This window comes from Labrus mixtus, chromosome 16 (assembly GCF_963584025.1).
Source record: "Labrus mixtus chromosome 16, fLabMix1.1, whole genome shotgun sequence".
Lineage (NCBI taxonomy): Eukaryota > Metazoa > Chordata > Actinopteri > Labriformes > Labridae > Labrus > Labrus mixtus.
This window is the reverse complement of record NC_083627.1, coordinates 6,055,437-6,116,384: the sequence shown is the minus strand read 5'-3', so window position 1 is coordinate 6,116,384 and position 60,948 is coordinate 6,055,437. Positions and strand designations below refer to the sequence as shown.

At 41.2% G+C, this 60,948-nt stretch overlaps 4 protein-coding genes across 5 annotated transcripts; all 4 read right to left on the bottom strand.

Moving 5' to 3' along the window:
- Nucleotides 1-754: 754 nt before the first annotated feature.
- LOC132991681 (uncharacterized) lies at nt 755-16,732 on the bottom strand. The gene is made up of 25 exons (XM_061060528.1): nt 16,503-16,732; nt 15,639-15,804; nt 15,194-15,400; nt 14,723-14,873; nt 13,842-13,906; nt 13,440-13,532; nt 12,718-12,959; nt 12,419-12,599; nt 12,011-12,205; nt 11,196-11,346; nt 10,638-10,753; nt 9,449-9,595; nt 9,084-9,234; nt 8,763-8,935; nt 8,531-8,666; nt 7,543-7,683; nt 7,392-7,429; nt 7,100-7,217; nt 6,872-6,975; nt 4,106-4,342; nt 3,842-3,982; nt 1,921-3,703; nt 1,774-1,842; nt 1,648-1,716; nt 755-1,544 (listed from the first exon to the last, which is right to left on the bottom strand). The coding sequence occupies exons 1-25, from the start codon at nt 16,622-16,624 to the stop codon at nt 1,318-1,320; spliced, it is 5,223 nt and encodes a 1,740-aa protein (XP_060916511.1). The 5' UTR covers nt 16,625-16,732; the 3' UTR covers nt 755-1,317.
- Nucleotides 16,733-16,869: 137 nt separating this feature from the next.
- Nucleotides 16,870-34,244, bottom strand: LOC132991501 (uncharacterized). Its single transcript, XM_061060285.1, has 18 exons — nt 34,135-34,244; nt 31,132-31,291; nt 30,852-31,044; nt 29,918-29,989; nt 27,801-29,667; nt 27,602-27,688; nt 26,484-26,545; nt 23,663-25,472; nt 23,328-23,420; nt 23,087-23,137; nt 21,329-21,946; nt 20,616-20,689; nt 20,297-20,443; nt 20,032-20,192; nt 19,138-19,297; nt 18,845-19,036; nt 18,004-18,163; nt 16,870-17,539 (listed from the first exon to the last, which is right to left on the bottom strand). The coding sequence occupies exons 1-18, from the start codon at nt 34,241-34,243 to the stop codon at nt 17,391-17,393; spliced, it is 6,165 nt and encodes a 2,054-aa protein (XP_060916268.1). The 5' UTR covers nt 34,244; the 3' UTR covers nt 16,870-17,390.
- Nucleotides 34,245-35,671: 1,427 nt separating this feature from the next.
- On the bottom strand, nt 35,672-60,726 carry LOC132990714 (zinc finger MYM-type protein 4-like). 2 transcript variants are annotated; one of them, XM_061059083.1, is made up of 28 exons: nt 59,717-60,726; nt 59,084-59,179; nt 53,425-54,025; nt 51,926-52,087; nt 51,696-51,772; nt 50,337-50,489; nt 49,830-50,068; nt 49,395-49,593; nt 49,108-49,311; nt 48,684-48,834; nt 48,487-48,602; nt 47,772-47,954; nt 43,432-43,582; nt 43,105-43,277; nt 42,864-43,008; nt 42,666-42,758; nt 41,740-41,771; nt 41,273-41,417; nt 40,444-40,556; nt 40,104-40,323; nt 39,803-40,033; nt 39,490-39,599; nt 39,200-39,374; nt 38,428-38,579; nt 38,210-38,324; nt 37,869-38,117; nt 37,195-37,321; nt 35,672-37,067 (listed from the first exon to the last, which is right to left on the bottom strand). In XM_061059083.1, exons 1-28 carry the CDS (start codon nt 60,038-60,040, stop codon nt 36,818-36,820), a joined length of 4,986 nt encoding a protein of 1,661 aa, XP_060915066.1. In that variant the 5' UTR covers nt 60,041-60,726; the 3' UTR covers nt 35,672-36,817. The 2 variants fall into 2 exon arrangements, with proteins under 2 accessions (XP_060915066.1, XP_060915067.1); XM_061059084.1 differs by lacking the exons at nt 59,084-59,179; nt 59,717-60,726 and adding an exon at nt 55,896-56,150.
- wu:fb74b10 (uncharacterized) lies at nt 43,966-46,054 on the bottom strand. The gene is made up of 2 exons (XM_061059086.1): nt 45,456-46,054; nt 43,966-44,994 (listed from the first exon to the last, which is right to left on the bottom strand). The coding sequence occupies exons 1-2, from the start codon at nt 45,684-45,686 to the stop codon at nt 44,530-44,532; spliced, it is 696 nt and encodes a 231-aa protein (XP_060915069.1). The 5' UTR covers nt 45,687-46,054; the 3' UTR covers nt 43,966-44,529.
- Nucleotides 60,727-60,948: the final 222 nt, after the last annotated feature.

The following is a 60,948-nucleotide window of genomic DNA, read 5'->3' as shown; positions in this document are numbered from 1 at the left end:
AATATAAATCTCTGCTTTTTTCACATGGACATGAATCTTAATCAGCCACTTTGTACACTTCATCTACTGATTGAACACATTACAGAAAAGATCCACTCTCGGATTGTATGGAATGACTTGGGTCCGCTGTTTACTGGAATTTAGTGACACAAGTGCCCTCCTTGATAGCATAGAAGGGACACTTTCACTCCTGCATGGATGAAAAAAATAGAAAATTCTGGTATAAGAGAGTTAAATACTACCAGCAGTTACGTCATTGTAACGATTCAGAATCAAGTATTGAACTTTAACAAACATCCATCTGTATATTGCTAGTCAATGAAACAAAAATACTTGCTGACATATTTCAGATACTGACATTATCATTGCCAGAGCTCATGATTTAGCATGGTTATAAAAAATACGGGATGGCAGTGGGAATACATTTTCTTGATACAAGTATGAGTCAGCCAGAGGATTGAAAAACCTCACAAACCCAGTGTAAAACAAAAACAAACATCTATGTAGCCCATGGGATACTGGGTGTACTGAACAACTTCCCGGCATAGTTGTAATGGGGAAAAAAAACTCACATTTTTTTCCTGAAGATTTCAATCTGTGTAAATAACGTTATAAATTAAAATGCTGCAGGTGGAAAACTTCAGTGCTTTAATATGGTGCAGAATTAAACAATGGAACTGAGTTTATATGATGGCACAACATAAGGACTTAATCAAATCTAAATGAAGTTTATTGCCAAACACAGTGTGAACAGGGTATTTTGGTCAATTACAATAAAAACAGTAGGAGAATAAAACAAAAGTTATTTTTATGTTTCGAATCCCAATCTTTATTTTACATGAAAGACAGCCGCAAATAAACAGTAAAAAAAAAATGCCGCACTTTAATAAGCCAAAAGTGTTATTTACAATGCTTACAAAGTCACACACTCCTTAACCGAGGGCTTGCTTTACTGAACTCCTGATAATGGAAAGAGAAACCCAAAGAGAAAGCTCATCAAATTAAAATTTTGTAAGCTCAGGACAAAGCCACTGATACCTTGTTAATGTTAAATATGAAATCTATCAACGTAGTAAACTCTGTTGTGTTTAACACAATGATGCTCCATTGAGCAATAAGGTTTTGCTGTTTCATGTGTACAATAAAACAGAACACAATGAAATAAAGAATGGTGCTCGACTGGCATGTACCAAAGTTGTGACTGATGCTCTACTGATGCAAAGCTCCCAGAACTCAGGCACAAGTCAATGATACTCCATAGTGCAAGCTCCAGGAGGGATTTAAAATGTCCACTCTGAAGATTCTTGGCCCCCAATGTTATTGGCTTGAATGCTGTTCGCTCCCTTTTCTCTTGACAGATATTATTTTGTTGTGCACATAATATTTCACCGCCTTCCAGTCTCTTCGGTTATCTCTCAGAGTTTGGTTTTCATCGACGCATCTTTGGCAGTCCACTTTCCTCGGGATCGTCATTTCCTCCACGAAGTGCTTAAAGTGGTGTTCAACGATTTCTCTCTCCCTCAGTGACCAGGGCCTTCTCTTCACTGTAGGATAAACAAAAGTGCACCAGTGAAATAATAGAAGAAGGAAATGGCAACCAACATTTCATGTCAAGACAATATTTCTGGAGGTATTGGAATATCGCACCCCTTTGATGTGATGGTTGTGATGATAATGTATCCTTATCCTCAGATTTAAATCCAGCCCCTGACTTTCCTGAAACCGCACTGCTTTTCTCAACAACCACTATACTTCTTGCAGCAGAAACCTTACCTTGTTGACTTGTGGAAGCCGTCTGCTCAGATTGGACCTCACCCACATCTGAGTCTACAAATTCCTCAGCTGCAAGAAAATGTTTGAAATAAGTTGTGTGTATAAAGCAATTTGTCAGACACCGAAAGTATTGAGTGTTTTACTTACAGTTGAGGTTTGGTGTCAACTCTTCCAGGGTTTTTCCTTCATTTTTGCCAATTCCACCTTGCAGTGCAAACATAAGCCTGCTTACTTTTGTCATGTGGAGAGATGCTTCAGGTAGTCTGTGGTCTTCAATATCAAGACCCACGAAGGTTGCCAGCTGGTCTAGTTCATGATTTTGCAGGTTGAGGAGCTGTGAAACCGTGGCCACATGCTTCCTTAGCTTGGTGGATGTGATGTTTTCTGGATGTTTTGCGTCACAAGATTCTGCAAAATGTTTCACGCTGTCACGTCCCTGAATGTTCTCCTGTGACCCAAAACAAGCAACGGCAAAAATGTAGGGATTTGTTGCTGAAATTCCAACTTTACCCCTCGTCTTAATCAAAAGCTCCACAGATTCCTGTACATTTCTTGTGAAGAGAAAGGGTGCTTTGCGGCCCCTTTCCCCCCGGACCTCTACTCTGAGGAGATTCTCGCACAGTATTCTCTCAAAGGGGGTCAGGCAGGTCATTCTGCTTTTGTCCCTTTGGAGGTAGGTTTGGACTTCTATTCTAGAAACTTCTCCCTCACAATGTCGATTAAATAATATCAATTGTGTCAGTGTAACCTTGGAGAGCTCACTCCATGCCTCTTGGGATGGATGTTCAATGAGTGCCTGTTTGTGGACCTCTTCAAGGCTTTTCAAGTAGTCGTTTAATGTCTTAATGTCCTCTGATAGAGGCAAAATTTCTTGGATGTTCCACTTCTTTTTGTATAATTCTTCTTGAGCATTAACCTCAATCAACCTGGAAAATCGCTCCGCTTTAGCCTGTAAGTCTCCATCTTGTTGACGCAGTGCCTGTCCTTGCAGTATAAGTGACACCTTTAAAAGGGCATGGTGCAGATTGCTTGCTGTCGAAGGAGCCATAACACTTTGTGCTGACTCAAACCGAGCCATTGTTTTAACAGCCTCAAGAACCGCGCCGAACTTTCCAGGGTTTATCAAGTCCTTCAGAGAGATAATTTCCGGGTCGATCTCTCTTGCTGCTAGAACAAGTCTGGCAAGTTGCCTCATTTTATTTCTAATATCTGCCCTGTGTTGTCCCTCTTTTCTGTCTTTGGGAAACACCCTCTCTCCAAAGGCAATTATAAGGACATCTGATTTCACAACTTTAGTAACAATGTCACATGCCATGTCCTCCAGAATTTCTTTCAGTCCACTGGAATCTGAATTGTACAGGCAATGAGGCAACAATAGGGATCTTCTTGCTTGAGCTTTCCTTTTAACCGGGCCATCCTCTTTCACCTGGAGCTTACAACGCATGTGATGTTTCCAGATGTCTTTTTTTATATACATGGCGTAACAGAACTTGCAAGGCAGATAGTCCGTGTGGGAGGATGGGTGGCTTGCTTGCTTTTTCGTTACGATTTGTCCTTTTCCAGAGGAAAGCACTGAACAGTTGTGTTTATAGTTCCCCATGTTTCTGACTTTGCTCAGCAGAAGACTCCGCATGGCTGACCCTTGGTTGTGTGTGAGGATCTTAGCCACTTCAGCTCTGTCAGAATGCGATTGCAGTAAATGTCTTGCAATTTTTCCATACGGCTTCTCACAATAGAGGCAGTAGCTCTTTTTATCGTAGATCCTCTGATTTGTTTTGTTTGAGCATGTTTTCACCTCAATGCGAGGCTCAGGGTTGCTTGGAACTGTCACTTGTTGGGCCTCCACTGATGGTTCCCTTAGGGTTACTTTTTCTTCTTCCTGCTGGTTTTTTTCCACTTCCTCCTCAGACATTTCCGGGGAAGGGGAAACCTGTTTTTCCAGTAAGAAATGGGATCCAGCTATTAATTTGCAAGTAATTATAGAAAGAAATCATACCCTCACTACTTTTACATCAAGAAATGTCTTGGACTTTTCTTCCTATGGTTAGGTCATAAAATCACTAATTACCATGTCGCACAATCCTTCTTCAGTGGGAGAACATGAATCAACCAAGCCATCACGCCTTTCCTGTTGATCATCGGCGTAACTTTCTGAGATGTCCTTCTCCTGTGGGGTTTGGGGACAACTATCTGCTGCATGGCTTTGGTCCTGTAACCATGACAAAAAAAAGGTCTCAAGGATTAACACATTTTCTTTGAAAGTTATCATGCATTTTTATACAATTCAGGCAATGTAGTCGGACTCTGGTTAGGTAATTGAAGCGCTATTTACCATATCCGAGAATCTTTTTTCAGTGGTAGAACATGAATCCACCAGGATATCACTGCTGTCTTGTTGATCGTCGTCATCACTGCTTTCTTGTTGATCATCGTCATCACTTTCTGAGATGTCCATCTCCTGTGGTGTTTGGGGACAACTATCTGCTGCAGGATCTTTGGAGTGCGGTCTCATTGTTCGATCGGGATGTTGCCCATCAGTTAAGTTGTAATGCACCTGGTGTCCTGCTTCCTAAAATGGACAGGAATAACTCAGAACAGTTTCCACTTACAGTAACAACAAATCAATTTGCCGAAAACTACAGGTAATTAACCACCTGATCTGTACAGAAACGACAGTCAAAATGAGGTACAATAAATCTCAACAGTACAAAACTTTGACATGGCATAATTGACGTTTGAATACAGAATTCAAGTAAATCACACGGTGCGCTCCATTTCATCCTGGAAGTCCAAAATTTTGAGTTTCCAGTCGGATACGTCATCAGGAACGCACCCTGACGTCGGAACTCAGAAACTCGGAAGAACGTCGGTAGCCTGAGCTAAAATCAAATATGGCTGCTACATGCATCAACGGTAAAGTGTAAGCTGTACCTTATTGTTTATTAGTAACGTAGTATCGTTATTGTGTAATTACAACAATTTTAACCGATACCCGTGTATCTGTGGACATGTCAGTGTGTTGTTGTTACCTGGTATAAGCTAACAAAACAAAGGTACTCCTGGAGTCGTTATTAACTCGTTACTGGAAAGCGGTAAATTCGGGTGCGATGTCATTTTCTGCTCCGACTTCCGAGGTAAATGGAACGCACCGTAACACTTGCGAGATCAACCTACTTGGATCTCCGATTCCGTTTTAAACTTGTACTTCGGGCCTCCATCATCATCATAACTGGACCCAGAAAACTATTCCAGCCATTTGTGAAAACAATGTGGTTTGTGCATGATGTGTGATGAGGTGTGTGTGTGTGTGTGTGTGTGTGTGTGTGTGTGTGTGTGTGTGTGTGTGTGTGTGTGATGTGTGGGGCTCCGGAGGCTCATCAGCAGCAGCCGCCATGTTGGAAATCCTGTCTCAGCCTAACTTTCAGTCAACCTAACGACAGGCTGAGAGCTGTCAATCAGATCAGCTGAACACCCAACTATGTATAACTTGTGTTGTTCATGAAATAAAAACGTACCAGGCTGTAAACTTGTTCATTTCTGCTGTAAAAGCATTTTTGAATGTGATTTCCAGCTCTTGGAGGACCCTTGATGAGCTGGAGGATTTTCACATTGGCTTAATCTTTCAACACCAGAGGTTGCCACTTGTAAGAGAGCATGTGTTTCTCGATAGAGGCACACACGTACAGGAGGAGATCGAGGACTGACTGTCTCATTAATCAATCCCTGATGGTGGTCACATGTATAAAATAGTCAAATCAACAGCGTGTGTTTCATCGAGTTCACAACGCTGCTGTGGACAGTTGTATGATGATCAGTGATGTATGACTTCAGAGTGCAACGCTGCTTCTCCTACCTCCTCCTGTTAGCTGCAGCATTAGCTGCATGTAACGCTCGGTTCTAGCCCCCCTCGATAAAAATGTGTCAGTCCGACGTCATTGTCAGTGTGAGATCACTGATCTAAGCCCATTGGCTCGTTGTGGCAAGCCCTGCAGCTCATGTTGCACGCCCGTTAACTTCTGTAACACGCCCACGATATGCCGCAGCCTGCGGTAGCACAGTAGTGCTAAGGTGCTAATGTTTTTGCTCCCCGGCCCTCGGGAGCCAGAGTGGCTGAGCGACTGACCAATTACGGCAGAGCAGACAGGCCGACCAATCAGATCAGACTTGGCACACGTGGGGGCTCTGAACGTGGGCACTTCAGAGCCTTAGAGAGAGAGTCAGAAGCGAGCCGTTGCACGGAGCGGCAGTACATTTAGCTATTGTGAACATACTTTAGTAGGTACATAGATTAAATATACGAACCCCAAAAAGGGCATAATATGACCTCTTTAATTATTCTGATGCATTACTTTTTCTGTTACTAATTAATCAAAATGAATGCATTATTTTGACAGCCCTCATAAAAACACAACAACATCACTTGTAGACAGGAGACAAAAGTAAAATCTGGAGTGCAAAGGTTCTGAAATTAACATGATTTTTGATCAGGTTGCTATATACTGTATATATACATTATAAACAAAAGAGTATTAGAGTATTGACAGAGGACGTAGATTGAACTTTGATACTGATAATTTAAGAGACTGACTATCGAGGAGAAATTTCACTGAGAAGTCTGAAGGACAGAGTGACAGGAAAGAAAGGAATGTCAAAAAGGGGGAGGATGGGGGGGGGATTTCTGGGGCAAAATAAAGTTTGACAATAAGCAGATATGGAGCAACCAAGCGCCCGAAGAGGGAATAAAAAGCACATAAACCGACACAACCACTGCAAGAAATCTGTTATTATAGAAGACACTGTTATGAAGTAAAAATGAAAAGATGAGTCAGTCAACAAAGAAGAAGATTATTTTTGTAAAATAGAAGTTACAGGGAAAGAAGAACTGGGTCAGAATTTTTCGAGTACCAGAATTTGCAGCTTTAGCTTCAAGTCATTTTAATGACAAGTAGTGATTTTTCTGGTTGCATAACTCAGGCCCCAACAACACACCACCTAATAAAACAATACCTTTATAGAACGAGACCAATTTCCTTGCTGTAATGTTTAATATTGTGTTTAAAAAAAGTAAAGTCTTATTGGTTTGAGGTGTTGTACATACCGGTACGGGCAGGCCTAGAGGTTTCGGTGTGTTCTGGCTGTACATGTTCAGCGACAAAGGAACATTAGAGGAGGGCAAGGCGGCGGCTTTGGGGTCAGAGTTTTCTTCACACAACAGAGAAGACAAAAATATAAACATCAGTTATTGACTTACATTAAGCGAAAAGTGTAACCGTAACACATCATGAAGGTGCTGCGAATTAAAAAACATCCTTGGAGCCGATGATACCTGTTTGTGTTTCTGCGTCGACGGTCTGTGTTGAGCAGGAGACTCCTTTGTTATGGACCAACGGGGTGCAGAGCATGGACTTGTTCTTCAGCTCCTTAGGAACTGTTTGAACACCGGCCTGAAGGAGGACATCGAAAAATACAAATGAAGCATGTACTCTCTGCATACTGTTTCTTACATTAACATGCAGTTATTAAGTGTGTCGTATATCGAATAATACACCAAATAGAGTACAGAAGACCTCAAAGAAAACTACAACATATGGATGACTTTGTCTCCGAGTAAAACTTACATGTCCAACGACCTTTGTGTGAATGTCGGGGGCAGGTGCTGTCAGGAAACATCACAGTTGGAATCATTAAAAAAGAGCAGCGGACACAAAGAATATGATGTTTACTAAGAAGTTAAAAGTAGTTAAAAGGTGTCCAGCAGTTTGAACGTACACCACGTCTGTGTGTGTGAGCCACGCTGTGCAGAGCAGGCAGAGGAACTCGTCTGTTTAGCCAAAGCACCAGCGAGTGAGATGACGTTAGTGATGACCGGGGAGGACTCCTCTGCGCTGACGGATCGAGGAGGTGGAGAGACTGCAGGCAGGAAACAAAAAAAAAAGGATCTTTTAGTGATTCAACCTTTTACACAATAAGTATGCTTTTGTTGCCGTGCAGAATACACTGCATGAGCTGAAACTTGTTCTCAATGCCGATAAGAACAATCTAATGTTGTTTACCAACTCCAAGAGCAGGTCACAAAATGTACCTGTGGTGGTCACTGTTGATGGAAAGGAAATTGTAAACTCGTACCTGGTTATTTTGAATGATGCCTCCCTTAGTTTTAAACCACATGTTATGTGCCTTGTGTCAAGCTGAGGCTAAAACTGGGTTTTTATTTCAGAAAAGAGTTTTTCTTTTAAAGGAGGACTAATCGACTACTATTTTTGGGCTTTTTGTGCCTTTAATGGAGAGATAGGACAGTGGATAGAGTCGGAAATCAGGGAGAGAGAGAGAGAGTGGGGAATGACATGCGGGAAAGAGGCCACAGGTGGGAGGCGAACCCGGGACGCCCGCTTGAGACGACAGCCTCCATACATGGGGCGCGCGCACTAACCACTGAGCCACCAGCGCCCCGATCGACTTTTTGATCCAGTAGATGTCGCCCATGAGCACCAGCATGAAACCAAAACAAACTGCTGTTTGGCGACACCTCAGCTATTCTGAAGCCTCCGCTCTCCTCCAGCGACACACCTCTACCCCCCCCCCCCCTACTTTGCCATGTGACTTTTTGAGTCTTTCCATCTTGCACTGCTCCCTTGTAGAACAAAACTTTTTTTTTTTTCGAGCATTATGAGTTAAAGACGAGGCTGACATTCAGTAACAAAGAGTTAGAAGAAGAAGAAGAAGAAAACAAACATCAAACAGCAGCTGCAGTTCATACCTCTGTTTGCCATTTGGGCGTGTTGGTTGCAGAAATGTAGGAGACACTTCATGTCACAGAAGTATTTGACCTCTCCGATCAGGGCGATACTCTGCGTCAGTTTTTCTTTACAGCCGCAGGTGTCGCACTTTGCAAACTGTTGGATAGCAGAGACAAAAAAAAAAGAGTTGTTAGCATTTTGAACGTCTTATTGAGTCAAAATTGAACACTTTCTTTTCCCACCTCTACCCACATGGTTAAAGAGCAGGTTGTACTTCAAGTTGCAGTCGTAAGAACACAACGCCTGGTCAGAGTCTCCGTAGCGCTCCACTATGACCGTCTTAGAGATGGAGAGACAGTAAGCACACGACTGGCAGTATTCCCCCCACTGTTTCTTCAAGTCCTGCTGAAAGAGCATCTTGCATCCTGAGAGAGAGAGAGAGAGAGAGAGCGAGAGAGAGAGAGAGAGAGAGAGAGAGAGAGAGAGAGAGAGAGAGAGAGAGACTGAGTTTCACACTTTTCTTTGCTGTCGTGCAGCAGAAGCCCGAGCCCCGTGATGCAGCATCAGTCGTACCAGCACTGCAGAAGTAGCAGTCCTTGTCGTTGACTCTGATGACGACTTTGACGATCCTTTCATTCCTACAGTGTTCACACTTTCCCACAATCTTGTTGTCCCTCCTGAACGCTTGAGAACAGGACGCGCTGCACACGAAATGCATCCTGCCCTGTGCACAAAACACAAATTTTCACAGACATGTCGTCGTTTAGTGAATCAGTTATGAGGAAGGGGAAACCGATCAATATAAAACTGGGCGAATCAATAAACACAACATGAGATTCAGTAAGATAACAAGCTCAACTTTTCACCTGCTCTTTGAATGTTTAACTAACTCAGGCTGATTAAAAAATATATATCTGGAGGAAAGAACAAAAACAAACTTTATTCTGGATGACTTTGGGTGTGGTTTTCATCTTGCGTCGACACTTTGCACATTTCAGCTTCTCTGGTGGTTTGAGGTGGTCACACTGGGTTTGTTGGGAGGCTCCAGCAGGGCGAGTGGGAACATGTTCGTCTCTCTGGGATTGCTGTGACAAAAAAACAAAACAAAGACAGTAAAAAGCATGCAAAAGATTTTAATCGCACATTTAATACATGATGGTCACAGAGCAAACTGAGCACCGACACTCAGCATGTTAATGTCAACAAACGTCGGTGTGGCTGATTTCAAAACCGCCCATTAAACTAGTAGTACGTACTGATCCGGCCAAAATGCAGTTTGCTAACAATTGAGAGATCTGCAGTTTAAAAAAAAAGTTGTGCACTGATTCAGGAAAAATCAGCAGTAAGTAGGCATCAGACTAGTCTTCTCGTGAATGTTTCCCACAATGCAAAGCAGTCTGGTCAGAGCATTTATATAGGTCCACTAGCAAAGAGGGGTCACAGAGGCAAGACAGCAGGGGAGATGCAGTGTTGCGGGCAGACACTTTAGCCAGTCACTGTATATAAACGTCATTATCTTTTCATTGGCTGAAATTGAAATCTCCGGAGAATATCCTGCTGCATTCTAACACCAGCTCCTCCGGATTATCCGCGGAAAAAATACCAGGGGTCTGGCCGGATAAACTCCGGGTAATATCGGAGTAAAAAAAATTTGGCTGTTGCGTTCACACATACAGCTCCTCCTGGAAATCTCCTGAGTTTTTCAGGAGATTTCCGTATGTGTGAAAAGGGTTTGTGTATGTGGAGCTCCTGCTTTGTCAAATGGCATTTTGTGAAATCACGGATAATGACAGAGAAAACACGCTCAACTCCTTTTCAACGTAAAACAATTGGGTGCTGAATCCCGAAAAATGTTCAAACCAGAAACACAATTAGGACAGCACTCCATATGAACGTACAAAGACGTGATGAGCTTAATGCGGTACTGTTGAGAAAACAAGCAGTCTGAAAAGGACTTCAGATAAAAATCATTTTTGAGATACTGTGTGTCTCGTTGGATTCTGTCACAGGCTTTGGCACAAAAACATCAAATATCTACAACACACTATCAGCGATCAGCTTTAATGTAGCTGCATGTACTGGTCCAAGAATCCTTAGACTACTTGTATACGCCGTAGGTTGTTTCACCTTAAAGGTCATGGCGCAGCTCAAGGAGCAAAAGTTTCTGATGGAGGCGTCCGACACGGCGAGGTGACAGGCGGGTACTGAAGACTTTCCACAGCTGTCACAATCAACAGGATCACCTAAGGAGAAGAAAGAACAAACTCAGCCAACTGGTAACTTTTATTTTTGATCTCAATAGGAGAGAGAGTCCCTGAAAACAATGAAAAACTTCACAATAAAAGCATGTTTCTAGGATTTTATGGAGATTAGGCTTTCTCTGTTTGGACAACTGCAAGATTCAAACTTTTTTTTAAGATCTAATGACTCATGTCAAGTTGTTCAAGTTGATTTAAAAACTGATATATTCTTTATAAATTATCTATTTGGACTGCGGTTTATATAACAGAGCACTGAGACAACAATATACATCTTTCCTTTGCAGTCTTTTAGGTTTCATCAAGATTTATTTTGGGACTTTCTTTGGCTTAATTGTTGAGACAGACATGTGGGAAAGGAGCCACATGTCGGATGTTACCCCTCCTTTCCCTAAAGAGCTGGGTCGTAACAGAGACTGTCCCGTACCTGATGAACTGACCGCCAGGATCTTCGCCGCCGCCACACAGCCGTTGTTACAGAAGAGCTCCACCTCGCCGTCACTGTTTTTACAGTCAACCATGTTCGACATTAAAAGTTGGGTGCTGCACGTGGAGCAGGACTGCGGCGTTTGTATTTTCTGGAAAGGAATCAAAACAGCAGAATGAAAAAGAGAGAAAAAAAATCTAAGACCAGCTCACGACTAGGAGAGATTAATGTTCGATTTTTAAGAAATGGCGTCTATTTTTTTTTTACATTTTGACCAGGAAAGGCCGCATTAAGCATTTTTTTTATTGAATCTTCTAGGTGGGCGTGTCCCGCAAAGAGCTGCGGGGTCGGGCGTTTCCTACAACTTAGCTCCATGCTTTGCCTCGTTCAGAGCAGGAGGAGACCACGTCCAGTGATAACGATAACAACTGTACAACAACTGTATCTTGTATTTATTTTTTTTAGTATGTACCTCTAACATCACAACATTTCAAGTCTGTATTTAAATATAAATCAGCAGAATAGATCTAATAAAGTAAATTGAGGGGCGCTGGTGGCGCAGTGGTTAGGGCGCGCGCCCCATGTATGGAGGCTGTCGTCTCAAGCAGGCGGCCCGGGTTCACTGGCCCTGTGGCTTCTTTCCAGCATGACATTCCCCACTCTCTCTCTCCCTGATTTCCGACTCTATCCACTGTCCTATCTATCCATTAAAGGCACAAAAAGCCCAAAAATAAATCTCAGGAAAAAAAAAAGAAAGAAAATGGAGTAAGTAAATTGAATAATGACAGTTTTTCTTTTTTAAAGATTTGTCTTACCTGTTTGTACTGGGCGAAACAATCAGCACTGCAGAGTCTTTTGCTGCCATCTTCCATGCTGATTGTTAGCGGTGCGTTGCAGTTCGAGTGACAGTTCAGACAGATCGACAGGTTGTTTAAATTACATAAACGGAGAAAACAGGGATCGCTGCAGATCTTCTTGACAGCTTCCATATGTATGATCTCATGTTTACTCTGCAGGAGGAGAAACAAAAGGAGACTCTGTCAACCCTGATTCTTAATCATTACTGATGTAAACCAAAATAACAAGAAGGAAGTGTGTCAAAAATAGATTTTTTGATAAAGATTTGAATTAAAGTTTAAAGGTCACATATAATTTAAAATACACTTCACCATGTTTTTCTAAAACTAACATGTGTCCCTAGTCTGTCTAAAAAAGTCACTTACGATGCAATATCTGCCGCACACGTTGCACTGTGAGTGTGGGGCGACGGGCACGATGGGTACTTTGCTTTGCATCATTATCTTGTAGTTGAAGGAGAACATGCAGGTCTGACAGCAGAAATCCTTCATCGTCCCTGCATCGTCCACCGGGGCCTGCAGGACTTTCTTAGCCTGCGATAACGCCCTGAGGAGACAAAGAAGGATGCAATCAGTTTAAAGAGGAGGTATTGAAATGTTCCATATCTTCAGACAAACTTTTATCGTTGGCTACAATCTGTGTTAAAATGACTTTTTGGACTCACTGCAGACAGAAGGTGCAGCTCCTCTTAACTTGTTTCATTTTGTAAAACTTCAAAAGACAAGCAGAGGAGCAGAAGAAGATGTTTGTGTGGTTCTTCCTCTGATAAACTATCTCTCCGTCCATCAGGGCTTTCCTGCAGCTGGAGCACGATTCCCACAGATCCGTGTCGGCGACAGTGGGAGCTGAACATGAGGGGTCTCCTGATGAGGTTAGAACCGGACTTTCTTCAGTTTTCATCTCCTCCTGTCAAAAACGCAGAAAACAGTGAAGCAAAAGAGGGTTTAGGACTTTTCTGGAAGAAAACAGAAAGACTGCTTACACAAGCCTGGATCAAAAATATGCCTTCAGAGAACGTCTAAGGAAAAAATACATATCCGAAAAAACAGACTCAGTGCTCACAGGCCTTTAGATTGGACATAGAGCTCTAGTTATCAGAGGCATTTAGGGGGTAAATTTAACCTTCAATCCGTCAGTTTTCTTTAATCAAAATACTTCACATAATAAAGTTCAGTTCCCTCAAAACTGTTGTAGACAAAAAACAGAACACACTGAGGTTGTGCACAATGACGACACACCTGATGGACATTTATAAACATTGTTCTACTGCAGCTCATCTTGTAAATCTCCCTAATGGTGACGCATACATGGAATACAGGCTTTATTCTCCCTTGTAAAAAAGGTTTGTCACCCCCCTCGTTGTATGAACAGTATTATGCGTCCCACCTTAGCCATACTAGGCTCGTCCTTGATGCTTTCTGTGGATATGGAGGACGAGACATTCGGCTTGCACTCCTCCTCGATGGGCTCTTGTTTAATCTTGAAGATGAGTGGAGGGCAGAGAGACAGATCAGCTGTGTGACATATTTAACAGAGAAGCCTGGAGTAATTGTGTAAATTCTCTTTTCTAATGTTAATGCTGCACTGCACTTAGGGAAATACATGCAAATGAAAGTCCAATTATTTTTCCTCGCTTAACTAAATCTGTCCTGTAGCAGACCGTACATCACATCCATCACTTCAAAAATTAAAGATAACTTTTTGTCGATGTAGCTTCTCAAACAAGAGGTGTGTTTAGAAGTCATTCAGGACATATTACAGTTATTACAGAACATATGTGATACTCACAAACTCCAAATTTTGCAGCGGTTTGACCTGTTTGTCTTCCTTATCACATACTGGGCTGTTCCTTCCTGTTGAAACATGATTTAATGTATTAAAGGTCACATATTGTGCAAAATCCACTTCACCATGTTTTTCTAAAACTAATATGTGTTCCTGATCCGTCTATAAACCCCCCAATGATGAGAAAAGTCCATCCTCTCTGTCTTTTGCCTGCTCCACTTTTCAGAAAATGTGTGCTCAAACAGGCCGTTTGGAGATTTTTCCCTTCATGACATCACAAAGGGCAGTAGCCCCTCCACCAGGTGGGTGACACTCCCACAGCTAGGTGTTTGTTCTGCCCTCTGAGTCTGCCTTCTCACAGCAAACAATAGGACATGGTGAGAGAAAGCCTGAGTCACCCAAGCCCTTCCAGAGAGGGGGCGTGGTCAGACACAGCTCATTTACATATTTAAAGGTACAGACACAGAAACAGCCTGTTCTGAGCAGGGCTGAAATAGAGGGGTTTATAGGCATTATCAAATACAGGATCAGAGTGGATTTAGAACAAGAAACTTCACACATGTTTTGGGGAGCTCTGAGACTTATTTAAACTGGTTGAAGAGGAGGAGAATATGTGACCTTTAATGGAGAGAGATTTCTGGCAGATAGGACCAGAGCCAGAACAAATACAATCACTAGCATAGATGTGATGTCATGCTTTAATTCGGGAGTTTCTTACTTAACATCATAACTGAGTAAAGTCAGCAGTCAAAGGCTACCATAGCTTATACATTATTTTATAGTTCAATGAAAAGGTACTGGAGCAGTATAAAAAAAAGAGCCAGTTGAAGCGGGACAGAGTGAGAGAGATTGCCGTTTAACTTCAAATAATGATTGTGAAGTACCTGACAAGGTGAGCGTCTGAGCCTTGTGCACCATCATACAGCGGTTGCTACAGAAGAAGTCCAACGTCCCCTCGTCGTTTTTATTTTCAACCATGTCTGACATCTGATGGGACGTCTGGCACATGGGGCAAAGCCGGGGACTCTTAACACTCTGCAAAGTCACAGAAATATATATCAGAAGAGGAAGAGTGCCGAAGGATGTCGACATGTTTTCTGAATTTCTCGCCTCTTCCTCCACCTTGAACGCTCTTGATGAAATTGAATAAGTAAAACTAACTTCTATTTCAGAGTTTAATCCAAGAGGTTCAAGTTTTTCCAAGACGTTTTGCTGCTCATCTTCGGTTCTAAAGAAACTGAACCTTTTGAATCAGAGCTGAAAACTCTCAAGTTGCCTCTTTATCAAACTTTCTTGTCTTATCCTGACCTGGACCCCTGAGCACCGTCACAGACCTCTACGTCCTCTTTCAGTACCTCTTTGAACTTGACCAGACATTCGTCGGTGCAGATGGATTTGCTGCCTTCCTCTGTCTTCACGGTGAAGTGTTTGTGGAGGGAGGCGGAGCTACAGATGTCGCAGGTAACCACGGTCAAGTTGTTGACTTGGTGGTAGTTGGTGAAGCAGGCGTCGCCGCAAACTGTGTGCTTGAAACCATCGAGGGTCAGCTTTGAGTTCTGAGGCTGAAAAGTGTGAGAGCATGTGTAATTTACTGCAGGTATTCATATTTGTGATATTAGTTATTTCATAAACGATAAGGCTTTTGGTTATATTTATCTCCCGTGTTTTAATCAGTTAGTTTTGTCCTTTTGAATGCCGGACAGCCTTTAACATATTTATACATCTGCTCAATACCAGATTGAAATTCATTAAAATCGCTGGGTTATTGGACAACTACAGTCAGACCGTATGTTCCCTTACAATGCAGGCTTTGTTGCACATCTTGCACTGCGGCGGAGGCGGTTTTGGTGCAACTTTGGCCTTCTTGGAGTTGAAGGAGGCGAGGCATTTGGGGCTGCACAGTTCCTTCATAGTTCCTGAATCATCCACAGGAGCCAGGATCATGCTGCAAGGGAGCAATATCACCCTGAGAGAAGGAAAACATAATGAATTTAAACTGAGAAAAATGATATACAGATTAACACAAAGGGGGGTAATTCACGAAGAATGGATTGCACTCTTTTGTCCCCCTGGCCATATGTCTGTATAACACCTCACGGTTATGGCAGGGGGAAAGCACACAGTGACTCTTGTACTAAATATTCCTCTTTCCATTTCCCATCTGCACAGCTGTCCCAAGAGTCAGCCTCTAGTTGGACACTTTAACGCTAACCTCAATTATTTAAATCGCACCTTTAATGTTTGCACTGACTGTTATTTAATGTCTGTTTTTTGATAATTTTCTTCTTTTTAAACATTGCTAAAAATTTTGATTCATCTAGGGGTATTCTTTAAATCTTTTTTCGGGTTAATATGTATGGGAGGGGGGCGTTGGTTTTGTAGTTAATTTGTAACAAATGTTTCATGTCATGTACGTCTTTGTAACCTGCTACTGGATGCTTTGAATTTCCCTCGGGATCAATAAAGTATCTATTCATCTATCTATCCATCTATCACTTTTAGCATCAGACATTGTGCAAAAGTTGTCCTGCTGCTCTCACATGGCAGAGCTTCAGTGTCCGTGTCATGGCAACCTGCATGAGCATCGACTCTAGGGAGGCGGGGCGGGGCGAGACAGCAGTACCTATCCTAAAAAAATATAAAAAGTAAATATCCTGAACTTACTCTGAGCAGTTGTAGCATTGTTTGTTGAGTAATTTGATGGCTGGATTCTTTTTGGATTTAAAGTGGAAGCAAACTTTCCGTCCTGCACGCAGTTTCCTTTTGCAGATGCCACAATGCGTCATCGAGTCCGAGTACACCGCTGTTGGTACGTTGACTGTTTCAGCAGCTGGAGATGCATAACTGTTGTTTACAGCCGAGTCTGAAGCGATCGTTTCATCCTCCTGTGGGGCGATGAACAGTTACTGAACAGTGTTTAAAAAGAAGTTCTAATTTAACCCTGCTGAACAAGGATACAATCAGACAAACTGTTGACTCTCTGATGTGCTAAATCAAATATAACTGTATATGTAGCTACACTTAAAAGGTCACATATTTTTCAAAATACACTTCACCATGTTTCTCTAACACTAATATGTGTCTCTAGTCCGTCTACAAACCCCTCAATGATGAGAAAAGTCCATCCTCTCCGTCTTTTCCCTGCTCCACTTTTCAGAAAATGTGTGCTCAAACAGGCCGTTTGCAGATTTTCCCTTTATGACATCACAAAGGGCAGTAGCCCCTCCCCCAGGTGGGTGACACTCCCACAGCTAGGTGTTTGTTCTGCCCTCTGAGTCTGCCTTCTCACCGTAAACAATAAGACATGGAGCGAGAAAGCCCGAGACACCCGAGCCCTTCCAGAGAGGGGGTGTGGTCAGACACAGCTCATTTACATATTTAAAGGTACAGACAAAGAAACAGCCTGTTCTGAGCAGGGCTGAAATAGAGGGGTTTATAGACATGATCAAATACAGGATCAGAGTGGATTTAGAACAAGAAACTTCACACACATGTTGTGGGGAGCTCTGAGACTTATTTAAACTGGTTGAAGAGGAGGAGAATATGTTACCTTTAAAACAATATATATCTAAACAAACCCTGTCTGCTTTGTATCATGTAATCACATTTCTTTATTGTATGAAATAAACTCAACGTATTTCTTACTTGTTCAGACTGCAGGCCTCCGCGTTTCCTCTTCAAACGGTCTGCACTTTTGTTTTCTAGAAGCAGAATCACAAGCTGATACAGTTTACTGCAATTAAATGTACCTAGGACATTTTTCAGTATTCACAAGCACCTTATGAACATTTAATTAATAGTATAAAAGGAGAGCAGAGTGACAGATTAGCCGTCACTCTAATGGAGCTGTAAGCAGATATAAAGTCATTTTAGTCATTATTAAATACATGTCACAGATTAATATACTGAAGCTCATACTTGGAGGATGGGGGATAGAGTCTTATTGGCCTGAATTCACAGATGTAATCCTCATCTGGACACCCTGGATTTTATTCTTATACTTTAAGCAACTCATCTAGGCCAACCAAATCCCTTGTTTTTAATTTATCAAGTACTACTTTCAGTCTGAGTTCCCACTAACGAAGAGAGAATGAGGTATGAAGACGGAGGAAAGGGATCAGGTTGAAAAGAAAAATCAAACCGTGTGGAACTTCCTGTCTCGTACCTTGAAGCTTGCGTACAAATTCCGGTTGTAGCTTGTATGACACCGCACAGGAGCCAGAGCAGAAGAGCCCCACCACGTTCTCAGCGACGTGATGAGTCACCATGTCCGACACCGGCCGGGAAATGTGGCACAAGGTGCACGGATTGGGTGTCTGGTTACCCTGCAATAAAGTAGAAAAAGAAAGAAGTTGATTAAGGTAAGCGCAGTATATATATAAAAAAAAAACATTTAGAGTACTTGTGTGTCTTGTTTTGAGCTCCTTCAGTTCAAGTTTCAGAAAACGTTGCTGTAGCATCCACTCGAGTTTGGGCGACACAAGAATTTAGCTGTGGATGTTTCTGTTAACAAACGTTCATGTTTCAGTTTACAGCCTTAAAACAACTCGTCTGCTTTTGGGTTGAGACTCTTTAATAACCTCCTTCTTGTCTTTGACATTTCTATATTTCACACGCGTCTGCCCTCCTCCTGCTCCCTGTCCTTCAGACACACACACACCTCTCCTCTCTGCTGCTTGTAGTTTGATTTGTATCCCCTAGTTACAGCCGCAACCTTCTCAGTGTTATGGTCTAAGTGAGTGACACGCCCCCTACAAACAACATGATTTTTTCATTGATATTTATGGTCTCGGTCTCGATCCCTAAATATCTTGGTCTTGACTCTATCTCGTAGCACTCTGGTCTCGGGTATGTCTTGGGGTCTCGGTCAGTGTGGTCTGGACTACAACACTAGCTGGAAGATGTTTAAAGCAAACCGCTGGCTCACCGGAATAACTGAAAAAAAAAATGGCCTCACTTTCCCAGAGGCATATCCATAACATCTATCAATCGATAGATTACTCCACCTTTTTCAAGTTTTCCAGACACTCCTGACTGCAGACGTCTTCAGTGTCCTCCTCCAGGTTCAGCCTGAGCGGTTTGTAGCAGACGGAGCTGCAGTTCTTACACACAGCGTGGTTTTCTTTGCGGAAATCTTCGAGGCAGTTGTCGCTGCAGAACCTGTAGAGAACGTTCTTCACCATTAACCCGCATTTGGTCTGGAAGAGACCAATGAAGAAGCACAGATTATGGCAAAGAGGTCGCAGTGAAATAAACAGTTTTTCATGACAAGTATTTAAAGTAGAAATATGTTGCTTACAGAGCAGCCTTTTTTGCACATGCCGCAGACGCGGAACAGTGTTTGGGGGGATTTAATTGAGGACTTAAAAGAGCAGAGGCAGGTCGTACTGCAGAAGTCCTTCATAGTTCCCTTTAGGTCCACAGCCGCCATGATGAGGTCCAAAGGCCGAGTTATCTCACTGTTTAAGTAAAGAGGGGATAAGATGGAGAGTTTGGATCAGCATTTAATGTGGTTACATAAATAAACAAAATAACGACTTGAACACAGATCAAATGGTGAGATAATCAGGGTCAAGACGACGCATAAAAGCTTTTATTTTAACGCTAGGTGAATCGCTTTGTTCTTGTTTTACTGAATACTGAAGGGAACGATGCCGCCAAAATGTCTACTATAATTTATTCTGTGTCTTTCCTACGATACTTTCCTCTATTAGAGGGCTCTGTGATCACAGCTCAATGATCCTGTTTTTTAAGTAATAAAAAACAACAAGAAACCAGCTGTTGTCTACATTAATTGCGAAAAGCAATTTGAAATGTCAAACTACCATAAAATCAACTCTGTTTTTAAAAGTCTCTCAAAGAAGTAAAAAAAGTGTCTTCCTGCTAGATGATTTCCATCAAGTTCAGCGAAGTATACAGTTTTCGGCTTCAAAAATGTTGAACATTTTCATAAAAAAATTTCGGCTTCTCGACTCTGCTGGTCGCTCTTTAACTTTAATATAGGACTCTTTCAATCAGAAGAGCACTCCACAAGGTTTATTTACGGAAAACAAAATCCCACCGTTTTCTGTCTATGATTATGACCTCGTGAGGGTTATATGGTACTACAACATGATTAAATATGTCCCAGGTTCCCACATTTAAGAGCAGCATGTCGTACTTGAAGATGAAACAACGTTTGTCTCAAACTTACCTGGAACAGAAAAAGCAGGATTTGGTGACTGGCTTGTTGATGGGGAACTTTTCAAACAGGCAGTCTTTGGAGCAGAAGACGTCTGAGGAGCCTTTTATCTGGTACGCTGTTTGACCCTTCGTCATGATCTTCTGACAGTGCGAGCAGATCATCGGAATCTCCTGTGAGCAAGAACGCAGGCGGAGAACACGAAAGACAAAATGTAACTTTAATAACCTAACCGGTCGACCTTAATAATCGGTCTATTATTTCACTGTCCTCTTACCTTTTCACTGCTCGGTGTGTTTTCTGTGTTTGTGGACGTCGACATTTCTGGAGATCGTTTACTGTCAGCGGGAATCGGCTGATCTTTTGCAGCTGGTTGACTCGCAGGTGACGACTGGGAGAGTCGAACTAGAGCCTTCAACTTCGTCTAGGACAATAAAAAAAATAGAAGAAGAATAAAACAGTCACAGATGTCTCACATGCTCGTCTTTAAGCGTTCATAACAAAGAGACAGTTTAAAACCTAAAGACAAAAAAATCCCCCTCCTCAAACTTCTTAATAATAATATGAGAGGAAAAGGCAATAAATTAGAAACTTACAAGGTCCAGTTTAGGGATCACTATCTTCACTTCTTTCATCCCGGCCATTGCAGCAGAAATATCTTTCTTCTTATCTGTGATGAATAAAAACAAATACGGCTGTGTGACTTTTTTATCAGAAGAAAAGCTGCACAAAAAAAAACCAATTATGTCACTGGGCATGTGCAAACACAGGTATTGTATAAAACATGAAAAACAGCAAATAATCTGGGACTTATAGTTAGAGCCACAAAGAGCTAACTCTTTAGTATTTGTTTTTTATTGCACCTCATTATTAAACAATGTAATCGCACGTTGAATATTTTTCTCCTATTGTGCAGATTTAATGTAAAAGCAGATCAGGAGTACATTGTGTTATATTTTACAAATATTCATGATATCCAGAAGATGAAGCCAGCAGCCATAATGTTCCCCTGACCTTTCCTCTAGTGCTGCCATGAGGGTTTGCATTTTGCATTTGAGGAAATAACTCAACAAATATTTACTTTAATTACTCACTAAATACTGGAGTTTCTCTGGAGGATGAATTCTCAAAACTTAGTTTTTAAAACGACATTTCCTCTCATGTAACGAAGAGTTTAAAGTTATTTACTGACGATATCGCAACATAAACGAGAGGGGTTTGTTTGTGTTTCATACAGACATTCATGGTCACAGATTATGTTTAAGGGTTTTAGTGATCGCTTGACTTTCATTCATCAGATTTAATTTACCTTTATTTATGATGGGAGAGGAACTTCTGCTGTCCACGTCCATCAAGCCACTTGGTTCCTCGTCATCGTCTGGACCACCCGCCTCCATGCTCTCCTCTGAATCAGTGTCCATGTTCTTTCCAGCGTCGAGCTCGTGTTCTGCTCTGTCGTTCTTCTCAGCATCAGAGCCGGCCTCGTCGTTTAAACCCGGTAACCACGACTTTGTTGCTGAGCCGCGCGTGTCTTCATCTCCATCGTTCTTCTCATTTCTGGGAATATCCTCGCCGGTGTCCATGTCAAAGTCATCGTTCATATCACCGCCGTCGTCGTCGTCGTCACTGGAGAACATGTTGGTCGTGTTGTCATTGCTATGTGACGATGTTCTCTGAGGTGTGTTGGCAGCTGAAGTTCTCTTCTCAGATCTGTCATCTGGCTCTGAGTTCACTTCTTCATCTTTCTCATCACTCAGCTCAGATTCATCTTCACTCTCCAGCCTCCTCCCCCGCCCCCTCCCTCTGCCCCTCCCTCTCCCCCTCCCACTACCTCTCCCCCTGCCCCTCCCTCTGCCTCGACCAGATCTGGATAAACTGCTGCGGAGCCATTCCAATCTTGAAGAGGATCCTTCTAAAGACAAGCGACCTAGATGTGATAGAGGAAAAGCGATGAGAGAACATTAATGACATTCTTTTGTCCAATATTCAGAGAAAAGTCAGCCCTTGGTTTGTGTGAATCCCGATGCAGCGAATGAGATGGACTGGAATTTTTTGAGTGATCAAAAATGTATGAAACCAAAGTCCTTCAGCTCTCGAGTAGATGGAGCTCCCCCAACCTTCAGCGAGGTGATCGGGCGCTATTACCACCCGACATCCCTGATGCCCAGCCTCAACCATCGGACTGTGTCGTCCCCGCAAACCTCATCTAAAGCAGTTTCAGGTGAAACTTTAACACAACGCTTAAAATTCTCTTGATGTTACGACTTAAGTCTAAAGGAGCAATATGTAACTCTGACACCTAGTGTTTAAAATGGGTACTGCGGGCTAAATTTAAAACATTGTAGAGAGCTGTCTCCCCCCGCCCCCTCCTCTCTAGAGTCGTTGCTCACTCAGGTCACCATGTGGTGGACACTGAAGCTTCAGTGTTTATCCAGCTCTGTATCAGTCTGTAAACCTTTCTGTGTTCTAACCTCTCTCCATTTTTCAAAAAGCATCTCCAATATTGATCCTAGTTTGAGCTCGTTTCTGCTCGTGGAGCTTATTAGAAACATGCAGAGGCTTTTTAGGTCGGGTACAATCACTTCTATCTGAACCACTTCTCGTGCCCGCTTCCATCGCTGCAACACCTGTTGACATGATAACTGGTCTCATATCTGGCAAACCGAGGGGCGTCCAAAACAGCCGTGTGGGGGTCGCCTTAAAACCGCCTAACTTTTCTGGTCCAAACAAATCCAGAGCATTCAGGACCAGAATCTAAAGTTAGAAGGAGGACATACTGGCTGCTGCATTGTTGTCAGAGAAGCCAGCACTTCAACATCGCATGTTTCCTTAATGTCTGATCATATAGTAAGATCACTTTATCATTTCAGTCAGGAGATATCTTACTGATTGGACCCTTAAAGGAAATATGCACATGAAAAAAATTAAACTATCTCCAAACCTATCACACTAACATCATCAAGGCTTTAATCAATCTCTCTCTTTTTGTGCTCATGTGTTGGAGCGTGTTTCATAACAGATCCATGTCGACCAATATTCTATAAAGTGGTGCCCCTCGATTAATTACCTTTTGGTTTGGGGGTTCTGATCTGAGAAATGTCGGTCCCATTTTCTGAATCTGAAAGGAGAAAAATGTTAATGTAGAAAGGATACTAGGATAGGATACATCTGATGATGCCAGTAAGAGTAGTGTGCAGGATTTTTTATTTTCAATGAGATGAAAAAGGATTCAATGGTACTCAAAATGCCTGGATGGGAAAACGACTTGGCATTTTACCGACGACTGAGAGTTGATATCTTTCACATACCGTTCATCTGAAAGGACATTTCTGATTCTTCTTTGTCTTCCTCAGCGTCTCTTTTTCTGAGGTTGACCGGCTCAATATGTGGCTCCAACTCATCTTCCAAAACAAACAAGACACATAAACCTTTAGTGCATCAAATTAAATGGTTTTCAATCATAGTCCAATGAACACAATCTTCCAGACTCGAACAAATAAAAAAAATAAAAAAACACAAAAATTAATCTTTCATGATCAAAATGTGGCCTCCTGCAGCGATCTGCGTGCAGGAGCCACAGAAGAAGAAGAAGAAGAAGAAGAAGAAGACAGCTTGCACGTTGATGGGAAAACTAAACACATACCTGCTATTTCGATTTCCTGGAAAGACTTTCCCTGGTATTTTTCCAGGGTTCCCTTCTCCATCGCTGAGAGGAGCTCAAAGATTTTTGCGAGGTCCTCAGCTGCGTCTGGCGTCTGATAATACTCTCTGTCGGTCTGAATGTCGCGGCCCAGAAGTTTGGCTAGCTGATCGAGCTGACCATTCGAGAGGTCGAGGATCTGGAAGACTCTTGCAAGGTGCTTACGAAAACACACAGACTTGAGGATCGGTTCATTCTTTGCGCCGCACCGTGCCACAGTGGTCGTGAAGGTGACGCCTCCCCTGAGGTAGCTCGCACATTTTGCATCAGGTAGCGCAAACAGGAAGGGGTTACCAGTATGAACGCCACACGCTTCTCTCTTGTTCACAAGCTGTTCTAATGCGGCAATCAGCGTAGGGGTCAACGTCATGACAACTGCTCTGCCCATGTGGTCACACATCACATTGATCTTCACCGACGTCTCGGAGAGGATCTGGTCGACCTGCGACTGGCCGACAGCAGGGTCCTCACAGCGCTCAGTCGTCTCCCTCTCCTGGAAAGACTCGAGTGTCACACGAGCCAGATCCACATTTTGGTTAAGCACTGACAGCTGAGCGACTGTCAATCTGAGAAGCGAAGTGTAGACCGGAGCGGATTCGTACTTAGTCAGACTTTCAGAGGCAGAAGCCGCCGTCTTCTCCAAGTACCGGTAGAAGACCTGCACGCCCTGCATGAAGGGTATGGTTGCCGTCGTCGAGGTGTTCAATTTGCAGGCACCGCACCATTCTTTCTTACACAAACTCAAAAATGTCGCTGCGTCACCAATCTTCCGTTTATCATTACCCTCCTTCTGCGCCCTTGCGTAGTTGATGTCAGCAATCAACTTGAGAGAATATCTTACTGTGACTATCAGAGTCGGTCGGTTCCAAGTCTTGTTCTCTTCATTGAAACCGCAGAGCTCTCGGACAGCTTCGACGACTTTGCTGAAGTTTTCCGGACTCAGTACGTCTTCGAAGCTTGACATGGACGTTTTCTTTAACACGAGAAGAAGACTTCCCATTGCCCTCAGCCTCTTCATGATGGTGTCACTTTTGTTGTTGTGGCAGAAATACTGCGCCATCAGCATCAGGAGGGAATCATTCAAAACTGCAGATGTAATCTCATCTTTGGGCATGTCTTTAATCACAGCACTCAGTTCTGCTGAGCGTTCAGGGTTGTCTTTCAACTCCACAGAGGAAACCAGCATGAAGACTTTACTGTTGCATTTTCGAGTTTTTGAGGTCCTGCGTGCCGAACACTTTTGCATATGTGGCCTAATCTCCTTATGACTATATAGGCCTTCACAATACAGGCACACTTTGGTAACAGTGAACAAGTCAGTTTTTTTCCTCTTCAGTTTCAGTTCTCCGAGGCCAGTCTTCAAAACATCTTCATTGTGTTGAGAATTTCCTCTGTCTCGTAACTCCCTTATTCGTTGAGCTCGTGCCACTGAGTTCTTGCGCAGCGCGAACGCTTCAGCTACCTCGGGCTCGTCGTGTCTATGGATGAACAGATGACGGGAAAACCTACACTGAGCTTTCCCACAGACGTAACAGTAATTTGTGGCGCGCCTTGGTTGTCCTTTGGGCATTTCAACTGAGAAAGAATTATCCCCCCGCCGCTTTGCACGAGCGGCTCGATCTAATGTACTCCTGAGACACGGTCGTTTGACGTTGAGTTTAGAACTCTCATCGCTACTTGCGTCACCGTCAGGTACAAACTCGTCATCACTGCAGGATTCAGCAGAGCTGGAGGATCCTCCTGAGTCCTCCACCTAGAATTATGAACATGAAATATCTTTCAACGTTACATGAAAAAAAAACAGTGTGAATCTAATGTTTCCTAGGGACGATACGATGTAAAACAACCACACAATGATAAATCATTCCAACCAGATACATGATATCTGATAAACCAAAGAATACTAAATACCCCTAAATAAGTTTATTATTAGTACATTTATTCAGGGCAATTTGGTGTCAGTTGTCGTACATTTCTCTGTTGTTGGCTGAATAAAACTTCATTTCACTGCAGCCTAACATTATCCCACCCTCTCTCTCTTTGGCTAATTCACTTCTGTTCATGTTACCCTCATTCATGTCATAGGCCCCACTTCAGGAAGTAACAAGGTGGAGATGTGTTGAGTCAAATTGGGTAATAAATATAAATTGTTATTTTTATTTGATACCAGTGATTTGACTGATGACGAGAGATGTTCTGCTGTATTGATATTTTGTCCCAGCCGTAGTCGGTTAGTGTTAATAATAAGACAAGGCTCATGGACTTATGTGTAAGGGAGAAAGGGAGGCACAGGCTGCTTGCTGCTCTATACATGAGGCATTTACTATCTTGATGAAAGAAAACTACATTTTCTTTGCAGTTCATCATTTTTCAAATAAATATGTTTTTTGTTGAGGGTTTAAAAATGGTTAAGATCCACATTTGTCTCTGAAACCCTGGCTTATTTGTTTCCTGAAGATGTAAAAGCCAGTTTTTCCAATTTATATCACAAAGGACATAATTTAAAGATCTTTTAATTCTAATTCTTAAATTCATTTAGCAGACACTTTTGTGCAAGTACAACAACAAGCAAGGATCTAGACAAACTACGTCGAGTTTGTACAAATTTGCGATATAGACTTAATATAAGGAGAATATTCTAATATGTTGTCACTCATAGTGGGGGAGGGGAGTTAACAATAAACTAATGGAACAATCTTTATTCTGCCAAAGAAAACAAGAAGAACAAATCTGAAGTAAAATAAATTGCAGGACATAAACTTACCGCTGAATGACAGGAATCCTCACTGTTGAAAGTTTGCTCCTCAGCTTGAGAGATTTCCATCACTGCAAACAGGCACAAAGGTGGCTTACTCGCACAATCACTTTTTTCACAGTTGGGAGTGATGGGATCATAATTCATGACTCTTTAGATTCAGATTCTTAAGGCAAAGATCAAACAAAGTATATAGGATGTAGTACTTACTCCTTGCAGGAGGGGGCGCTATGGTTAAAGTTGACTATTGTTATGTCAGTGTGTTCAGAGGCCAACCCTGATCATACCCGTGTAATTTGAGGCAGATCAGACAAAGTATATGAGAGTTACAGCCACTTCCTGTTTGATGGCGAATGATAAATCCGTACGGCGAGAGCGTTAGACGTAGGTGTTTGAGCTTGAACGTGTTGTATGTCCAAGGTGTTTCCAAGGTCCCCACCAATTTTGAGTGGGAAATGAGCTACCTTGTTAGCAATGGCTAATGCTAACTGAGAAGCAGTAACTTCCTGTTGTCAACAGGCGGCGCTGTGACTAAGCAGCAGTGTTCACGTCGGGCCATGTATCATGTATGAATTTTTGGTGGTGATAGAAAACTGCATAGTAGAGTTATAAGCATTTACTTTTTTGCCAATTTGGCAAAACGCACATGAAACTTTGAACGCACGCCACTCCCTTTGACGAAATAACTTTTGGACAAGTTCATTCAAATAGGTATCCTGTAAACGGTGAAAATGCGCGATAATTTGACATTCAAAAAATCATAGCGGACTTCCTGTTTAAATTAGACAATTACTTCCACTGACTTTTTTGTAGGTCTTGGCATGATTAACATGTAAAAAATAATGTCATGCGTGTAGGTGGAGAAACCTATTGCGTGCAGCTAAAAGGGGGGCGCTGTTGAGCCATTTTGCGAACTTTGTTTACGAAAATATCCAATTTTCACCAGACCTGATGACCTTGCCAATTTTGGTGATTTTTCACGCACGTTCAGGTCCTCAAAAACGCATTGAAAGACGCGAAAAAAAAAAAAAATCCTTAGGGTTCCAATAGGGTCCTACGCTCTAGTCAGTGCTTCGGGCCCTAATTACAGATAATAGCAAAGTTGAGAGATCATCTTCTCGACTTACAGCTCTCCTCATAATCAGATAATTCATCGTCCTCCTCAGCATCACTGATTTCACTGTTGACCTGCTCCACATCTGGCTCTAGTTCATCTTGAACAAAAGAAACAAGATTCAGTAAGTTTCCTTTTATCGTTTAAAGGAAGTCTTTGATTTAAATACATAAACATGTGCAGGTCAGAACTGCACCACACTGGACACATACCCTCAATCTCAACTTCGCTCAGAGATTTCCCTTTGAACTTTTCAAGCGAGCCCTTCTCCATCGCCACAATGAGAGTTGCTATTTTTGCGAGCTCCACAGCTGCCTCTGGCAACCGATAGTAGTCCCTGTCAGCCCGGATGTTGCGGCCAAGCAGTTTAGCGAGGTGGTCCAGCTCGTCATTCTCCAGGTTGAGGATTTGGAAGACTCTTGAAATGTGCTTGTGAAAATGCACCCCCCTGAGATGCTCTGGGTTCTTTGCACGACACAGAATTGAAAAGGCCCTGATGTTGCATCCTTTGTGGAAAAGACTTGTAGGTGAAGAGTTCGGCATTGCAAACAAGAAAGGGTTGTCTTTGTGTACCCCGCATGCATTTCTCTTGCTCACGAGGAGGTTTATTGCGCTGACAAGATCAGAAGTCAGCAGGAGAGAAATGTTCTGGCCGGTTATGTTCTCCATGGTCATTCTGATGAAGTGCTTGGACAACACTTGGGTACTGTCGTCCCGCTCCTGGAACGCCTTCAGAGTCATTTTTGAAACCTCTGGGGCACATTTGTTCAAGACTGACACTCGTGCAAGAGTCACTCTGCACAGTGCGGTGTAGACCTGCTGGCTTTCTTCGCTCTTCAGGCCTTGGACGGCAGAAACTGATGCTGACTCAATGTACCTGTAGAAAAGCTGCACATCACGCGTGAACGGTATCGTAGACGCTTTGTTGATCCTTTGTCCTTTCAACGAAGCGAGGGCTGTGCGGGAGACGAGCTCCGTCCACTCTTTCGCGCACATGTTCACAAATGTTTCAGCGTCCCCTTTCATCTGCTCGTCCAAGTCTTCCGCTTCAGCAACAATGGCACCTATTTTTTTAAGTGAATATCCGGACTTCAAAGCAAGACTTGGTTTCTCATAGCTCTTCCTCTTGACGTTGAATCCAGCGAGTTTCTTGACAACGTCGACAACTTTGTAGAAGTTGGTGGGTTTGATTGCATCTCGGTAGCTTGATATTGACTTCTCCTGGAGGGCTAACAAAAGTCGTCCCATTTCCCGCAGCGTCTGTCTGATGTATTGGCGCTTATGTGGATCATCTCTATACTTGGCAGACAGACGCTCAGTCAGCTTTATTAGAAGGACGTCATTTTGAACTGCGAATGCAATCCTGTCTTGTGTCATATCTGAGAGTATCTTCTTCACGTCGGCCGATAGATTTTGAGCTAACGGAGCCTCAGCGAGAGCCATGGCCCCGAGGACTTTTGATTTGCCACTTGTTGCCGAGTCGGATGTGCTCCTCGCGGGACATCTGCGCACATGCCTCCACATTTCCTTACGCATCAACAAGCTTTTACAATACATACAGTGCAGGAATGTTTTAGAACTGGACCCCTTGTTTTTCCGTCTTCTTCTCAATTTTAACGCCCCACTGTTATTCTTCAACACCTCTTGGTTATGTTTGTGATTCCCCTTGTTACGAAAATCCGCTAGTATCCTATTTCGTTCCTTTGAATGTTTTTGTAAAGAAAAAGCTTTGGCGAGTTTGGAATCTTCCTCAACATGCCTTAAAAGATGCCGTGCCATTTTTTTAGCAGCTTTACCACAAAAATAACAAAAACTTTCAGTGGAGTAATCTCCATCCGAGTCGGGCTTATGAGAGCTCAAAGGAGGCTTCTTGTCCTTTCGGGAGCATGAAGCATCGGCTGGAGGCATCGATGACTTCCCTGTCATCTCTTCAGGGTAAACTAAATCTCTTAAAGATGAATCATCCCCAAAATTCATCTGACTGCTGGTGTTGGAAAAACTGTCTTTGTCACCACTTGGTCCACTGTCACGTAGCTCATCATCATCGTCGTCAGAGGACGCTGCCTCCCAGTCTTCAAGCTGGAAATACAAAAACACCAAGAATGAGAAAGGACTAAAAAAGATTATTATTTAATCAAGAAACAGCTATTCTGTCTCCTTCCAGAAGAAACAGGATCAACCTGACACCACATCTGAAGCAACCCAAGGTAAGAAAGTTCCTATAAACATACATGAGAGATCTTAAGAAATGTGTGAGAACAGCATTTATGATGCAGTTTCCTTGAGTCAATGAATGCAGTTTGTCGAAGCAGTTAACAAGGTCACATACCCCTTTATTTCTTGGTGTAGACGTAGTAGCACAAACGTTAGTGTACGAAGAACTGGATCCATCAAAGGACTCCTGCAGATCGATCGATAAGAAAGAAAATCACTTTTCCACTCCCTCGTGAAGAACTTTGTTCTGCATCGATTTGTCTGAAAGGTGCTCTGTAAATAAGTTGGTTGATTGAATTGGCCTCGACACAATGGGTCACTCGTAATCTATTCAAGCTTCTCTTTTTTTGGGGGGGCTTTTTGTGCCTTTAATGGAGAGACAGGACAGTGGATGGAGTTGGAAATCAGGGAGAGAGAGAGAGTTGGAAATGACATGCGGGAAAGGAGCCACAGGTGAGATTCGAACCGCCCGCTTGGAGGAGCAATGCCTCCATACATGGGGCGCGTGCACAAACCACTGCGCCACCAAGCCTCTCTTTTTTGAAGCAGTCTCGAGAGCGGTCTCTATTTTAAGGTCTCGTCTCAGAGTCAAAAGCATGTTTCCCTCTGTCTTGTCTCAGACTCTGGATTTTAAATCTGACCACAAGACACTTGGTCTCGTCTCGGCCTGGATCCCTAAATGTCTCGGTCTCGGAGCACTCTGGTCTCCGGTATGTCTTGGTCTAGATTAGTGTGGTCTTGACTACAACACACAGATCGATTGACATTTTTTATACCACTTCGTCCACAGAGTTTGCAAAAGTTAACCCAAATGAAATGTCCTCACAGAAGTGTTCTTGGATCACCTACTCTGAAGTTAAAGTGTCTTCCTAAGCCCGCTCTGAACAAGACCAAGTGGACAGAGACACTTATGTTATCATGCGATCAACAGAAATATCAATTAAAATAGATCCGGGCATTGTTCTGGCACCATTGCAAATATATCATCCATTTTGGTCGTAAATAACCTTGAAACTTCTTACGCAGAGTACAAAGCTTTAAAAACCTACCGTGGAGCGCCAGGGGTAAGATGAGTCGCCATAATTGAAAGTTATCTCCTCTCCTGGAGATATTGCCTTCACTGCAAACAGGCACACGTGCGGCTTTCCTTCAATCACTATTTTCTTCATTTCACAGTTGGGGCTGATGTGGTCGTCATTCACAAGTCTACCGAGGGTCCGGTCTTCGGCTGAAGCGTCGATGCTGCGAGTGAAAGGCGTCTTAATGACAATATAATCGTTCTTTAAATGACCACTCTTAAAATACATCATACATAAGTCAACAACTCACCACCACTGTGCTCCACTCCATGAAAACTCAAATAAATAATTGATCAGCGAATCGGGGCATTCCTTTTTAGGTGTTGTGGTTTTGACAGAACAGATGTTCCCTCGATATTCAACGACAAACATGGAGGGTTCAACGGCTTTGAGGGTGAACAGTCCTCTCCCTGGATAAAAAGAATAAATCAGTATCAGAGTTGATTGTAAATTGCAGGACCAAATGTTCTATCAGTGGATATCAGAGATCCTACATAATAGAGACTGCTATTGTAGCAATACCTCCTACCTGTCTATGAGTAACAGCTACTTATGCACATGGACCATCCATACCACTTTTTTTAGCCTGGCTATGTATTGTGGGCTCATGTTTTTTGTATGGGTGGGATATGTATGTATATATGTGTTGTGTTGTGTGTTTGTATGTATATATATGTTGTGTGTTTGTATGTATATATGTGTTGTGTGTTTGTACGTATATATATGTTGTGTGTTTGTATGTATATATGTGTTGTGTTGTGTGTTTGTATGTATATATGTGTTGTGTGTTTGTATGTATATATGTGTTGTGTGTTTGTACGTATATATATGTTGTGTGTTTGTATGTATATATGTGTTGTGTTGTGTGTTTGTATGTATATATGTGTTGTGTTGTGTGTTTGTATGTATATATATGTTGTGTGTTTGTATATATGTGTTGTGTGTTTGTACGTATATATATGTTGTGTGTGTGTATGTATATATGTGTTGTGTGTTTGTACGTATATATATGTTGTGTGTTTGTATGTATATATGTGTTGTGTGTTTGTATGTATATATGTGTTGTTTGTATGTATATATGTGTTGTGTGTTTGTATGTATATATGTGTTGTTTGTATGTATATATGTGTTGTGTGTTTGTATGTATATATGTGTTGTTTGTATGTATATATGTGTTGTTTGTATGTATATATGTGTTGTGTTGTGTTGTGTTGTGTGTTTGTATGTATATATGTGTTGTTTGTATGTATGTATATATGTGTTGTGTGTATGTATGTATATATGTGTTGTGTTGTGTGTTTGTATATATGTGTTGTGTGTTTGTATATATGTGTTGTGTGTTTGTATATATGTGTTGTGTTGTGTTGTGTTGTGTGTTTGTATATATGTGTTGTTTGTATGTATGTATATATGTGTTGTGTGTATGTATGTATATATGTGTTGTGTTGTGTGTATGTATATATGTGTTGTTTGTATGTATGTATATATGTGTTGTGTGTTTGTATATATATATGTGTTGTGTGTTTGTATATATATATGTGTTGTGTTGTGTTGTGTGTTTGTATGTATATATGTGTTGTTTGTATGTATGTATATATGTGTTGTGTGTATGTATGTATATATGTGTTGTGTTGTGTGTTTGTATATATGTGTTGTGTGTTTGTATATATGTGTTGTGTTGTGTTGTGTTGTGTTGTGTGTTTGTATATATGTGTTGTGTGTTTGTATGTATATATGTGTTGTGTTGTGTGTTTGTATATATGTGTTGTGTGTTTGTATGTATATATGTGTTGTGTGTTTGTATGTATATATGTGTTGTGTGTTTGTATGTATATATGTGTTGTGTTGTGTGTTTGTATATATGTGTTGTGTGTTTGTATGTATATATGTGTTGTGTGTTTGTATGTATATATGTGTTGTGTGTTTGTATGTATATATGTGTTGTGTTGTGTGTTTGTATATATGTGTTGTGTGTTTGTATGTATATATGTGTTGTGTGTTTGTATGTATATATGTGTTGTGTGTTTGTATGTATATATGTGTTGTGTGTTTGTATGTATATATGTGTTGTGTTGTGTGTTTGTATATATGTGTTGTGTGTTTGTATGTATATATGTGTTGTGTGTTTGTATGTATATATGTGTTGTGTGTTTGTATGTATATATGTGTTGTGTGTTTGTATGTATATATGTGTTGTGTTGTGTGTTTGTATGTATATATGTGTTGTGTGTTTGTATGTATATATGTGTTGTGTTGTGTGTTTGTATGTATATATGTGTTGTGTTGTGTTGTGTGTTTGTATGTATATATGTGTTGTGTTGTGTGTTTGTATGTATATATGTGTTGTGTGTTTGTATATATGTGTTGTGTGTTTGTATATATGTGTTGTGTGTTTGTATGTATATATGTGTTGTGTGTTTGTATGTATATATGTGTTGTGTGTTTGTATGTATATATGTGTTGTGTTGTGTTGTGTGTTTGTATATATGTGTTGTGTGTTTGTATATATGTGTTGTGTGTTTGTATATATGTGTTGTGTGTTTGTATGTATATATGTGTTGTGTGTTTGTATGTATATATGTGTTGTGTTGTGTTGTGTGTTTGTATATATGTGTTGTGTGTTTGTATGTATATATGTGTTGTGTTGTGTTGTGTGTTTGTATGTATATATGTGTTGTGTTGTGTTGTGTGTTTGTATGTATATATGTGTTGTGTGTTTGTATGTATATATGTGTTGTGTGTTTGTATGTATATATGTGTTGTGTTGTGTGTTTGTATGTATATATGTGTTGTGTGTTTGTATGTATATATGTGTTGTGTGTGTGTATGTATATATGTGTTGTGTTGTGTGTTTGTATGTATATATGTGTTGTGTGTTTGTATGTATATATGTGTTGTGTGTTTGTATGTATATATGTGTTGTGTTGTGTGTTTGTATGTATATATGTGTTGTGTGTTTGTATGTATATATGTGTTGTGTTGTGTGTTTGTATGTATATATGTGTTGTGTTGTGTGTTTGTATGTATATATGTGTTGTGTTGTGTTGTGTGTTTGTATGTATATATGTGTTGTGTTGTGTTGTGTGTTTGTATGTATATATGTGTTGTGTTGTGTTGTGTGTTTGTATGTATATATGTGTTGTGTTGTGTTGTGTGTTTGTATGTATATATGTGTTGTGTTGTGTGTTTGTATGCTGGCTGCTGGAACACCTACATTTCCCTGCTGGGATGAATAAAGTATATCTTATCTTACCTTTAAAGGCATCAATGTGCCTCCCCTCCAGGAAGGGTTTGTCTTTACAAGCAAATATGTGCTCCAGGGCATCCTGCTCCGGAGTCAGTTGTGGTCTCTCGTTCTCCATGGCAGCTAGAAAACATATCAAAGATACTGATTTAGATTGGGGTAATATAATGTCTGCTAAGCACACTGACAATTTAAAAACAAATGAGCAAACAAAAGCCTGATTAATATGAATATTTTAGTCCCTATGCTGTATTTTATTGTATTGCATTTCTGTAAAAATTGCATCAAAGCAACAATAAGTGTTAGTCAACAGATAGAGAGTTGTTTCTCACTGTTGTTTACTAAGTAACTTCTGCACAGATGCCTTACCAGCTTGCAAACAGGAACCAACAAGCAAGTTGTAAATGCAAGCTAGAAGTTAGTAAACACTTTGACCATAGTTGTTGAGATGAATATATTTCGATAAATATGCATTTCTCTTTTAAACAGCGATATTAACCTGTTTTGCCTTAATATCCCACAGTAGAAGCAAGAAGAGTATCAATTGAAGCTAATACAGTGGCGGCCATCTTTCCTGTGTCTATCGTCTTTCCTGATGGTGCCTTCGCGTGGTGTCGGACACGTGTGTGTCTGGAAAAAAATATGTTTTAAGATAAAGATAAGATAAGATATACTTTATTCATCCCAGCAGGGAAATGTAGGTGTTCCAGCAGCCAGCATACAAACACACAACACAACACATATATACATACAAACACACAACACATATATACATACAAACACACAACACAACACATATATACATACAAACACACAACACAACACATATATACATACAAACACACAACACAACACATATATACATATCCCACCCATACAAAAAACATGAGCCCACAATACATAGCCAGGATAAAAAAAGTGGTATGGATGGTCCATGTGCATAAGTAGCTGTGACTCATAGATAACAGTACAAAATACTAGCTCTGCCAGTGCATAGCATGATAGATAAATAAAGAATTATTATTAAAAAAAAGCAGTCAAGTGTGCAAATATACAGTTTGATATATGCAGCTCAGGCTAAAGTTTAAATGTCTTCTGTCCTTACTTAAAGGGGAGTCGTTATAAAGTGCAATTGCAGTAGATAAAAAAGTATTTTTAAATCTGTCTTTGTAAATTTTAAGTTTTGAGGCTACAACATTGTGACTTTCCGAATTGCAATCACGTGAAAACACTGAAGTCATCACATCTCGGACAATCCGAAGAGCACGTGAATGCAGCATGAGACCCCGTGGCGTTGACGCTGCAGTCGCTACAGCCAATCACTGGTGGAAACGTCACAGGCAAGAACGTAGAAGCAGCGAATCGGCGTCCGTGGTTGCCTTGGTTACAGGGACGGACAAAGCAGCGGACACGGGTTTGTGTGGTTTACGAGGACCTAGTTGTAGGCCCTTTCATTGAAGTGTACAGAAAAGGGGAAATGTTTTAACAGCTAACAGCCTGTAAATCTACAGTTTAATTAACACGACAACATTTTGAGACATTTGACAACGTTTTTAAATATTTTTATTACAAAAAAAGAACAAGCAATAGAAAATACTCAGAACCCTGGTGCCCATTTTCTAAGGTCTGGGGGGTTAATATAACCAAGGTTTACACGAAGGGACTGTACTGGATATTTTTATGGTCAAGTGGCACTCAAAAAGGTTGTAAAACTGTCCAATGTGGTATAAAGAGTATCAGCGTTTATAGTGATAGAAGCTATAAATGAAAGCTTTATTATCTTAATGGTAGTCAAATAAACTCAAAACCTCTTTTGACCAAAGATCTACTGGACATTGGGTTACAGTACATTACATTTTGTTTGCAATAGTGGACACAAGTAAAAGATCACAGTAATCGCACAATCAAGTGACCTTTCAAAGTTGGATAAAAAAAACAAAAACTAGGTTATGTGGTTAGTTTATCTTCAACCTTTCACTACAGCAAGGTGGACCAGCCTCTAACATGTCTGAGATCGTCGATGAATTAAAAGAATGAATTTTTTAACAATCCTCACGAATAAAAAAAAATTATGATAATTTCTCTTCCACTAACAGACTGACAGTAAATAATGGCAACGTTAAATTGTTAAAAATGAAACTAAACTGCAGGTTTGAAATTGAACACAAAGGGTTCACAGAAGATATTTTCAGTTCGTCTTCTGCGGTGGGATTTTTTTTTCAACATTGAATCCAACAGGAAACAACATTTTTCATTGAGGTTATTTCAAACAAGGACAATGTTACCCACGAGAACTTAAGGAATCATAACATGTGAACGGTAACAAGTAGTGTTGATCGTGACAAGTAACCAATCAGCAGAAAAAAAAAAACCCTAAGGACAGCCATGTGTCCGGCTGAGCAGCAGTATGCTGCTGAGCTGAGTCCTGCATCTTAGATCCCAAGTCCAACTTACCCGGACACTGCGTTTGACAAATTCTTCTTCTGTGATTCCTGATAAACATGTAGTTTTGAAAGCATGACCTCTGCAGTTCAGTACATTGCATTCATGTATACAAGTGTGTATTAACATGTTTATCTCTGTTCATGTATGTTTATTGGTTCTTGTTTGAACGTTTCAGTTAATCAAAAAACATTTTCACAACAAGCTGCTGCACCAGTAAAAAGGTCACTTCTGCTCTCGCTGCTCTTCATCACTCTGAATCTTCCTCTTCCTCCCCGTCAGGTATAAACGGTGGATCTTCGGGTTTCCCCGCCTGCTTCCCCTCTCCCTCTTGCCACGTCTTGAGATGCAGCTCTCTGACGGTTAAGATGCGAATGAGCATGGCCTCCATTGTGCTGTCGTCCAGAGGGGTGGAGGAGAACCACAGGGGGCTGTTGGGGACGCAGCAGCGCTCGGGGTGAAGGTAGAACAGGTTGGTGCGCTGCTTGACCGACTCCGAGCTGAATGGAAGAAATGAGCTGATGTCAACATGTACTGAAGAATTGAGGAGAACAATATGCATATCTTGTGTTTGATTAAAGTACTAAACACAGAATCAAATAAAGAAATATATAATGGGCAACACACCACTTGGAGAGGTAAAATTCATAGAGCCTGACTGGACAGCGGAGAGGGTTCTCTGTGTTCTCAATCATCTCCAGGACAGCCTCTTTATTTTCCTCCTCCTTTTTCTTTTTTGCTGGAACTTCAGGATCTGTCAGAGGAAACAGCAGAAAACACACTGACACAATTTCTTATATAATTAGTCACATATGCACCTCCTAGCGGGAAGTTTTCCTGGTCAAACTGGAGGGTGGGTGGTGGGTGGGGAGTGGGGCGTAATGGAAGAAAGACGCTGCAGAAAAACAAGATGCTGGATACCTTTATATCAATGCCTTGGCGTATTCTCAGCATCAAGGGACACAGAGCATACAACTGGAAAGCAGTATAGAATGAAACACCAGAAATAAGAAGATCACAATTCTTGTCTCTAATTTTCTTGAATATATCCTTCTGTGCTTTCACAAACGCTTCATACAAGCACTTTCCGCTTTTCTGCCTGGAAAAAACGCTAGGTAACATGGGGCCTTAGACTTTCCTTCATTCAAAGTGAGGTCCAGAAAAAGCACACTGAATCTCCCTCTCTATTACTTAAAAATACCACTGGGCCTCTTAGAGTGAGTACATAAGAGGAGCGTCTGGAGGCAAAACAGAAGGGCGTAAAATGTATGGTATTACAACATGCTTTGTGGAAACAATACCTGATTCAGCCTCATTTATTGATATCGGAGGGTAGAAGCGCAGATAAGTGGTCTTGGTGTTGTTTGCGTTTGTTTTGGTGCAGCGCATGACGTGGGCAAAGGACAGCTGACGATGCTGCTCCACCGAGGTGAAGCCAAAGAATTTGCAGCAGAAAAAAAGCAGCGTGTTGAGGAGGACGATGGGGGAGTAAGCCCCCAATTGTTTACAGTCCCACAGATACTCCTCCTCCACACGGGAATGGATATAACCTGAGAGAAACACAGAGAGAGGTCTGTTATACCTCTGATCAAAACACAATAATCGAGACGCTTCTGTAGGAGTGAAATGATGCATAACTCACCTTTTGCTGTGATTTGGGGTTTGAAGCCTCTCAGCATATTAGTGAACTCAGTAGAGAACTTATTGTAGAACCCATCCATAAATATGTTCTCCACACGGCCGTTCTCAAACAGGTGCTAAAGAGAGACAAGAGGTAGCAGGCTCACAATGAGACTCATGTTTACAGAGGACCGCAAACCTTACCTGTTACCTGTGTTAAGTGTGTAAAAGACGTCTTACCTGTTGAATGCCGAGGCAGAGGTAGAACAGGCTGTCAGGGGAATACCGCTCTCCGGTTGGTCGTTTCACCTCACTGATGAAGCAACACAAGCCGTAGCTGAGCTCAGCAGTGGTGCACCGAAGAATATCCTCCTTCAACTCCATTGGACGAGCTGGAATCCATGATATAAAAGGTGTTGGAGAAAAAGGGTAAACACATTTATAACACAAAAAAAAGAGAAAAAGAATCGAGGAACTCATGTCTGATTTGTTTGTACAGATTTGTCTGACTACTCCGTCCATCCAGCCGGACGGAACTGTAACATATGTTAAGTTACAAGTCGTCAAAATTGGATTTTTAGAACTTTCCAACTAGTCTACCCCTACCTCATGCCTGTTCTCGTTGAGATAAGTTGTAGTGTCCAGAGGTTTTTCTGGTCTGAGCCACTGGTGTTTCACACTTTTATTACAATTAGTAGAGTAGACTGCCGCTTCAAGCCGCGATATTTACGGCCCCTGTTCAATCTGAATGTCGGGAAGGGGGGGGGGGAGTCTTCAGAGGTAGTAACAGAGGCAAATGGTTTCAGAGGAGCCGGGTGGGGAGTGTTTGTGCATGCATGTCTGACTGTGTGTCTGTATGTGGAGCCGCCGCCGTCTAAGAATTAATATGAACGTACTAAGAAAACAGCTGCGCTTGGTTGCGGCACTTTTGCAAAAAGAAAAGCAATTAATCTGTTTATTCTTCTTGCTGCACATTTATTAAAAAAAAAAGAAAAAGGTTTTGTTGACTTACAACCAAAGCGTGGCTTCTCCACGTTGGGCTGAGTTTGCCTCCACTGGATCCACCGTTTCCAGGAATCTACTCCATATTGACTCTTGAGTTTTGGAACGTCTACAGCCACGCTCTTGTTGGAAGAGCCCTTCTTAGACGATGCTTCAGCTGCCTTTGAACGCTGTGGCTTACGACCCTGGGAAGAAGCAGAGATATTGATTCAAATGAGACAAAAAAAAATGCAAATATCTTTCCAACACAAATGATCTTAACAACAAAGTTACTTTTTGACTGATTTTTTGTACACTTACCCTTTTTTCTCTAGCTTTCCTGTGAGCTTGCCGTCGCCGTGAAGCTGCAGGCGGAGGGCTCGGGGATCGTTGAGACTGCTCCCTCAGCCGGGCCATCCTCTCCAGAGTTTCTAGCAATGACACCACATAAAGCACCAGACCAAGTAAGAAACAAACCAGTGTTTGAAAGCCTGCCATATTTTTCTATTGCTTGAAATGCAACACTTAAAAAACTCCAGTTAATGCACGTAACAGAGGCAAAAAAAAAAAAGATATAAAACTCAAATTAACTGAGTATTGACACGTTTTAGATTCAATAATCTCGTCAACTCACCAACAGTGAAGTCCGCTTCGATGTCCATGGGAGGCGGTGCTGAAGGTGGGGGCTCGGAGTAAGGCTCGTTGGGCATGCCAACGGGAATGTCCAGAATCTGGTTGAGCTTCTCATTGGCGTACGGTCGACTAGGAGACTGGAGACCCGCGTCAGACGAGGCCTCCTCCCAGTTGTTGAGGAAACTGGCCAAATCTTCTGTGTCCATGTCATCACTGTAGTTGCTGTTGTGGTCTGAGAAACAAACCAGAGGTTAACAGGAACTCTTCAAACATTTCGTGCATTACAGTTCAGTTTCTCTCACCTTCTGGCGCTTCTTGTTTCGCTCTGTCTTTTTCCATCTGTTTCGCCTTCGGTTTCTCCTCTTTGCTGTTCTTCTCGCTGTCTTCTGCGACCATCTCGGCCATGAGAATGAGCTCTGCCTCGTAGGGGTCGGACGGGATCTTTTGCTTGATCTCCTGGATGGTTTCCACGATTTGTTCCGCGCTGTCCATGGTCACAGGGAGGAACATGGGTACGGGCAGCTGTGAGAGAGAGAAGAAGAACAGCCTCAATGTTTGTTTGAGTAGCGTATTTGTTGACCAATATAGACACTTCACGACAACCGGAGGATGAAATAATGAAGCTGAAGGAGTTTGACGTACAGGTAACGGCAGGCCGACAGGTTTGGGTGTTAGCTGGCTGTACATGCTCATGGGTACAGGGATGTACACCGGGACTGGGATAGGCACAACCATGAGTCTAGGAAAGAGGTCATCTATAAAGAGACACAAATTAAGTAAGAAAAAACAATGTCAGGGATCTTTAAAAACATACAATCTAAATTATAAATACCAAAACGTCAGGAAATAAGAAGTCAGGTTATGTCACCTCAGAATAAAACAGTATACGTGTACTGTAATTAACAAATAGAGACTTTGAGTTGAAGATGTATAAAGAACGGAGGTTGAGCTCCTGCGTGTGGTCTGTGGGTTAAACAAGAAGTTATTTTTGTTTTGTTTTATTATTGTTTTTTTTCATTTTGTTTGTGATGGTTGGTGTGGGTTTGTGAAGTTCATATTGTTTAAAATGAGAAATTTAAATTAAGTAAAACTGAATTTCTGCACCCTGAATCTAAGTTGCTTACTTCTACCTTCTAAGAGCCAAACTAGGCAGAGCGCATTAAGATCATAATACAGGTTCAACTTCCTAACTGACTATCAATAAGCAGTTATTAGGAGGGCAAAACGACCTATTAGTTATAGACTGTGTTCATGTAGAATAAGGTACTAATAAGCGCTTAATAATGACTAATAATAGTCAGTATGCTACTAATTAGCATGCTAATAAGCAGGTAGTTCACACTGAATATTGTGACCTCATCAGGAGTCAGAACTTCTTCAGTTACTGTGTTTGTTTTCTGGGGTTATCTGGCTCAAAGCTACCCCGAGACGAGAAATGTTGTCGTCATAGAAAACACGGCGTAGACTTTACCCGTTTGTGCTTCGACGTCCGCCGTTTGTGTTTTACACGAGACCCCTTTGTTCTGCACCAGCGGTCGACAGAGCACGGCCTTGTTCTTCAGGATTTTTTGAGCAGGAGGAGGATGAGTTTTTACTTTATCCGTCTGAACGCTGATCTGAAGGACAGAGACACGGCACACATTTAAAAACTCTCAAAATTTAAAATGTTTAAAGCAAAAAAATGAACCTCACATCCACAGCAGAAATCATCAAAAGTGGATTTATATAAAGACAGGAGCGGCTAGAATCACTCCCATGATTCCCTGCTAACCTCAAAGTCATCTCTTGTTATTGTTTTGATTGTGGGCTCCCTGGCGGCGGACTTTACATACTGTGTCTTTAAGAGCAAGATTAAACACAAGCATTTTTTTCTGCTTGCACATATTATATTATATTTTCACTGGATATAAAAACAGACAACATTCAATGTAAACTCACATGTCCGGAGTTCTTAGAGTTAGACGCTGTGCCTGTGGAGACAAAGCGTGACATAGTCAGAAGCAACACTTAAAAGTCTGTTTTTCTCTCTCATGTTTTTTGACATATAAAATAATGAAGTAGTGTAATCTGCTTTTTGTCAGCAATCCTGAACTTGTCGTTCTAATTTGAACCCAAGAGATGCTTCGGTGTTTAAGAAGGAGGAGTGGGGAATGACATAGACGATGTGCATGTGCAGCGAGGGCTGAGCATGAGCCGTCGCTCAGCACATGCTTGCTACAAATCTTTGTGGTTGAAAATCAGTTTTGACAAGACATAAAATAGGGATAAGACTGGTTTCAAAAGAGCTAATATGATACCAATCTCTGAGATCAGACAAGAACATTCCTACCAGAAATACTTTTTTTTTAAATCATACACATATTTTAAAACGATGTGTAATTCAATAATTCATTAATTCAATATTCCATCGTATCAAAAAGCAGCAAAGCTTCAAAACTTTACTGGGGCGGCAGTAGCTCAGTCTGTAGGGACATGGGTTGGGGCCAAAATACAGAAGTTGGTCGGGTAGCTGGAGAGGTGCCAGATCACTTCCTGAGTACCCTCGAGCAAGGCGCCGAACCCCGCTATGGTGTGCTTCCTGTGTAGCAGCCCCACTCTGAAATCTCTCCACTAATTAATATTTTGGTGTGTGAGAAGCATGTCTCTAAATAACAGAATTTTAAACTAGAATTTATCTCAGGGGATTAATAAAGTATGTAAGCACAAATGTGTGAAGGAGTTTGCCTGCATGATTTGGTAATAGAAAAAAACAAGAAATAAGCCAACGATGGAAGCCTAGAACTTCTATTTTTGTTGCCGTGGTTTAATTTTTACTAATCTTGCATCAAAGCTGAAAAATCTGGTGTGTATGTGTTTCTGTTTACTTCGGGTAATTCTCTCAGGAGCACTGGATTTCACTGATGGAGGACCAGCAAGAGACATCACATTGGCAATGACCGGAGTGTCCTCTCCTCCACCTGTAGCACCAGAACACACTCTGACTATGACTTTGATGTCCTACAACATTGTTGATAAAAAAAAAAAAAAAAAACATGAATAAAACTACAAATAATAATCCTCACCTTTGAGTGTCTCGCTCGGCTTGGCCGCGTTTTCACAGCAGAACTGCAGCAGACACGTCAGGTCACAGTAGTGTTTGACCTCTCCCAGCAGGGGGAGACTCTGCTTCAGTTTTCCTTTACGGCCGCAGGTGTCGCACTTTGCAACCTGAGAGGAAAAAAAGTGACATCATTGCCGTCCTCTTTATCTGCAGAGTTCGAGTCCAACCGTTGGTTTTGAGAAACGGCACCGAGGTTTGCTTACATGACAGAAGAGCATGGTGTATTTGGACCGGCACTCCTCGGAGCAGAACTCCTCCGTTGAGCCTCCGTACTGAGCCGTCACCAGCTTCTTGGACGTAGAGTGGCAATAGACGCAGGCGCTGCAGTGTTTCCCCCAGCTTTTAGTCAGGTCGTGTCTGAAGAGGAGCATACAGCCTGAAGGGAAGAAGAGGAAAAGATTAGGGACACAATGGACGATTCACAGGCCTCTAAAATACAAAAAAAAAAAGCTTGATATCTGTTATAAAATGTGCAGTTACATTCCTGGGAAAGTCAAATAAATCACTTTGATGAACTGATGTCCTCTTACCATCGCTGCAGAAGAAGCAGTCTTTGTTGCTTATTCTCTTGACGTCTCTTGTGATCTTTGCAATCTTACAGTATTCACACAGGCTTGTCACAAAGTTGGCTTTCTTGAACTCGTGAGAACAGTCCATACTGCAGACAAACACCAACTTATCCTGCAAACACAAATTTAGGCGACCAATAAGAAACCGCAATAAATGGGTGAAAACATGGATATTACAGCGGCATGCTCAAGGGGCTTTCCTGAACCTGTGGCGAGAGCTGGAGATAAATTAAAAATGTTGCTCGGCTCTTTCCTGTTCAGTTCCACATGTTAAAGGAACTTATCGATCCAATAATTAATTAGGAGGCAAAACACAAACAAATTACAACACTTTGTCTTTTCGGTTAACAGAGAACCGGCAGAGAAGATTTGGCAGGTTTTTCAAGGGTGCAACCCACATACTCAGCTCTGCTGCTCGTCCCACAAATGCATCTTTATTACAAATGTGGCACCAATTTTTTTTTTTTTTTGGGGCATTTTGTGCCTTTATTGGAGAGATAGGACAGTGGATAGAGTCGGAAATCAGGGAGAGAGAGAGAGAGTGGGGAACGACATGCGGGAAAGGAGCCACAGGTTGGACCCAAACCTGGGCCGCCCGCCAGGAGGACTACAGCCTCCATACATGGGGTGCACGCTCTAACCACTGCGCCACCAGCACCCCAATGGCACCATTTAAAAAGGGAAATAAACAGGCTTTCCAGCAGTGTAAGATGCATTGCCAAAAAGCATTGTTACAAAGAAATAATCTACCAAAGACACATTTCCTTACTTTTTGTGAGATGTTTATTTCTTCTTATTCTTTATATTATTAGTGCTTATTTACTTTTTATTTATTCTTATATTGTTTTATTGGCTCTGATAGCCTGCTTCTGTAACAACACAATGTCCCAGTTTGGGATCAATAAAGTAAATCTATCTTTCTATATTGCCAAAGAAGTGCTATTGTCTTTATTAAAGTCAAAGCGTTTTGTGTCAATATAACAAAGTCATAAAGCAGCATACAATAAATACAATAAAATATGTACAATTAAAGACATACAATAAAATAATATCAATCTTTTACAACTGAGTTAACTGGCTCTGGTACGCTAAATATTTAGACAGGCAGTTGTCCACCTCATGCTGTAAATATGGCCGCACATGTGGAGGCAACTTCCGCAATCTTTTCTCTAAGTTCTTGCAATACATAGCAATGTCATCTGTGTCTTTCTCAGAAGCTAGGCCCTCCAGGCTTTTTCTGATTGTCCGGAGTAAGTAAGCCGACTCCTCACTGGCAGACTCGTCGAGCATCCTTCTGCTTCTCGTCGCCCGAGGCCTGGGAGTTACCGACCTAGAGGTGGTTGGCAACGGCTCAGGTCGAGAGTCCTCTCCACAGACGGTGGACTCTGCCAGGCGAGTGCATGTCCCTGTTGTAGCCTCACAGACGCTGGGCTCCTTCAGAGGGGTGCTGGACTCCTCTAGAGGGGACCTGGTTCCGGTCTCGCTGCTGGTGCCATCAGAGGGCGAGTCAGAGTCAGCCAGTTTCTTTGGGGGAAAAAAAAAAAGGGGGAATTTAATACCATGGATTCTTAAAACTGTTCACCAAGCATCCACAACAATAGCAGGGGATTGTTATCGTTGGGTTGAACGATAGCGTGAAATCTGGGCCGGGGTGTGGTCAGGTGTGTAGTGCCCAGTGTGAGTACAAGCTTCCCTCACTGTATAAACTTTTTAATGATGAGGCTATGGCTGTATTCAGATGCTAAAAACGCACTTCATGGCAGATTGTGGAAGATAACGTGAGAGTAAAACCAAGTTAACGTCTGAACGGCTACATGTAAAAAGAGGCAGAACCCCCATCTGGACAATCGGCGGCCACTTCATAAAAAGTCACATTAAAGTTTTTGTCATGTAGCAGATACTTTTACCCAAAGCGACTTTACATAAGTAAATGAAAGAAGCAAGAAAACAATGTTTTATTTTACTCAACTGAATAGTTAATTTACCCTGATAGCACGATTTGAGCGGGTCTTCCTCCTCTTTGTGTGTGGCTCCAAAAACTGCAGCCGGTTCAGGATCCACCGCTGCCTGCTACTCTTTTGGGCTCCAGAGCTTCCAGGTGGAGCAAGTCGCTTGTAGCGGGCGTACTGGGTTCTCAGAGAATCCCACCTCTTCTTGAGCTCTTTCTCTGAGAGACAAAGACGCATTTTTAAACATTGTGCCCACGTCCAACTCATGTCTATACGCAGTGCCAACAAAGGCTATTTTCAGCGGTGGATGAAGATATTCTACAGAAGTTAAAGTAGCATTTCCACAGCGTAGAAAAACTCATACAAGGAGTCAAACAGCAAAATGTTCAGTTAGTAAATAGCACAATTTTACATTAGCGTTAATACTCAAATGTATACAAAGTTTGCTAGTTATAGCACTTTAACACAAACCGAGGTTGAGAGAATAACGTTAAAGGAAGAATATGCGATTTTTCACACTTAAATTTAGCAGAAATCAAGTACATCCTCTGAAAATAACTCTGAGTCATGACTGTCTACGATGAGTGTGACACCCGAGTCCCACTGTCTGTGATGTTTTCTGAGCCGTATCAACAGCGTGGACGGGACGGCCGGCCGGCTCCTCCCCTCGCGTATTGAAGTTGTTGAATTGAGGGACTAGAGAAAAGAAGAACAACAGACTGTACTCACTGCTTATTTGATCGCGTCATTAAGTTTAAATTTACATGCAGTGTGAAGATACGAGCGTAATAAAGATCGCGACTTGTTTTGGTTTCATGCTGGTGCTCAAGGGCGACATCTACTGGATCAAAAAGTCGCATATTCTTCCTTTAAATGTTATTTAACAATAACACAAAAAATAAAGATCTCAGTGACGATGAAGAAAATCTTACCTGATATAATCATTTTATTTACGATCTCGAGCCACAGTGCCGTTTTAACCTCTCGGTTGGCATAACGTTTCTCTGTGATGTCGTACAGATGTGGCCTCTCCTGGATCATTGCGATCAGCTGTTCTTCTGTTTCTACCGTCCAGACAGCCGTGTTGTTCTAATAAAATATTGTGATCAGATGAGATGATGACACATGTGAGATAAGCGGTCCATGTGTGCGCCTTCTTATTACATCCATGGTAGTGTGCCCTCTCGACTGAAGTCGTTTAGTCGCTTTCCTCACTTCCGTTTTTTCTTCTCGTGCGCCGATTCGCTTAGCTGAGCGGCCGATCAGAGAGATTCCTCTCACCAATCACGCCGGCCAACGCCATTCAACATTTCGGATCGGCCCGAAAAAAAAAGGCCGATGGGCAGCGACGGAGCCGGACACACAGCAAAAACTAGGGCGACGACCTCCTTGGTGTGTCGTGGGGCTTTTATTCTACAACATGCTCGTTTTTAAATTTGTTTTATTGCTGACCTTGAAGAGAACTTTGTAACTCGATTTTGAAGAGTGCACCACAATTAAGGTTATTATTATTATTATATAGAGCTGCTTTTAACGATAAATTCTAAATACAGAGATTAAACATTGGCCAGTGTGTACATCACGTCTTCATAACTCTCAGGGCTGAGATTGTCCTTGTGGTGATATATTTAGATAAGACGTTTATTCATCGATATTTGCAGCTTAAACAAAGTCACACAGCTCTTGCATTTAGAGTGTAATTTTTAATTTGTATAGTTTTTTTTCTCTCGATCGCAGACACTTATTATTCCGCTTTGACTTGGATGGTGACCGTGAAAACAGACGCTACAAAATGTAAAAACACTTGTTGGCATGTTTTTTTTTAACACCGAGTTAAAACTAATTGAGACTTCTGCAGAAGTCCTCTCACTGAACGTTCCTTTGACATTCATTGTGCTTCTCTCTGAGCTGTTTCAAAAATAATTTAGAGCCAAATGCAAAACTAAAATTTGTCGTCAATCATACTTTTTCATTAGTGGATCAAAACGTTTGAAGTGTTGATTTTGGTTTTTAAAAAAAGCACTTAAAACGTTATGCTACGATGAGAATAGATCTGCCTTGCAGCCGTTTAATTACGTGCACCATGATCGTAGTGGTGACTGGCACAGACAGCAGCTACAGGGCGACTTGCAAGATATGCCAAAAAGCTTTTAAACTTTGGACAAAAGGATTTAAAGCTATTGAGTCCCACATGGAATTTGAAAAGTACTGAAGCTACGCAGTGCAAAACTGATATGAAATGTTTTTTTGTTTGTGTCTTTAAAAGGTTTTTAAAGAATAAAATTTGAATTAAAAAGTGTCGGGGGAAATAAGAGCCCAAACTCACATTGGAGCTTATTTTTTAAAAGTTACCTTGATCTGGATGACTTCCGGTTTGAAGGTTATGTTGCTTTTGCACTGGGCACAGTTCAGTTTCTGCGATCCTTTGGGGACGTCATGCTGAGGCAGCAGAGGCTCGACGGGCTGGATTTGTGTGGATCCGATCGGCAGCTTGGTGAAAACATTCACCTGCTTCTGGGACTTCTTGAACTTTTCCTGCGCAGAAAAAAAAAAACAGAAAACAGAGTGAGGGTCTGTGAGTTGAATTTGACTACGGTGAAAATAAAGAGAAGGTGGATGGAGGCTTTTTTTCACTTCTTCATCTTCTCGGGACATTGTCGGTAAAGAAGATAATTTATAACGGCCGTTTTTTTTGAGTTTGTGGAACTGAAAAGGCCAAATTATTTTAAATAATTTCTTAAGATGTCGGCGTGCAAATCCGTTGAATGTACCATCAACAGGCTGCAGATTTATATCTTTGGACTCTTTATTCGATATGACTTCCCAATAGTTACATTGCTGACTTTACCAACTCCTACCTGAAACAACCATGCCTTAAGAGAATCGTGTTATGAATGGGCGAGGATGAGTTTTAAGAGTATAACCCAGAAGGAGTTTCACAGATGATGAAACAAAACAAAAAAAACAAAACAAGGGAATCAAATCTAAGAAGGAGATAAAACGACACAAAGATAAGTGAGTTTATCCGGCCCCACACCCGTACCTCTTCTGCGTCACCCCTCTTTACCTGAAAAGCCATGACGCAGGGAAGAGTGCAGAAGTTCCTGATGGAGGTATCCGACATGGCCAGGTGGTAAGCGGGGACCGTGTTCTTCCCGCAGTTGTCACAATTCATCCGAGAACCTGTGGAACAGCGGAGAGTTTTATAGAAAACAGAAACCGATCCAACGGAGAGCATGAACACGAAGAATCAACTCGCCGTACCTGACGCGCTGACGGTCTGGACCTTGTACGCCATCACACAGCTGCTGCTGCAGAAGAGGTTCACCGAATCGTCTCGGTTTTTGTTGTCGACCATTTCTACCAGCGGCCGGGGGGTTCGACACATCGCACAGGCCAGGGTCGACTTTGTTTTCTAATTTAAAAAATACAGCATATGTCAAGTCTAGTTATGGTAATGGTACATATTTGAACCGGCGACTTTTAAGTTTTAAGTCCCTACAAGCCTGAGCTACTGCCGCCCCCATGAATGGAGCTCAAACTTAACGTCAGCTAACAATCTGTTTGTTTATGGTCAATAGTCAACACTCAAACGTTGATTTTTGTTGACAAAAACAAAGAAATGTAGTTTTACTTTTCTCTCTTCTTCTTCAAACAGAAAGCTACGTCCAGCTTACATTCCTCATACCTGTTTGTACTTGGCCAGACAGTCGAGGTTGCACAGAGTTTTGTTGCTGTCCTCCAGCTTCAGCATGATGGGTTTGTTGTGGCAATACGAGCCGCAGTTGGCACAGCCGGCCATGGCGAGGTTGTTGACTGTGCGGAAGCGGTTAAAGCAGGCGTCGCTGCAGAGCTTGTGGACAGAGCCGCTCAGGATCACCTCATGTTTGCTCTGCGGGAGCACAGAAGGTCGGTGAGTCTTACTTGACGGATCAAATCTCCATCCATGTAGGAGAACGGTTCTGTTTGACTTACCACACCGAATCTGGTGCACATGCTGCAGAGGGACGGCGGTGCCGCTGGCTGAGTGGTTTCTGGGCTGTTGGGGAACACCTTGAAGGGCGCCGGGTTTTTCTTGAAGTTAAAGGCGGTGAGGCAGGTCTGACTGCAGAACTCCTTCATGGCTCCTTTATTATCTGGAGCCAGAATGACGTCCTGCGGCCGCAATATCAACCTGAGGGGACGAGGAAGGACGAGATAAACGCGGTTGGTTAAGAGGTTCATTTGGTTTTTAAATTCTGACAGCAGGTCATCTATAGATGTACAATATTTAGTTTTCTGTATAAATAGAGAGGCAATGTTTGCAGTTTCTGTCACCGATTCAAGAACACTAATTTACATCAGCCGTGTCTGATATGAACGAGTCCAGCGCAGGTTCTGAGGTTCTGAATTGTTTTAAGTTTGACTCACTTCTGGCAGTTGTGGCAGATCTTTGTGTGTCCGAGGCCCGTGGGGAGAGACGTGGTGAGGCAGGAGGTGGAGCAGAAGAGCGCCGGGTTCCCCTTCTTCTGGAACGCCGTCTGTCCTTTTGAAAGCAACTTCTTGCAGTTGGAACAGTACATGAGCGCCGACGGGGGGTTGATGACGGGCAGCGACGGAGATTCTGCGGCTGGAGTCACGGAGAACACCGAGCCGATCCTCAAGTCCCCCTGTCAATAAAAACGCTGCGATCAGAGATTCTGGATTCATTAAATCCTGACTGAAGGTCATTTAACCTTTAACATATTGATCCCCATGGGCACGGCTGAGAGGCCCCCACCCCCGTACTTCATAACCCCCCCCACTGTCTCCCCATCGCCCCGCGTATCCACCTCAAACTCCTTACTATCACCGACAAAGCCCTCCTCGCCCTGAGACCGATGCAAGTGGCCGAATGTTCGAAAGGACAAAAACTTCAGACGGATGTTTGCTTCACACCTTTGCCGTGTTGGGCTCGTCCTTCACGCTGGCCGAAGGCGTCGAGGACATCTGAGCCAGTTCGTACTCTTCGTCTACCGGCTCATCCTTCACCTTCACCAGAGGCGGCGATGGAGAGGAAGGGACGGGCTGAGACGAAGAACGTAACCTTTCCTACAACAGGAGGAAAAAGAAAGAAAAACTTTTGTTATTGATTTCATTCTGTCGAGCTGAAACTGGACAAATTGGAATCAGACATCTGAGAAACAGCAGTGAAGGTACAAGCCTGTTTTTAAATAACTAGAATAATAACTTTATTTATATCGCAACTTTTGAAACAGATGTTTAGAACGTGCTTTGACGGACAAAGCAAAGACGTAAACTCAACATTCAGGCAAGAGAGAGACGTCTACAAAAAGAACATCAACACAGATCACAGGAATGAGAAAGATACAAACAGGAAGTGTTAGAGCTACAAAGAGATACAATGAAAGAAGAGATAAAAAGTGATGATGAGGATATAAATGACATCACATCACAGGGAAAAACAAAACAAAAAAAGAGGATAAGAAATTAAAGAGGGTGACTTAAAGAAACCTGGTGGACAGACGAGTAAAACATTAGAAGAAAGATACAGAATGGATGAAAAAGACTAAGAGCAGTAAAATTAATAAAGGATAAATTAAGGCACTAAAACGGGTGAAATCACCCGCTAGCCTGCTGCTAGGGACCCCCCCCCCCCTTTCTGTGTCAGCCTGTTAGAAGCCCAGGAGGCCTCGTCCCGGCAGCATAAGCTTGAGTAGACAGAGCTTCAGCGAGGTGATCGGGCACTACTACCACAAGACGTCCCTGAAGCCTCCACCATCGGACTGCGTCTTTCCCACAACCACCGCCGTCCTGCTCCGACCTCCAACTCAGCGGCAAGGAAGTGTGGACAACGGGAAGGAGAAACCATTCCTGCATCTTATCCCATCTCCCCCTATCTTATTTTTCTTAACAATGAGTAAGTAAGTCTTTTTATAGACTTGATTGACTGACATAAAAAACAAAGTCTATAAAAGTGATTTAAAAGATGTCACTGAATCTGCTCGCCTGATCACCTCAGGCAGGTCGTTCCAAAGTCGAGGAGCTCTGTTTGCAAAGACTCTGCCTCCCTCCTCACTGCCTTTGAGCCTCGACTTTGGAACGACCAGAAGGTCACCGCCTGAGGATCTGAGGTTACGTGCTGGTTCATAGGTGATGTCGTTCGGGGGGAGAGACGAAGACGAGCTTTAAAGTGATCAGTAAAATCAGGAAGTGACAGGAAGCCAGAGGAGGGCAGCGAGGACAAGAGTGACGTGATGTCGTCTGTTAAAACCAGACAAGGCAGAATTTACTTACTTTGTCAAATCGAGGTTGTGACAGCTTCACGACTTTCATCCCATTCATCACGGTTGCTGGTGATGAGCTGTCCCTCCCTAAAAGAAAACAGACGTTACAAAGAAGTAAACTTTTAACAAAAAGGTACAACGTCCGGCAATAACTAACTTTTCGGGATCGTTTCCTGTATAGGTGCGAGTTAAGAGACCTCCTTAAGAGAACAGCTGTTCGATGCTCTCGAGGTGACTCACCTGTGCTGGCTGTGGCCTGAGACGATGGAGACGAGCTTGACCGCGTCGAGTCCAGAGCTTTTTTGACTTTCTGCACTTTTTCCTCTTCTGAAGTCGACGGTAACACGGTGGGCTTCACGTCAGCTTCCTCCTCCACAGAGTTGCTGTCCCCTGCCAAAGACGCTGTGAGGACATGTTGAGAATGCAGAAATTAGGGGGGCTTCAGGAAAAATAAGCAAGTTAGAGGTTCTAAATCAGGTTTTCATTTTAACAGAAATATAACAACCTGTTGAAAACCTTTTTCTGTTATGACATAATTAGCAGTTGGTGGATCAAGATTAGCAGCTGGTGGCACTCGTTGTTCCAGTTAAGAGGCCGATGAACCATGACAGTAAAGCGTGCAGAACAATGAGGCTGCTCTGTTAAAGCAGAGCAGGTGGATGAAAAGCCATCTCTACGCTGATTTTCTTCCGTTCACTCCTTTGAAATAACTTACAGACAAAGCCAGCTGCATTTTTTGCTTGTTTGATTTGAACTGAAAACCACAATTTTCTCGTTTCCATGACTACTCTACAATAAAAGTCTGTCTGACACCAGCATCGGTGAAGGCAAAGGAATGACAGATATCCATTTAGAGGCTGTGTTTTTTTTTTTTTTTTTGGATTATCTTCAAAATCCCCGCACACGAGAGATCGAGAGAAAAACAGAGTTAGAAGTTTGCTACGTCTCATTTTTAAACTGTAGCTTCTGGGGACGTAAAAGGTGAATCGTCAAATCGTGATTAATCGATTCAAAAGGTGTCGAGATTCACATCGGTACTCCGAGAAATGAATCGCAGTAATGCGGTGGGCGTCGGCAGCTGCAGAGCAAGATTTAGCAATTGAGGACGCACCACCTTCTTTTAAATCGGAGGTGTGGAAACACAGAAAATGAAAGAGGTGAGAAGATAACAGACGAGACAAAAACTGTGTACAAATATTACAAGAAGACAGAGAACTACACAAACAGAGCACGACCAACATGATGCAGCATTTAACGAGAAGCTCCAATCACCTCCCCTTGTTGAGAGAAAAAAAAAACATTAAAAGGCCAAACCGCACTGACAAGCAGGTTAGGAATCTTTTTCAGTCATCATTTGTCTACAGTCTCATTTTGTAAAATAAATCGTGAGTTGAGTGAATCGTTACATCCCTAGAAACATTTTAAAATGTGGGAAATGTAGTTGAGCGTCTCTAATGTCTTGCTCGTGTATATTGGCAAAGTCACACAATTAACTTAGCTAATGAGGTACGGTGGGGTGTGAAGGAAGGAGAGGAGCAGGTATGTGTGCTGCGTGTGTGGGTGCAAGGGGAACAGAGTCAAGACAAGCAGGCTAAGTTGTTTGGTCACAGAGTAAGATAAGTTGGATAACCTACAGACAAGTTTGCAGAGCACATCGTTCTGTGCTGTGCTGCAAAAAACTGAACTTTTGCTTCATCAATGAACTCTTTTCTTTTGGTCATCGGCACGCCAAACTTTACCTGAACGGCTGTTATCCACATCCATTGAACTATTCTCTTCCTCCTCTTTCATCTGGGCTTCTTGTTCCACCTCGTCCACTGCACCGATGTCCATCATCTCATCGAGGTCGTCAGCTCCAGACACACTCGTATTGCAGCCAAAAGAGCGTTTTTCCAGCTGTGCGTCGACACTCGACTCCGTCTTTCCATCCTTGTTTTTCTCCGTGCTGTCATTCGGCCCTCGAGGAGCTTCCTTTAAGTTTTTGTCTTTTAGTCCCTCGTTCTCTTCTTCTAACTCAAACTCTTCCTCAGTCTTTACCTCGGGAGTCTCTTTTTCAGAGTCTGAGCCTCCCGATTCATCCCCTTGAACGACGACTTTGGTGACCGTCTCTTCTGTGAAGGAAGACGCCTGTGACGGGGACACAGGAGAGGAAACAACACCGGACTCAGTGTCTGCATGTTCGATTTCTTCCTTTTTCATTTCTTGTTCAGCGCCATCCTCTGCTCCATCATCAGGGGAATCAGACAAGGCTCTTTGTGTAATCTCTGGATCTCCACCACCCACTGATGCTCCTGACTCTGAAACAGCCTCCATGGACTCGCCGTCTGTTCCCTCCGTTACCTGTGTAGGACAAAAGACAATAAACACAGTTTTTAGAGGTGTTATTATTATTTATAGATTATAGGTGTTGTTATTATTTTTTCTTGTGTTATTAAAGAGGGAGGCAGAAGAGAAACATCATTGGTTTGTCCAAGAGTCAACTAAACCGAATTGTCGTTCTGGAAGAAACAAAAAAAAAATCATGTTTTCACAGACACATTGAAAACCTTCAAAGTCAACAAAGAAAACAACATATGGCATATTGACAAGTTGCGCAAAGGTCTCTTACGCCTTGTATTCTCGTGTTAATCATCATTGGAAACAGAAGTTATCAGACCAGGTTGGTGCCCCCAACGTGAGGAGCAAAAGGTCACATGTTAGAAAACGTACAAAAACTGTTTTATTCCCAGTATGCATTTTAAACAAGGCTAGATAAACACTACTTTTTACTTCTTTTTTTTTTGTCTGTCTACTCGCCGTTATATTGTATAGTTTCTGCTTATAATATGTCTACACTCATGCACTTTAACTTAAATCAACACTGTCCATTTATGACTCTGTTTTTGCACATTTACATTTAATCTTTCATATTTAAGACTAGTAATGTTTAGTTAAATCCTGGTTGTATATATTCCCATTCTTAGTTTGGATGTTTTTAGTGCTTATTTACTTTGTATTTAATATTATATTATGTTTAGATTTGCTAACATTGTGTTTTTTACTCATATTATGTGTTTGGATAACCTGCTGCTGTAATGCCACAATTTCCCAGTTTGGGATCAATAAAGTAATTCTATTCTATTCTATTTTAACCTGCTTTCCATGTGTGCTTTTACCTATTTGTGGACTTTTGGTTATGATTTAGTGTGAGTCTAATGGGTGTGAATGTTTTTATGTTGTTTGCGCCTCTAACAAAGAGTCATTTTCTGTCACTATTTGATAGAAAATAACGTTTTTTTGAATCTTAAATCAATCCAGAATTCAACTATTTCAGACAGTTTTACAAACACAAGTTTGATGATGGCTTCACTAGAGAGCTGAATCTTGATTCCAAAGACAGAAATGATTTTATTTACGTATACAAATCCATCCATCCTCTATCTAGCAACCCCATCTATCCATTGGAGATGCCTGTGTGTGTTTGTCAGGGCTGGTTTACTGTGTGTTTATTCATCTGTTGCTTTAATTGCTTTGATAGCCTGCTGCTATAACACCACCATTTCCAGTGTGACACTAATTGCCTGATGAGTAGCTGATTAACAGTGAACGCAGACAACACCGAAGATGGATTTAAATCTTAGTTTTCACAGAAGCTGCAGGTTTGAGGTGTTATCTGCACACACAGGTGAGCTGCAAGCACTGACAGCAAAAACACGCGTGAAAAACAGCGGCATGTGGAGTAAAACACACGCAAATCAAACATGCACGTCCTGTCAGTTTAGTTGTGTGATCTGACTGTCGTGCAGGAAAGTGAGCTTGTTGTTTATAAAGCGTGCAAACGTCGCTGTTCGTGCAATGTAAACACAAAAAAAGCACAGCTACGGCAAGCTAGTTCAGTCAAACCACAGCTTAAAGCAAATACTAGTTAATTAGAGCGCGGGTTGTGTTTAAAACCCTCGACGAAGTTAATTAATTCAGCAATGTTTTGACAGCGTGTTGACTAATAAAGCGACCTGTAAACACCTGGCTAACATGTGGCTATGCTCGCCCCTTTGCCTGCACATTAGCGCGCTAATGTTAGCTAGCTCGTTTATTGACACTGACTACCAATTAACGAACTTCTCTGCCAATAAATAACCACACGTGTTGAATATACTGTCAGTCTGGCTGTGTCTTTACACAAAAACGTTATAAGTAATGCACACAGCCGTAACAACGTGCAGAACATTACCGCGCCAGAGACTTGCACAGACGAGTCTTGATTGGTGGTCCGGCCGAGCTGTCCGTCGCCACTTTCCGTAGTCGCCATCTTGGCTCCAAAACCCCCCGATTTTTTTTTAAGTTTAGGGTGTCAATGGTTTGTTTGGGAACACGGATGTGCAGGTGGGACGTGTGTTTTGAATGATTCCCGTGTGCATGGTTTGCATCAAGTCTAGTTCGGTGGAGAGAGCGTTTTTTTCTCTTCTTCTTCGGTTTTGCTCTTTGGCGGTTGTTAATCTCGGTGAGTTGAGTACTGCCCCCTGTGGTGAAACGTGTGTACTGCTTCGATGAGCGATAAATGGCAAAAAAGTATAGATAGAGAGACAGACAGAGATATATATATATATATATATATAGAGAGAGAGAGATAGAGATATATATCTATATATAGAGAGAGATAGAGATATATATAGAGAGAGATAGAGATATATAGAGAGAGATAGATATATATGATATATATATAGAGAGAGATAGAGATATATATATATAGAGAGAGATAGAGATATATATAGAGAGAGATAGAGATATATATATAGAGAGAGATAGAGATATATATAAATATATAGAGAGATATATATAGAGAGAGATAGATATATATATAGAGATATATATATATATATATATATATATAGAGAGAGAGAGAGATAGATATATATATAGAGAGATAGAGATATATATAGATATATATATAGAGAGAGATAGATAGAGATATATATATATAGAGAGAGATATATATAGAGAGAGAGATAGATAGAGATATATATATAGAGATAGAGATATATAGATATATATATAGAAAGAGAGATATATATATATTTAGAGAGAGAGATGTAGAGAGAGCAATATATATATATAGAGAGAGCGAGATAGAGATATATATATAGAGAGAGATATATATATATAGAGAGAGAGATAGAGAGAGATATAGAGAGAGATAGATATATATATATAGAGAGAGAGATAGAGATAGAGAGATATATATATAGAGAGATATATATATAGAGAGAGAGAGATAGAGAGATATAGATAGAGAGAGACAGAGAGAGACAGATATATATATAGAGAGAGATATAAAGAGAGAGAGATAGAGATATATAGAGAGATAGCGATATATATAGAGAGAGATAGAGATATATAGATATATATATATAGAAAGAGAGATATATATATATTTAGAGAGAGAGATATAGAGAGAGCAATATATATATAGAGAGAGCGAGATAGAGATATATATATAGAGAGAGATATATATATATAGAGAGAGAGATGTAGAGAGAGCAATATATATATATAGAGAGAGCGAGATAGAGATATATATATATAGAGAGACATATATATATATAGAGAGAGATAGAGAGATATATATAGAGAGAGATAAATATATATATATAGAGAGATAGAGATAGAGAGATATATATATAGAGAGAGATATATATATAGAGAGAGATAGATAGAGAGATATATATAGAGAGAGACAGAGAGAGACAGAGAGAGAGAGATAGATATATATATATAGAGAGCGAGATATAAAGAGAGAGAGAGATATATAGAGAGAGAGATAGAGATATATATATAGAGAGATAGAGATATATATAGAGAGAGATAGAGAGATAGATATATATATAGAGAGAGATATATAGAGAGATAGAGATATATATAGAGAGATAGAGAGAGATATATATAGAGAGAGATATAAAGAGAGATATATAGAGAGAGAGATAGAGATATATATAGAGAGAGATAGAGAGATATATATAGAGAGAGATAGAGAGATAGAGATATATATATAGAGAGATATATATATAGAGAGAGAGAGATAGAGAGATATATATAGAGAGATATAAAGAGAGAGAGATATAGAGAGAGAGAGAGATATAGAGATATATATAGAGAGAGATAGACAGATAGAGATATATATATAGAGAGAGATATATATAGAGATATGTATATATAGAGAGAGAGAGATAGAGAGATATATATAGAGAGATATAAAGAGAGAGAGAGATATAGAGAGAGAGAGATATAGAGATATATAGAGAGAGATAGAGAGATAGAGATATATATAGAGAGAGAGATATATATATATAGAGAGAGATATATATATATAGATAAAGAGAGACAGAGAGATAGAGAGACAGAGAGATAGATAGATAGATAGATAGATAGACAGACAGACAGAGAGATATATATATATATAGAGAGAGATAGAGATATATATATATATATATAGATATAGACATAGATACAGAGATAGACAGACAGACAGACAGACAGATAGATAGATGATCGATCGATAGATAGATAGATAGATACTTTATTGATCCCGAGGGAAATTCAAAGCATCCAGTTGCAGGTTACAAAGACGTACATGACATGAAACATTTGTTACAATTTAAACCGCACATCCGACCCCCACCCCATACATATACATTAACCTGAAAAAAAGATTTAAAGAATACCCCTAGATGAATCAAACTTAAACTGTGCAATTAAAAATAGACTTATGTATAAACACATCTGTATCATAAATGCAAATAGATAACAGCATGCAGCACCATATTGGGTTTCACTACAACTGAAATAATCTATATCAGGATTTTCTGAGTCAATATTGAATTGGGAAAAAATATTTGTAATCCACTGATGAATCAACCCAGCCCTAGATTCACTTACAGTGTAAATAATTACATTTAACTCCTTTTTTCAACCCCCCCTGAGTGTTGATTGTCTTTTTTTTTTTTAAGTATTTTTTATTTGAATTTTATTTGATTTTGTATATGTCTATATGCTGTATCTGAATTATATTTTTGTGTTTACACGCATACATTTCTGTTTCGTTTTGCAAACATGTTGCTGTCCTTGGGCAAGACACACCTCAAAATACTCCTGCTTCTTCGTCAGCGGCGTATGCATTTGCATGAATGGGATTAGTTACTGATGATCACTTTACATCGCAGCCTCTGCCATCAGTGTGTGAGTGTGTAGGTATGACCTGCGGTGTAAAAGAGTTTTGAGCATGCTGTGAGGATGCTTTCAAATGTTACATCTGTCGCCGGTGCATACTTTAATAATGACGTGCTTTATGTGCCAAAACAATAATTAACCATTTTAGAACCAGTTTTAGAATTACTTTTGAAAGAATATGATGATCAAACTTACAGACTGTGCTTGGACAGAGGCAGGTATTTTGTCCTGTGTTGAGGTGAGCAGACATTGTTCCTCATCATCATCATCAGCAGCAGACGTCGTTGGAGTCTGAAATGCCATACGTTCAATAAAGTTACAAACATTTGAATAACATAACTATTCACACGTGAAACAAGGCGGATTTACATTGATAACAGCTGACTTATATAGAACTTATACGTGATGTGCTGCTTTACTGCAGACGACTGTATCACTGTGTCAGAAGTATGGAGGACAAGATCTGACAGAAGTATAAATAAATAAATACTGGAATAAATAAATAATTAAATGCATGAATAAATAAATAAAAACTGGTAAATAAATGTGACAGAAATAATTTAATGTCTTAAATTTATTTCTACATTTATTTATTTCCACATTTATTTATTTAAACATTTATTTATTTCCATATTTATTTATTTATAAAATACATTTAATTATTTATGTCCCATTTATTTACCAGTTTTTATTTATTTATTCACGCATTTAATTATTTATTTATTCATTCTTTTATTTATTTATTCCAGTATTTATTTATACATTTATTTATTTATACTTCTGTCAGATCTCGTCCTCCATACAGAAGAAGAGTAGAGAGAGTCTTACCTTTCGGCGCACTCGTTTTGTGCGTTTGGAGCCGGATGGCACATCTGGAAAGGTGAATATCGAAGGGATTGCGGTGTCCTTGAGAGCTGTTTTCCTCATTCCCAAGACATTGAGTTCGAAGTCTTCCTGCTTGAAATGGAGACTGCAAACCCTGTGGTTTTTCAGCTGTTTCATTTCGGTGTCCTTTCCAAACATCGGGTGGTTGATAGCCTGCAGCCACTGTTTGCATCGCTCCACATCTCTAGCTGGTAAGTGATGAAAACTTACTACTTGTCCTTCTCTTGTTCTGATTGAACATCCGGGTACTAAGCAATAATTCACCATTTCGAAAGAAAAACTACTGAGAGAACTTCAGAAGTCTTGATGAATTTGCAAACTAACTTGTCACTAGAATTTGTGTTTGAAATAAGTTTCGCCTCAGTCTGGCTGTATCCGAATTGCCAAGTACCTACTCAGTCTGTCAGTAGTCAGTAGACAGTACCTACTATCTGTGCTGTATACTGTTTAGTATCTACTATTCAGTAGGCAGATATTTGTTCCTACTTCTTCTGATTCATTCAGTATGGAAGTGACGTCATTTACGTTTCCCGAACCGGCCGCATTCACCCGTTTTTTTTTTAGTTTTTTTTTTTTAGCTTTATTCAAGAAGAGTAATGCGCATATACAATCAGGTAAACAAAAAACAATATCACAATGTAAATCAAGTAAAAGACAGATTAAATAACTAAATAACATACAGTACATAAAGGAAAGTACAAATGAAAGACAGTAATATACAGAATATAAAGTAAAATAAACCAATAAAGACACATTTAAATAGTGAAATCATTATTTAAATAGAGGGGGAAAGGTTTTATAATAATGCAGACATTTGTTTTATTTTCTGTTGTTAATTAAAAGTAGTGATTTCAGTCGGGACTTTAACTCTAGATTAAAAATTGATTCAATTAATCCACGCTCGTTTGTTTTGATTTGGAGGCGGACGTGACGTGTCGTGACGATTTAATTTCGCACAGCATTGTGGGAGTTAAAGTACAATTAATTTCCTGAAAGCACGCATCCGATCCATACTGCATGAAACCCGGAAGTTAGTACCCATACTGAAATGTTCAGTATACTGAGGAGGACCCAAAAAATGCATACTGAATGACCACGAGGGTTCAGTATACTGAAAAGTACGTACTGCATACTGAACTGTGACTATTCAGAAAGGGCCGAAGTAGGAACAAATA

Coding starts and splice junctions, on each gene's coding strand:
- LOC132990714 (XM_061059083.1), bottom strand. CDS start 60,040: ATGGTGAATTATTGCTTAGTACCCGGATGTTCAATCAGAACAAGAGAA. Junction 43,009..43,104: donor ACACCATGCTCTTCTGTCAT/GTAAGCAAACCT, acceptor TTTTCCTCTCAG/GTTGCAAAGTGCGACACCTG. Junction 40,034..40,103: donor GAAACAAGAAGCGCCAGAAG/GTGAGAGAAACT, acceptor TTTGTTTCTCAG/ACCACAACAGCAACTACAGT.
- LOC132991681 (XM_061060528.1), bottom strand. CDS start 16,624: ATGACGCATTGTGGCATCTGCAAAAGGAAACTGCGTGCAGGACGGAAA. Junction 12,600..12,717: donor AGCTGCACCTTCTGTCTGCA/GTGAGTCCAAAA, acceptor TTGTCTCCTCAG/GGCGTTATCGCAGGCTAAGA. Junction 3,983..4,105: donor AAAAAAGATTCTCGGATATG/GTAAATAGCGCT, acceptor TCATGGTTACAG/GACCAAAGCCATGCAGCAGA.
- wu:fb74b10 (XM_061059086.1), bottom strand. CDS start 45,686: ATGAGTTGGACGTGGGCACAATGTTTAAAAATGCGTCTTTGTCTCTCA. Junction 44,995..45,455: donor GCTCAAATCGTGCTATCAGG/GTAAATTAACTA, acceptor TTTCCCCCAAAG/AAACTGGCTGACTCTGACTC.
- LOC132991501 (XM_061060285.1), bottom strand. CDS start 34,243: ATGGAGAACGAGAGACCACAACTGACTCCGGAGCAGGATGCCCTGGAG. Junction 19,298..20,031: donor TCCTGCTTTTTCTGTTCCAG/GTAAGTTTGAGA, acceptor TTACTTAAACAG/TGAGATAACTCGGCCTTTGG. Junction 17,540..18,003: donor ATTTGTACGCAAGCTTCAAG/GTACGAGACAGG, acceptor TTCTGCTTCTAG/AAAACAAAAGTGCAGACCGT.